Here is a 71,756-nt window from a genome sequence, read left to right as displayed (position 1 = left end):
TCTGGTGGGGCTTACCTCTACGCACGCGTCTCGGTTCTGGAACCATACTCCTGGATAGGGGTTGGACTTTTTTCTTCTCCGGAGTTGCCCAGGGTGTGAGGCGCCAGGCGGGTGTGGGGATACTCACAAGCCCCCGGCTGAGCACCGCTACATTGGAGTTTACCCCGGTGGACGAGAGGGTCGCCTCCCTACGCCAGCATGTTGTGGGGGGGAAAACTGTTGTTTGTGCATATGCACCAAACAAGAGTTCGGAGTATTCAGCCTTCTTGGAGACCTTAAATTGGGTCCTGTATGGGGCTCCAGTGGAGGACTCCATAGTTCTGCTGGAGGACTTCAACGCGCACGTGGGCAATGATGGAGATGCATGGAGAGGCGTGATTGGGAGGAACAGCCTCCCTGATCTAAACCAGAGTGGTTATCTGTTGTTGGACTTCTGTGCTAGTCATGGATTTTCTATAACAAACACCATGTTCGAACATAGGGATGCTCTTAAGTGGGGGAAGACTCTGGACAGACCTGGTAAGCCCAAACGGGTAGTGCGGGTAAATTGGGAACGTCTGGAAGAGGCCCCTGTCCGACAGACTTTCAACTCACACCTCAAGCGGAGCTTTTCGTGCATCCTTGTGGAGGCTGGGGCATTGAACCTGAGTGGACAATGTTCAAAGTTTCCATTGCTGAAGCTGCGGTGAGGAGCTGTGGTCTTAGGGTCTTAGTTACCTCAAGGGGCGGTAACCCTCGAACACCGTGGTGGACACCGGTGGTCAGGAAAGCTGTCCGACTGTCTTTCCGGGATATGTTATCCCAGAGGACTCCGAAGGCAGTTGCAAGGTACCGAAGGGCCCGAAGGGCTGCAGCCTCTGCCGTGAAAGAGGCAAAGCAGCGGGTGTGGGAGAGGTTCGTAGAAAACATGGAGAAGGACTTTCGGTCGGCACCAAGGTGCTTCTGGAAAACCGTTCGCCACCTCAGGAGAGGGAAGCGGGGAACCATCCAAGCTGTGTACAGTAAGGATGGGACTCTGTTGATCTCAACTGAGAAGGTAATAGGGCGGTGGAAGGAGCACTTTGAGGAACTCCTAAATCCAGCTAATACACCCTCTATGGTAGAGGCAGAGCTGGAGGATGATGGGGGATTGTTGTCAATTTCCCTGGTGGAAGTTGCTGAGGTAGTCAAATAACTCCACAGTGGCAAAGCCCCAGGGATTGATGAGATCCGTCCAGAAATGCTTAAAGCTCTGGGTGTGGAGGGGCTGTCTTGGTTGACACGCCTCTTCAACATTGCGTGGAAGTCTGGAACGGTGCCTAAGGAGTGGCAGACCGGGTTCGTGGTTCCCCTGCTCAAAAAGGGGGACAAGAGGATGTGTGCCAATTACAGGGGTATCACACTTCTCAGCCTCCCTGGTAGTCTACTCCAAGGTGCTGGAAAGGAGGGTTCGGCCGATAGTCGAATCTCGGGTTGAAGAGGAACAATGCGGATTCTGTCCTGGTCGTGGAACAACGGATCAGATCTTCACTCTCGCAAGGATCCTGGAGGGAGCCTGGGAGTATGCCCAACCGGTCTACATGTGCTTTGTGGATCTGGAGAAGGCGTATGACCGGGTCGCCCGGGAGATACTGTGGGAGGTGCTGCGGGAGTATGGGGGGAGGGGGTCCCTTCTCAGGGCCATCCAATCTCTGTACGACCAAAGCGAGAGCTGTGTCCGGGTTCTCGGCAGTAAGTCAAACTCGTTTCAGGTGAGGGTTGGCCTCCGCTAGGGCTGTGCTTTGTCACCAATCCTGTTTGTAATATTTATGGACAGGATATTGAGGCGTAGTCGGGGTGGGGAGGGGTTGCAGTTCGGTGGGCTGGGGATCTCATCACTGCTTTTTGCAGATGATTTGGTCCTGATGGCATCATCGGCCTGTGACCTTCAGCACTCACTGGATTGGTTTGCAGCCGAGTGTGAAGCGGCTGAGATCAGCACCTCTAAATCTGAGGCCATGGTTCTCAGCAGGAAACCGATGGAGTGCCTTCTCCAGGTAGGGAATGAGTCCTTACCCCAAGTGAAGGAGTTCAAGTACCTTGGGGTCTTGTTCGCGAGTGAGGGGACAATGGAGCGGGAGATTGGTCGGAGAATCGGCGCAGCGGGTGCGGTATTACATTCAGTTTATTGCACCGTAGTGACGAAAAGAGAGCTGAGCCAGAAGGCAAAGCTCTCAATCTACCGGTCAGTTTTTGTTCCTACCCTCACCTATGGTCATGAAGGCTGGGTCATGACCGAAAGATCCAGGGTACAAGCGGCTGAAATGGGTTTCCTCAGGAGGGTGGCTGGCGTCTCCCTTAGAGATAGGGTGAGAAGCACAGTCATCCGTGAGGAACTTGGAGTAGAGCCGCTGCTCCTTCGCGTCGAAAGCAGCCAGTTAGGGTGGTTCGGGCATCTGGTAAGGATGCCCCCTGGGAAGACCCAGGACTAGGTGGAGGGATTATATCTCCAACCTGTCCTGGGAACGCCTCGGGATCCCCCAGTTGGAGCTGGTTAATGTGGCTCGGGAAAGGGAAGTTTGGGGTCCCCTGCTGGAGCTGCTACCCCCGTGACCCGATACCAGATAAGCGGATGAAGATGGATGGATGGAATTTTGCCATAACAAAAGCAATTTTTCTGGATTGGCAGGTGTTCCCGTAGCGGAAACACGGTATTACATTTACTTTGCTGATGCTTTTATCCAAAGTGACTTACAATATAGTGCATTTAACCGGGAGCATGCCTATGTTCCCACATTTCTAAGAATTGTTTTTTTCACTGAAAATTAGCCTCTATGTTCCCACATTTCTAAGATTTTTTTCAAAATTAGGCCATATGTTCCAACATTTCTAAGATTTCTTTCCAAAATCATGCCCTATGTTCCCACATTTACTTTTTCATGAATTTGTATCAGATTTAATCCCCCTAATCCTAACCTCTAACCCTAAAAAATGTGGGAGGATAGGGCTTAAATTGAAGGGAAATGTAGGAATGTCCTAGAAATGTGGGAACATAACGCTAATTTTAAGAAAAATCTTTAAAAAAAAACTAGAGTAGATCATCTTTCACTGACTGGATCAACTTTGTGTGGACATCTGCATGATAAATGTCCTACCTTTTGATACAATATGTTAACTAAAGAAATGATTAATGACGACACTATTGAGCCAAAGGCAAACATTTATTTTTTTCTCAATTTGTTTACCTCAAGCTGAACAAAGCTACACTTCCCTATATAACTTTATAAAAGAGTTTAACACACAGTTCATATTTTGGACATGTTAAATCAAAATCTGCTGTATATAAGTTCATGACTAGAAGGTTAAGCATTTTTCTAACTTCAAATTTAAATTCTAATGTCTTGCCCCATTTAACTTTAGTATCCCTCAAAACCAAATTACAGATACCGTGAATTTGTACGGAAACGTAGTGTTACCACGCATGAAAAAGAAAAAAAGCTATCAATATCATGTTATTAACTTTTCAAAAAGATATTTTCAAGTTATTACAACATACACATTTATGAAGTTATAACAAGAAATGTTCTATTACAATATTCATCACATTATTACATGAAACTTTTTCTAAACCACATTTTAGAAAATCCAGTTTTGAACAAAAAGAAATTACAGCAACGTCCCAACACAGAACTTGAAAGCAGACTTTGACACATGATGCGTATTTTGGATATGTTGAGGCCGTAAATTACAGGGTTAAAAATCGGTTGGCATGTCATAAAGTACAATGACAACAATATCCTTAACATGTTGGGTACACTGCTCATATCAATCCTGCTCTGTGATATTTCAAAGGAAAGCCCGAAAAAAAAGTTGATAAGACAAGCGAGGTGAGGTGTGCAGGTACTGACAGCTTTCTGTCTGGTCTGTTTTGAACCAGAAAAACAAACTTTAAGGATCTTAATGTAAGTATAAAAAATTACAGATACAGGAACACAGACTGTTAAAGAAGCAGCAACAAGTTCGTACACATTATTAACTCTGGTGTCATAGCATGCCAATTTCATGATGGAATAGTTGTCACAGTAAACTCTATTAATGATGTTCCCACACAGCTGTAAGGAGGCACTCAATGATGTTGTGACAAAAACAGCAAAAAAAGGAAGAGACCATGTTACAGCAATAAGCACAACAACCGTATTAGATGTCATATGCACGTGATATTGCAGAGGATAACAGATAGCAAGATATCGGTCATAAGACATGACGGCTAAGTTAGTAAACTCTACATTGCCATAAGAGTACAAACAGAAAATCTGCAGGAAACAGAATGGAGCAGAAATAGTGTGAATGTCAGAGAGGATCTGAACCAGAAGGAATGGAAACAACCCTGTACTACCAAACAGTTCATTTACAAACAGGCTGCACAGAAAAAGGTACATAGGTTCATGTAAGCTCCTGTTCATACAGATAACCACAATCAGCAAAAGATTAGCACAAACTATGAAAATATATAAAGACATAATGAGCAAGAAATATAAATATTTAAACAACCCAGTGTCAAAGTAAGCAGCAAGTGTGAAATATGAAACATATGAAGAGTTTATCATGATTCTCCTTTCCGGTTCAAAGTATCACTGTATCACAATATGAGTATTATAATGTCACATGTTGTCTGTTAAAAGTGTGCAACCGTTTTAAATGTTAACATGTATCACAGAGTGCAGCTAAAGCATCAACACAAACAGTATTCTTACAGTCAACAAATGAGTGAGGAATCATGTGTGGCAAACATCTTACAACTTACCACTCTTATTTAAAGTCAACATAATAGTTAGGGGAGAAACTACAAACAGTTTGTGATATTGTGTGAGCGATACTGTGAGTCCCTCCGTACTGAACTGTAACTCTGCTTCAGCTTCTTCTAAACGTTGAGAGTCAGTGGATGCCCAGAGCAGCCGACTGACGTCATCTTCAAAGAAACCAATTACTGATTTTCTAACTGATGTTCAGAAAATCATTTTAATTTGTTGGTAGTTAAAAACAATTTAATTTAAAAACGATCTAAAGAAATATTGAAATTTAAAGTCAAATTCAAGTTTATAAATCATATATTCAACATATTGTAACATCGTTCAGTGTAATGCTTTGTTGTCCCCTCCTGTTCTGTAAAATACTGATGCTTGGCTACATCAACCTTTACTGTCTGTATGGAACGCACCGGGCAGAGCCGCAGCTTGACTGCGGCACCGTGAGATGACGGAGCATTAAGAGCGATAACGGTTGTAGTGGGAATTGTCCGAAAAGGCCCTAAGCCCGGACTAATCTGACCCGTTATTCAATTCCTGCGCCTTCTTTTATTTGACTTACATTCACCATACACAAGGATCAATCGGAGACGATGAGTTCAGTCAGCCAAGTTTACTGAGTCCAGCATAAGAGTTACAACACAGCTGTGGGTTCACAACACAGAGTCTAAGTTTCCCTAGCAACAGACATAAAGTCGGGGACCAGTCCAACAAGATCTCGTCTGAAGTGAGCCCCGATCTATTCTCTGCCTTAAGCTTTTATCCTCCCCTCAAAGGGGGGTGTCTTCTTGTTTCTAGGCAATAAACTGTTCAACTGTTCAAACACACACCCACACACACCAGGGTTGGGGCCTCTGTGTGGTGCAACTTTCTCTTCCCTTCTCGTAACTGTAACTGTCTTTCCTGCTTTTCTGCTTGTCTGTCTGGTACACAATGCACTTTTATGCCATGTAAGGCCTAAACTAACTTCCTCTTCCTCAATGACTACACACAGCTCTTATGACATGAGCAGAAACAATTTTAACTATCAATCAACTATCAAAGCTCGTATTGAATTATATAGTGTACTCGACATAGTTACTCGCAACAAAAAAGAGACACAGCCGATGAAGTGATCCCTACTGGTGCTAACGTAGCCATGCTAACACACGCAATCTGCTAACGTTACCAAAGGACCAATCAACCTGGCGAGCCATGGCTGTTTACAACCACCGTGATGGACATACGACAAAAACCGCAAATTTGACTTATTCATAATGGAAACATGAAATGTTACTTTGGCAAAGCAACCCTGTAGCCTAAATTTTTGAATTGGGATACAGTTTACATTCTCTACAGATCGCTCTGCAATGTATGGTATGTTATGTTATGGAATATTCTATTCTAACGTTACCATTGCCAGCTTCAAAGTCATGAAATGTTGGACGGATGATTCCCACTTTGTTAAGAACTTACATGCAACCATATTGTGTAATGTACAGTGCAGATAGATAGATAGATAGATAGATAGATAGATAGATAGATAGATAGATAGATAGATAGATAGATAGATTTTTATTGATACCAAAAATGGGAAATTACAGTGGTACAGCAGCAAAATATCACACACAGCACACATACAGAATATACATGAAATAATAGGATACAATATACATGAAATAATAATAGGATAGAATACAAGAACAAATATTTAAAATATATACAAGTTGGGAATAAAAATGTACAATTACTTAACTAGTATTGATAAAGATATAGATAAACCTATTGTGCAAGTTGCAATCAGTGCCGTTGTGATGTCTATGAGTCTTATCTAACACTCAGTGATGTGTTGAAGTGAAGTGTCAATGAAGTGTTAAAAAGTTTTATTGCCTGTGGTAGCAATGATTTCTTGTTGCGCTCCTTGCGACATCGAAGCTGTCGGAGCCTCTTTGAGAAGGTGCTCCTCTATTGGACCAGTGTGGGGTGGAGCAGGTGGTCGGGGTTAACCATGATAGATAACAGTTTGTTCAGTGACCTCCTCTTCACCACAACTTCAAATGTGTCTTGTTTGCAGCCAATAATGGAGCCAGCCTTCCTAATCAGTTTGTTCAGTCTGTTTGTGTCGCTGGCTCCGATGCTGCTGCCCCAGCAGATGGCGGAGGAGGACAGAGCGCAGGCCACAACAGACTGGTAGAACTTCTCCAACATTCTGCTGCACAAGTTGAAGGATCTCACCTTCCTCAGGAAATAGAGTGTGCTCATCCCTTTCTTGTAAACAGCAGTGCTGTTGATTTTCCTGTTCAGCCTGTTGTCTATGTTGACACCCATGTATCTGTACTCCTCAACCATGTCCACATCTCCACCCAGAATGCAAAGGGGCTGTAGAGCTGTTCCCTTCCTCCTGAAGTTAATCACCATCTCTCCGGTCTTATCCACGTTCAGCAGCAGGTGATTCTTACCAGTCCACTCCACAAAGTTGTCCACCAGCGCTCTGTACTCTCCCTCCTGTCCATCCCTTATACACCCAACAACTGCAGAGTCATCAGACAACTTCTGTAGGTGACATGACTCTGAGTTGTACTGGAAGTCTGTGGTGTATAAGGTGAACAGAAAAAGGAGACAGTACAGTCCCGTAAGGAGCCCCTGTACCACTCACCACCACATCAGACAGAACACGGTCCAGACGGACAAACTGTGGTCTGCCTGTCAGGTAGTCAGTGATCCAGGAGACTGTGGGCACACTGACACCCATCATCTGCAGCTTCTCACCTAGTAGCAGTGGCTGAATGGTGTTGAATGCACTGGAGAAACCAAACACCGCCACCGACATCCAGGTGCAAATGAGCTCGCTGCAGAAGACAGATGACAGTGTCGTCCACTCCCAGATGAGGCTGGTAGGCAAACTGTAGAGGGTCCAGGGAAGATCTCACCTGCAGCCTAAGCTGGGCCAAGACCAGCCTCCCCAGCACCTTCATCACATGGGATGTGAGAGCCACTGGGCGGTAGTCCTTGAGACCGGATGGAGTCAACTTCTTGGGGAACGGTACAAGGCAGGACGTGTTCCACAGCAGCGGCACCCTCTGCAGGCTCAGGCTCAGGTTGAAGAGATACAAACAGACAGCTGACTGGCGCAGGTCTTCAGGAACCTGGGGTTGATGCCGTCCGGGCCGGCAGCCTTGCGCTGGTGAAGCCTCTCCAGCTGTCTCCTCACCTGGCCAGGTGTGATTGAAAAGAAGGGGGGAGGTGCTTGAAGTGTCTGTTGGGGAGATGAAATGTGCTGTAGTGGTGGGGGGAGTGGGCAGACCACAGGGGAGTGAGGGGGAGGTGTGGGAGCAAGATAGGGAGGGGAGGAGGCAGAGAGGGGGTGTGGGGGATTGGTGGAGTGGAAGAGGAGGCAGGGGATGGCTGTGAGCTAAACCTGTTAAAGTAACAGTTAAGCTTGTTTGCTCTCTCATGGCTGCCTGGTGTTTGTCTGATTCTAACCCCACACCCAGTGATCACTTTCATCCCTGTCCACACCTTCCTCACATTGTTCTGTTGCACTCTGGTCTCCAGCTTCCTCCTGTAGGAGTCTTTACACTCCCTCAGTTTCTCCCGCAGTTCGTGCTGTACTTTCCTTAGCTCCTGTCTGTCCCATGACCTGCTTTCTTCATCTCAGAAGAACGTTCAGGTGACTGGTGATCCACGGCTTGTGATTGAGTGCATGGTGATGTTCTCACAGAATTTTATGTATTCTGTGATGCAGTCTGTCATGTTATTGATGTCCTCCCCATGTGGCTTACAGAGCACGCCCCAGTCTGTAGACTCAAAGCAGTCCTGCAGTGCTTCTTCAGCCTCCTGAGTCCACCTCCTCACAGTCCTTGTGTGGACAGGCTGCCGCTGGACAACACGAACATACTTAGGAGACAGCAAGTCAAGGTTGTAATCCGATTTGCCAAGGGGGGGGGGGAGGGTAGTGGCACTGTAAGCATCCTTGGCATTTGCATACAGGAGGGCCAGAGTTTTATTGTCTCTTGTGGGGCAGTTAATATATTGAAAGTCCGGGAGGGATTTGTCCAGTGAAACATGATTAAAATCCCCAGTGATAACCATGAACGCATTGGGCTGCTGTGTTTAAAGTTGTGAGACAGTGGTGTGAATAACGTCAGCAGCTGCCTCCGCATCAGCAGATTGTGGAATGTAAACAGCAATCACTATGGCGGACGTAAACTCCCTCGAAAGATAGTACGGACGCAACCCCACAGCCAGCAGTTCAATGTCCGGGCTACAGAAACGTTCCTTCACATTCACATGTCCGGGATTGCACCACTTTTAACTTGCATATAGTGCAACCCCCCCTCCATTCTTCTTACCGCTTTCTATAACGTCCCTGTCCACCCGAACTGTCAAAAAGCCGGGTACCGCCAAGCCATGGACCGGGATGTGTGAGTGCAGCCATGCCTCAGTAAAACACAGTATGCTGCACTTGCGGAACTCCCTCTGGATTTTATTTAGCGCCGCTAGTTCGTCCTTCTTATTTCCTAGAGACCGTACATTCCCCATAATGATCGCTAGGATGGCAGGCTTATGTTTTCTTTTTTTTACGTTTTAATACACCTCTGCAACCCCGGTGTCTCCTCTGTAGTTCCTTTGGGATTTCAAAGCAGCACAGGTCGATACAGCACTATCAGCTGATCGCATGTGTAAACGAAAAACGACCAAAGTAAGAATAGAACTAAGAGAAAAGTTCTGAAGTTGACAGAAGGCATTTCAACACAGAAGTTCTAAGTGACCATTAAAAAAAGAAATGCACTTAAAGACCAAAAAGTGACTAAAAACACACAAAATACACATAGACATCAGGAACTGCTGCAACAGGCTACCACACGATACAGCGCCATCTTGCCAACAACCAAATATGAATACATCCATATGTAGTTGACAATAAACTAGTCTTACATTCTAGCTACACCACAGATGCATTCTGGGATAGGAGAAAAAAAACTCTGGGTTGTTTGCATTTCTTTAAACCAATCACAATGGTCTTGGGCAGTGCTAAGCTCCAGGCGCAGCGATGGTGGCTCTGCTAAATAGTCTCAGGAAGGAACTTGTTTTGGTCTCCTTTCCAGCACCTTGGAATAGACTTTACCAGGGAGACTGAGAAGTGTGATACCCCTGTAATTGGCACACACCCTCTGGTAACCCTTTTTTAACAGAGGAACCACCACCCCGGTCTGCCACTCCTTAGGCACTGTCCCAAACTTCCAAGCAATGTTGAAGAGGCATGCCATAGAAGACAGCCCCTCCACTCCCAGAGCTTTCAGCATTTCTGGATGGATCTCATCAATCCCTGGGGCTTTGCCACTGTGGAGTTGTTTGACATACTCAGTGACTTGCACCAGGGAAATTGACGACAATCCCCCATCATCCTCCAGATCTGCCGCTTACATACAAGGCATATTAGCTGGATTTAGGAGTTCCTCAAAGTGCTCCATCCACCGCCCTATTACCTCCTCAGTTGAGGTTAACAGCATCCCATCCTTACTGTACACAGCTTGGATGGTTACCCACTTCCCCCTCCTGAGGTGGCGAACGGTTTTCCAGAAGCACCTTGGTGCCGACCGAAAGTCCTTCTCCATGTCTTCTCCGGACCTCTCCCACACCTGCTGCTTTACCTCTTTCACGGCAGAGGCTATAGCCCTTTGGGCCCTTCGATACCCTGCATCTGCCTTCGGAGTCCTTTGGGATAACATATCCCGGAAAGACTCCTTCAGTCTGACGGCTGCCCTGACCACTGGTGTCCACCACAGTGTTTGTGGGTTACCACCCCTTGAGGCACCTGAGACAACAGCACCCCGCTGCAGATTCAGCAATGGACACTTTGAACATTGTCCACTCGGGTTCAATGTCCCCAGCCTCCACAGGGATCCACGTAAAGCTCCAGCGGAGGTGTAAGTTAAAAGTCTATCGGACAGTGGCCTCTTTCAGACGTTCCCAATTTACCCGCACTACCTGTTTGGGCTTACCAGGTCTGTCCAGGGTCTTCCCCCACCCCCTGACCCAACTCATCACCAGATGGTGATCGGTTGACACCTCCGCCCCTCTCTCCGAGTGTCCAAAACATACGGCCTCAGATCAGATGAAACGATTATAAAATCGATCATTGACCTTCGGCCTAGGGTGCTCTGGTACCAAGTACACTAATGAGCATCCCAATCCAATGAACAACCACTTGGGTTTAGATCAGGGAGGCCATTCCTCCCAATCATGCATCTCCATGGACTCGGGGTCGTTGGAGACCTCGGGCTCAGAACCGCTGGACAGCACAGGCTCGGGACCGCTGGACAGCATGGGCTCAGGTCCGCTGAACAGCATGGGCTCAGAACCGCTGGACTTCACGGGCTCAGGTCCGCTGAACATCACGGGCTCCGGTCCGCTGCACAGCACGGGTTCCGGTCCGCTGCACAGCATGGGCTCAGGTCCGCTGGACAGCACCGGCTCAGTTCCGCTGGACAGCTGAGGCTCTGGAACACTGGTCAGCTCAGGAACACTGGTCAGCTCAGGAACACTGGTCAGCTCTGGAACACTGGTCAGCTCAGGAACACTGGTCAGCTCAGGAACACTGGTCAGCTCTGGAACACTGGACAACTGTGGAGCGCTGGACAGCACAGGTGTTGGGCTGAAGAGAGGTTGAAGCGGGAAATGGCGTCGAGACCCATATCGCCCATGTCCTCTCTTGTGGCCTCCACGGTTCCCAGGAAATATAGCCAGGCGAGTACCCTCAAAAGACTGCTTGTAGTCTGGGATATCTGCTGAACGAGTAGCTGATGAGCTGACAGACAGGAGGTCAGGGGAGCTGCTAGTTGCTGTACTAGGCTTTTCCCTTCCAGCTGGAAGGCTGGCTGCTTTGGCCTCCTCAGTCCATCTAGCACACAAAGCAAAATACTCGAATAAGGTCATAAAAGTCTCTGGCTCTCCTCCAGGTTGAGAAGCTGCTCGACTCGGAGATGCAGGCAAGGGGACAGGTCGGGCAACAAACAATGCACCTGTGGCCAAGGTGTTAGCTGGCTGAGAGACAGGCAGGCTGGTTGGTGAGCCATTGAGAAAGCTATCCAACCTCCCCTTTAACAATGTCTAGGGAAGGAACAAAATGGCTCACCCAGGGTCTCTCCTTGAACCACTGCTGTTGCTTAGAGATCCTCTCCAGAACTTGGGCAAACCGACCGGGTCTCGAGTTCAAAGGATTCTCCACAGTGTGCTCAAACTCCGCCACTTTCTCCTTGAAAAGTCGCCTCTCTGCTGGGTACATGTTGTGGTTGGATCAATCTGTCACAGGGGCTACGAGGCTTGGACCCAAATGCAGAGAGCAGGCACGAGTAGGTTGAGCTTGACGATTTATTTAACAAAAACAAAACTGAATCAGTGACCTCTTTTAAATCACTTCTTAAAACACATTTTTATAGATTTGGTTTTCTGTAATACTGTCTTTTTACCCCTATCATCTGTTGCATTTCATTTTGTTTATTAAATTTTCATTTATGTCCTGTCCTTAAAACCTTATTGGTTTTTTTTACCGGACCACATGCTAAGCCCACATGCTTAATATGCATGCAGACTGTAGCTGTAATCAAAGCAGACAATCTGAACTTTAACTCTATTCACACACTTTAACTCTATTCATGCTGTCAGTTTTAATGCAAACTACCCAGAAAAATCTGACCAGCGCAAACAAAAAATTGCAAGCATGTTAACATCATACAAGCACTTGGTTTTAACTATGTGTAAAACAACATTGGCACAAGAGAGCGCAACAGCTGCCTCGTTACACGTTTCTTGGAAGCTTGCAAGAACTAAGAAGCCATTCACCGATGCCGAGTTAATTAAACAATGTGCAATTGACATGGCTGCCGAAGTTTTAAACCAAGAGGAAAAAAATCCCAAAAAAAGTTGTTTAGCTGTTGAAGCAAGTGCCGCTGTCGGCTAACACGGCAACCAGAAGAGTCTAAGTTTTAGCGGAGGAGGGTTTTTCCAGTCTACTCACAGATTTGAGGAAAACAGAAGCATTCTCACTGGCAATAGACTCTTCTTGTGACCGAACCGACATGGAACAGCTGTCTGTGTTCGCAAGATTTTTTGATGGGAAGACATTCCGGGAGGAGCTGCTGTGTTTGATTTCTCCGGGGGAAATAACATTCAACGAGCTGACAAAGTTCTTCGAAAGGAATGGCTTAGATGTGAGTAAAATTGTCTCTGTTGTTACCGATGGGGCTCCGTCGATGGTGGGACACAACCCAGCACTCCTGGCATTTCACTGCATTATTCACAAGTCAAATTTGTGTGCAAAACTGTGTGGAAAAATGAAAGGAGCATTTTAGAGCATTGCTCGAAGAAATGTCAGCGAACACAAGGATCTTTTGCTCCACAATGACGTTCGCTGGCTGAGCAAAGGCCGTGTGTTGGAGAGGGTGTGTGACCTACGTGATGAACTTGTGTCATTTTTATCCAGCCTGCAGAGCCAAAAATCCTGCGACATTTTGAGCTTTTTAACTGACAAGGTGATATCAGATGTTACTTTTTTTGTGTGACATCATGTCTCATCTAAATCACCTTAACCTGTGACTACAAGGCAAGAATCACACTGTTGCTGACATGTATGAGGTGATTGAAGCTTTCTGGTCAAAGCTGCACCTCCTGGAGAGAGACATTCATGGGAGAAAGTTGCACTTTCCACGTCTGCATGAGCATTGTGAGAATAAAATGCAGGAAGATCCAGCAATGAAGGATTTTGTGTCCAGGCTGGCAGAAAACTTCAAGGAAAGATTTGAAAGCTCCCCTAAACTCTCAGCTGACATCCTTCTCTTCGTAAGACGGCCGTTTTCTGTGTCAGCTGACGGCCAGTGGACTGCAGAGGCCAAAAAGCTGCGTGAGCAAAGGTGTGCTCACCTTTGCTCATGCAGCGAGGCGCCGGAGGAGAGGGAAACGGGCCAGTGCGCTGGTGCGTCTCCGCCAGCGAGGATTCCGCCCACCGTTACCCGGCATATTTCTCTCTAACATGCGTTCACTGCCCAACAAACTGGAGGAATTACAACTGCTGTTGGGGAAAAACAGGGACTTTTCTTCATCTACAGTTTTGTGCTTCACGGAGACATGGCTCTGTGGATGAATACCGGACTCTGCGCTGCAGCTGGCAGGCTTCCAACTCTACAGAGCGGACAGAGACACGGACTTCTCCGGCAAAACTAAAGGTGGAGGAATCTGTTTCTACATCAACAGCGGTTGGTGCAATGACGTGACAGTGACCCAGCAGCACTGTTCTCCTGACCTGGAATCTTTCATCATAAACTATAAGCCTTTTTATTCACCCCGAGTTCAAATCATTTATTCTGGTCAGTGTTTACATCTCACCACAGGCCAACGTGCAGGACGCGCAGCGCATGCTTGCCGACCAGATACTATGTGTGGAGCGGACCAACCCGGACTCCTTAGTTATTGTCCTTGGAGACTTTAAGAAAGGAAACCTCACTCACGTACTACCTAAATACAGACAGCATATTAAATGCCCGACCAGAGAGGAGAACATTCTGGATCACTGTTACACCACAGTCAGGGATGCTAATCACGCCGCCCCCCGTGCTGCACTGGGTCACTCTGAACACATCATGGTCCACCTGATCCCCGCGTACAAGCAGAAATTATAGCTCTTCAAACCTGTAGTGAGGACATCAAGGAAGTGGACCAGTGTAGCTGTGGAGGATCTCCAGATGTGCTTGGACTGTACTGACTGGGATGTGTTCAGGTCTGCTACCAACAGTCTGGATGAGTACACAGAGGCTGTGACATCATACATCAGCTTCTGTGAGGACTGCTGTGTTCCATAAAGCACCAGGGTGAGTTACAACAATGACAAACCCTGGTTCACAGCCAAACTCAGAAGGTTAAGGCTGGCTAAGGAAGAGGCATTCAAGAGTTGAACTACAGGTTTAGCAATGCAGTGAAGGAGGCTAAACGACAGTACTCTGAGACGCTCCAACGCCAGTTTTCAGCTAACGACTCTGCGACTGTCTGGAAAGGACTTAGGCAGATCACCACCTATAACCCTTAAGCCCCACACTCCTTCAATGACCGACACCTAGCCAACGACCTGAAGGAGTTCTACTGTCGATTTGAAAGACAAAAGGTCAGTCCTGACACCATCCCCCACGACATCTCCCTACAGCTATGCAGCTACAGCTGTACTGTGCATCACCTCCACCTCCCCCACCTCAGCAGGGTCCTGCAATCAAAACAATCTAGAGCTCAATGCTCTAAAGACAGTGGAGATGGTTGTGGACTTCAGGAAGAACTCAGCCTCACCTGCCCCCATCACCGTCTGTGGCTCCACAATTGTCACTGTGGAGTCTTTCTGCTTCCTGGGAATTATCATCTCCCAAGACCTCAAGTGGGAGCTGAACATCAGCTTCCTCATCAAGAAAGCACAACAGAGGATGTACTTCCTGCGGCAGCTGAAGAAATTCAACCTGCCAAAGACAATGATGGTGCACTTCTACACAGCCATCATTGAGTCCATCCTCACATCCTCCATCACCATCTGGTATGCTGCTGCCACTGCCAAGGACAAGGGCAGGCTGCAGCGTGTCATTCAGTCAGCTGAGAAGGTGATTGGCTGCAATCTGCCGCCGCTCCAGGACCTGTATGTCACCAGGACTCTGAAGCGAGCTGGAAAGATTGTGGCCGATCCCTCCCACCCCGGGCACAAACTCTTTCAGACACTCCCCTCTGGCAGGAGGCTGAGGTCCATCAGGACCAAAACCTCACGACACATGAACAGCTTTTTCCCATCCGCCATTAGCCTTATTAACATTGACGGGAACCCACCCTGACACTCCCCCCCTGGCTCTTCATGCCACTGTTCTCTCTCTGCTGTAATGCTCTTTTTATTTTATTTCTATCTTTATTTTTAATTGAATACATACTGTGTACATATACTTATACTTATATTGTTTAATTTTCCATTTAGAGAATGTGTGACGTGCACCAACAACACCAAAACGAATTCCTTGTATGTGTTAAAAAAACGTACTTGGCAATAAAACCCTTTCTGATTCTGAAGTAAATTAAGCAATGTTACAGTAACGTTAGGTAGCCAACGTTATGACTGAAGTGTTGGCTCACTAGTATAATGTAATGTTAGGCTGAGATAGTGTTAACTGTTACCTATTTAGCTAACAGTGGGATTCGTAATATCGCCGGCAGGTTGTCATTTCAATGAACGTTGGCTGGAAGATGAAAAATACAAATTATGGATTAAACAAACTCCACGAGTTGCCTCTTGTAAAGTTTGCAAAAAAGATGTGCAGCTTTTCACAATGGGCGAGTCTGCGCTCTCGAGTCACATGAAGGGTAAGACTTTTCAAGTTAGCCAACTGAAGTAGCTAGCTTACTGTACACGTTAGCGCCTAGTTTACGCTAGTAACTGCTAGCCAGAAATTCGCAAGCTAAGTGACTGAGAGTACTTGGTGTGATAATGTAATGTTAGTGTAACCGAGGGTTGCTTATACTGTCTAGACTCGGGTTTGGCTGTAAAATAAAGACACAGGCTTCCAATGCTGGAACCAAGATGGCACTGCACGTCTCGCTTTATTCAACCCAGACACAGTCAAACGTCAGAAACACTTTATCCACTTCCGTTTTTTTCATCACAATAAAAGCTCTATGTTAACTGTAATTTCCTTTTAAGCCTCAACTGAGAGGTTTCACAATAAAATACCTTACATTAGTATTGCATGTCCGTTATGGCACGTTAATTTGTGGAATATGCAGTGAACATAGCCAAAGTTACATCACAGTAACTGTAACGTTAACTACCCGCAAATTAAAACCTGCAAACGTTAGCCCAGTGCATAACAACAATCGTTGATTGCTGAACAGAAATCGTGTCAGATGGAGTGTCATACAACGATACAAGTAGCCTACTGTAAGGTTGAGGATGGCCTTATGCAATATTTACACTGCTCCATTCCAGTAGATAAATGTATGTCTTGGCAATGAAATACATTTTTTATCAATTACATAATATAGGCTATTTATCAGGCAGGTGCCTGTGCACTGTCAGAGTCTTCTGGGTTAAAATGGAATTACAGGTTGTTATTGCACTGCCTCAGATTTTGTTCAAACCTTGTTTTTATCAAGAATGTGTCCCAAAACCAAGGCCTGTAAAATATTTCTGTTCAAATCCTATGTCTTCATATTTTCAGCCCTTGAAATTACTTCAGTTTTACAGCCTGAAAATCACAATATCTGGGAAGCAATATTTGGACATTAATATAATGAAAAGTATTATTCATAAGCAGCCCAAACTGTGTAGGGTGGAAGACAAATGTGTCAATATGACTGAACTATTGTACGGCATGCCCTAGATTTGGAAAAAAGTGTGAAAATACTGACATTAAGGATAGCATAAACTTTGATTAAAATCTAAGAGGGTGCAGCAACTGTTTTCTTAAAGGTGATAATTCAGTGTTAGTGAAGTGAACCTGTCAAGTGATTTTGTTTGGGGTAATTGTTTTTACATTGACTCAGGCAGGTTACATAGCAAGCAAAGTCTACTTAGACAGTGATACATTTTGAAAAATAAAACTTGTGTTTTGCTTAAATATCTGATCCTTCTGCTATTACGAAACACAATTTTGGCTGTTTATAGCATTATCTCTTTTAATGTGATAAAAACACTAAATCATAATTTTGACTATGTATTGGTATGTATTTTACGGTGGTGTAAGGTGCTGGAAAAAGCCTTAAAATAGATCTTGAAAGTGCTTGAAAAGTTCTTGAATTTGACCTTGGAAAAGGTGTACGAACCCTGGCCTATGCACTCAATGACTTTTTTTCTGTCTCTCAACAGATTTGCTGACCTCAAAGTAATCTGAAGAGGTGAGTGTTTCGCTATGTTCAAAGCTTACACTTGTCACAGGTGTGGTGTTTCTGTGAAAACCCTAAAAGGTTATGCACAACATCAAGGGCTACACAGAAATGAAGCTCATTACCAGTATGCATGTTGCATAGCAGGTTGCAAGTCTCACTTTAGAAATTACAATGCATTTAAATGCCATATTTACCGTCCTTATCTGCAGGCATCTTCTGTGTCACAGTGTGATACTTTGCAGGGACCATTTAAATGTGAACTTACATACTGTAAGAAGGAGTTGATCATGGGTTATTATATTTTGGACTTTATTGCTTACATAATAAGAGGCGGTCAGTCCAAAGGTTCTTTCCCTGATAACAAAAATTGCGGACTATGAATGGAGGGAGTAAAAAGAAACACTTTTCAGAAGGGAGACCATTGCAATCCAATGTCCCTAGTTCTTTCTCATGCACAGTTCATGTAGCGTGTTCTTTAATTGTTGTCAAATAGTACCACTGTGACCCAGATGAATACTACGTACACATTGTAACCATATTTTAAGTATAGAATTGGTTCACAGTACTAGACAAAGTTACTACTTCAAAATTATAGGCTACTTCAGTATCTCCAGTTAAGTTACTGCAATAACAGTGGAAGCAAGCATTACACTGCACCTGGATTAAAACTTTATTTTATCTTTCCAAAACAGGCCAGTTTTTAGTTCCAGACAGACTTTTAAATTGTATTGCTTGTTTTTTTGTTTCAAGTCTTTTTATTTCACTGTGAACATTAGCTGAACCTACTGTAAACTGTTCTTGAACTTTCCCCCACAAGCAGCCAATTGTTGGACTGCTAGCAGTATGTAGCCATGCCATGTTAAGCTTTGTAAGCAAGTATGTTGCTAGAGCAGCAACTGTTTTCTATTCTGATCTGTTGGTCAACAGAATAAAATAAATGTTGAACAGCTTATTTAACATTGAAGATTAATTAAATATACATGATCTTTATGTAGAATTACATATAAAGACTGATATTATACTTTATAAATTCTAAAATGAATGGTAGATTGCTGTAAGTATACTTAAATTCATTGTATTTATGGCAGAGTATGCTTTTTTCACATTGAAAATAAATTAAATACACAGGATTTATATGTAAATTTCCATGTAAAAATTTATAATAAACTTGATATGATGTAAAATTAAGGGTAGATTGTTGTAAATATTAAGCTTATTATTAATTATTAAGTATTTTGACATTTCTTTTAAAGTTAAATCAAATGTTTTGTGGGTGATGTATCACTTTATTACATTAAATATGTATTAAATAAACACGATTCTTACATAAAATTATATTATAAAACTCAAATATTAGTGGCAATTTTCCACAATTTTAAGACTATTACTAGGCAGACAGATTATTTGTATTATAGCAGCGTTCGACTGTATTTATAGGTCATTTAATTGTTTTTAAATGTGTATATGTTTTTTTTCTGAACATTAAAAAGCCTAATAATTACGTAAGATTTAATGTAAGATTAAAGATACAATCTGTTATTTCATTATGGAAAATTACTGTATTTTTACGAGATTATTTTTTGCCGTTATTTTACGGTAATTTTTTGGCGCCCCAGCTGCCGGAATATTACGTTTTTTTCACAGTTTTTTTTTTTACAGCGTGGTTTGTGGGAGAAGTTGTGGATGATCCTGGACCTGATCTGATGCAGGTTGATGCCGTAGATGATGGGGTTGATGAGGGGCGGGACCACCAGGAACTCTGCAGCTAGCAGGTTCTGCAGCAACTGGTGCGTGCCGCCGCCACCATAGCGAGCGTAGATGGAATCGAACATCAGTGAGCTTGCAAAGATGAGCAGCGTGGCCAGGTGCGGCACACACGTCTGTACAAACTTCTTCCGGCTGGACGCCAACCTGAGCGTGGCTTGAACCAAGTAGATGTAGGACACCAGGATGAGTCCGATCTGCGAAGAGTGCGAAAAAATGAGCACCAAGCTGTAGATACTGCTGCCGTTTGTGTTGACGCACGATAGCTTCACCACCTCCCAGTTGGTGCAGAAGATCTTGTTGATGTGGCGCCTACACAGCGGCAATCTGGCGGTCAGTATGTTGCCGATAATCGTCTCCAGCAACGAGAAGCACCAGGTGAGCAGCAGCAGCAGCGCAACCCTCTGCACGGGCATCAGCATCGGGTACTGCAGCGGCTTACAGATGGCCAAGTAGCGGTCATACGCCATGACGGTCAGACTGGTGAGCTCACAGAAAACATAACAGTAAACCACAAATATCTGAGTGAGACAGCCAGCATATGTAATGACGTTTGAGTCAGCCAAAAGGCCGTGAAGCAGCTTTGGGTAGAAACTTGACGCTCCGCAGATGCCGTTAAAACACAGGTTGCACAGGAAGATGTAGATCGGCTCATGGAGCGTTCTCTCCAGGCAGACGGTGATGATGAGCGTCAGGTTGACGAAGATGGTGAAGAGGTACGACATCAGGGCGAAGGCAAAGTACATCTGACGGTTTGTCAGAGAGTCATTCAGACCCTGAAGCACAAACACCACCTCAGAGTTATTCTGCATCACAACTGCTGATCACAAAACAAAATTGGGCATTAATGATTTCCCGAATCGTTATGATTCCTATTCACAAGGTCCTGATTATATTTCTGTTTCAGTATAAATTAGAATAGGGGAATTTCAGTTACAATACCAGTTTATCTTGGACATAAAAGAGATTCTCACAGAACTGTGAATTGTTTAAGCAAGAAGCAACCCTCAGATATTTTTATAATGCACCAGGTTAATGTTTACTTTGAGAACTGACCCCCCAAAAAGTTTAAAGTACTTTTTACTGGGAAAAAGGCAAATATTAAAAGATCTATTCCAAGATTGTGGTAATAGATATCAGATCACTTAAACAAAGATGGACTTTAGTTGGAGAATTGATTATTAAAATCCAGCCCTAATAAAAATATACAATTTCAAATTTCAAAATGTCTGAAGCAGCACCAAAAATGTCCATCTTTAGTTCATAGTGATTCTTTAAACAGTTCAGAGACACAAACAAGTTCAGTTTGTATCGACATGAAACAGAAGAGCAGCAAATCCTCACAGTGTAGAGCTGGAATCAGAAATGACTGAACAAGTAGATCATCAGCACTGCAACACAGATGTTCAGTAGACAACAATGTAATCTGAGTTATTAATTCTTTCTGATGCTGTTTGTTTAAAAATGTTCATTTAAAATTCAGTTTGTCTGGTGAGAAACAGAAAAGCAGCAAGTCAACAGATGAAAACTCATCAAACAAGAATCAGCTCAGCAGAACAAAACAGAAGATTTCTGCTCATTTAAACAAAGGAAGGAAACTATTGTAACATGTTCAATAGTTCATCAAATCTGAGTCTCTCCACATCTGTAAAGAAAACAGACTGGTTAAAATATCAGTGGGGTTCAAAATGAAAAACAGACATTTAGTAGACAACAATGTAATCTCAGTTATTAATTCTTTCTGATGCCGTTTGTTTAAAAATGTTCATTTAAAATCAGCTGACAAACACAAACATGATCTTTGAGCTTTTTCTTCATCACATAAAATCAAATATAAATGAATTCAGACTCTTGTGAGGATCACTTCCAGTTGATTTCAAACCTTAAAGTGACTCATTCTCTGCACATTTCTTAGAATAACAACTTTCAGCTGGATGTATGAGTGAGAAACAGAAAATCATCAAATTCAGATGAAAAGTCATCAAACTAGAATCAGCTCAGCAGAACAAAACACAGAAGATGTATTTGTGTTTCTGCTCATTTATGCAAAGGAAGGAAACTATTGTAACATGTTCAATAGTTCATCAAATCTGAGTCTCTCCACATCTGTAAAGAAAACAGACTGTTTAAAACATCAGTGGTGTTAACATGAAAAACTACTGATCAGGAAACATGAATCATCAGTTTGATCAAAGCTTTAGAGAAACAGACTAAACCCTCAGACACAGTTTTCATTAAATTAAACAATTAAACAGTTCAGCTGAACAAACCACAAGGAAAGACATCAAATGTGCTTCAACATTTCACTCTGTGAACTAATCAGAAGCATAAAAACTGAGTCACAGTGATGTTGACATGATACAAGACAAAAGGAGATTAAAGGTGTTAATGCATGAAGGCAGACACTGACTTCAGTTAACAACCTTACCTACTGCAGGTTGGACTCATCTTTCACTTTGGACACATGAATAAATGTAACATCATCAACAGGACAAGTTAAGAAACAGGAAGCAATCAGACACATCAACACCAGAGACAAACTGTTGATTTGTTTCCACACGAGCAGCTGAAACTCTGCCGAGCTGCTGGAGAACAGAGTCAGCGAGCAGCAGCTCTTATACGTCTAAAAACTACACACAGACAGGTACACAGCGACAAAGCTGAGGCCATGCCCCTCCTGATGAACACGTCACACATTCATATTTTAACAATGTATGTTTAATTGAATACTATTAAAACAAGAAATGATGGATGGTAATCGCTGCCAAAACCTGCGGCCTCAGATCAGATGATATAATGACAACATCGGTCATCAATCTTCGGCCTAGGGTTCTCTGGTACCAGGTACACTGATGAGCATCACTGATGTGTTTGTTATAGGCTATCAATGACCAGCACCGAAGTATGACAATGAACGACCGCACAGGCGTGTTGAAGTCTCCCAGCAGAACTATGGAGTTCCTACTGGAGCCCCCATGCAGGACTCCATTCAGGGTCTTCAAGAAGGTTAAATACTCCTAGCTGCGGTGTGGTGCATATGCACAGTCAACAGTCAGAATATTCCCCCCAACAACCCACAGGGGTAGGGAGGCGACCCTCTCATCTAAACTCCAACGTAGCTGAGCTCCGCCGTTGAGTATCCCCACACCGGCCCGGGGCCTCACACACTGTACAAACAACTCCAGAGAACAATAGAGTCCAACCCCCCAAAACCAAAACTGTGCATAGATGTAAGGCCCACCAGATCTAACTGGTGGTGCTCCACCTCACGCACCTGTGTGGCAGCGCAACCTACCCCAGCTGTTCCTCCAACAGGTTTAATATACAGTATGTCTATTTTATATTAGTCTCTGTCTATTATGTGTCTTTTATTTTTTACCTGTAACATACCATGATATGGAGAACGATATCTCACTACCATGTATGCCGAGTGTGTATTATGGTAGTGACAATAAAACTGATTCTGATTCTGAGGTGGTGGGCCCATGGGATGGAGAGGGGTTTGCTACATAGCTTCTTCGTGCTGTGCCTGGTGTCGGGCTCAGTGGCAGACATTCTTCTCAGGCGGGTCATTCTTCCTCGTTGACTCATAGGGTCTTTATGAACCATTCTTAGTCTGGCCCGGAGCCTGAGACCACTTTGCAATGGGAGACTCTCTCAGGAGCACCAGGCTCCAGGCCACACAGCCTTTAGGTTTATTAGACACACAAACCTCTCTTCAGGTAGGAGTATTCTGCCTTCTTGGAAACGCTGAATTGAGTCTGTATTGTCTGATCTGAGGCTGCGTGTTTTGGACCCTCGGGTGGAGCTGTGAACTTATCACCTTCTGGGGTGAGTTGGGTCAGGGGGATAGGGAAAGATTCCGGAAAATAAGCCGGGTAGTAAAAAACGGGTAGTGCGGGTGAACTGGAGGAAGCTTGTGTTGCAACCCGTTCTCACTCTGAACTCGTAAAATACGGACGTTTGGACAGTGGCTGTCAGCGTCTGAAGCAACGAAAAAAGCGTCCTTCAGCGTGTTTGTAGAACGTAACGGGGAGAGCAGCGTCTACACGGGGTTTAGCGAGTTGTATGTAAGGGGGGAATTCCACGTAGGGAGGTTGGTGATAGTGGTGGAATGGTCAAACACAGGACACAAGAAACCAGTGTTCATGTCCCGCGTGTGTCTTTAACCGTCCCTTTATTGCAGCGTGTCATGGAAGCCGCTTTCTTCTTTAACCGGTCCGTTATTCCCACGAGTAACAGAAATGTAAGCCCACCCACTACCTTTCCCTAATGTAAGCCAACACAAAGCTTCTTCTTAACCTACCTGTGTCAAAAGGGACGCCAATAGTCTTGAGCGTTTAGTTAAAGTGCGTTATATGACGCTAAAGGAGACTTTTAGTGTCAATAACAACGACAAAGGTACCTGATCACGCGTCCGTATTTTACGGACGAGAGCGTGTGTCCTCAGCCCCCCGTGTTGGACCACCACCCCAACCCTGTCTCCTGACAGCAGAGGGGCTGGAAAAACAAGCCGAAATAACTCGGTCAATGGCAGAAATAAATTGCTCACTTGTGGCCATTAACGACACTTTAAAAGAGAAACGAAAACCTGAAAAATAAATATTATATATAAAATGTGCATCGTCATGTTTCTTGTGTATCATTGCAGAACCCCACAGGTCAAAACAATGTTGCAGACTTAGGGTCTCCCGCCCTCCCACTGATGCAAGACAGAGCCATGTGCCCTTAATCAATCCGATGGAGCGCTCCACCGTGGCCCGTGCGCATACGTGTGCTACGTCAGATATTAAGAGGTCTTCTAAAAGAGCCAGATCTGCCATTGCTGATAAGTGATCAACTGATGATTTCTCCTTCTCCTGTAAAATTGATGATATGCTTCACCGCAAGTTCACACTGACTCGAAAACTTGCGTACACGAGATCAGACCAGACATGAGATTTTATCGCAGCCTACGCTCACGTTCAAATTGCTTTGCGTAGGAATCTGCGTACGCCTGTCCTACGCCTGTGTTAGGTTGTATGCACATTTCAATAAATGAGGGCCATTGAGTTTACTGTCACAGAGGAGTGAAAAAACTAGAAAATATTCATATTTAAGATACATGGAATAGGGAATATTGACTTTCTTTTACCATAAAAAATGACTCAAAGTAATTAATCGATTTGAACTGATTTGAACTTTAAACTATTTGAATAAACTTTGCAGCTCTAGTCAGATCCTCAGTGTTAAACCACATTTCTTTAAAGGTTACAGTTGCGGCTGAAAATGACAACAGAAATAAACAAGTTTGCAGATTTCATGTCTCCGCATTTCAACTCTACGCCCATTCGTCTACATGGAAATGATTGTTTTGTTAGCGGTCACGGTTATTCGGTTTATAATATGGAGCTTTAAACTTCTGACAAACAATCTAAAGTGATGCTTCTTAATAAACTAACTTTACTTTGATCTGTAAGTGATGTAACCTCTCAAAGGTGTTAGGAGAAGTTACATCACTGCAGCTCACTGATGAAGTCCCTCAGGTCAAAGGTCATTTCAACATGTTTGCCCTGAGGTCTCGTCACATTAGCCACAGTTTCCACTAATTCCCTCTGAAGCAAATTACAATCAGAGCTGTTGACCAGTGAGACCAATGAGCACGGTCCTCAGAGATTGGCGGGTAATGACCTCCCATCAGACTGCTCTGTCACAACACATACTGGATGATTAGTTAACAAACTCCTGAAGAAAGTATGGCTGCATGACTATGGTCTAAATGATAAAGACGATTATTTACCGCAAGTATTCATTGATTTTAGGGATAAAACGTTTCTTTCAAACAAATAACTGAACAATAGTTGGCTAGAAGCCTAGGTGTAAGACAGATTTGGGTGATCATTTTTTTCCTATCAAAAAAGGCAAACGAGAGGACAACAGTTGTGATAATAAATTTGTAAAGGTTTCAAAATAGTATCCTGACTAAACTTTGACGGATATCCATCAACACACACCTCTCTGATCTTAACTTTTACTCAAAATAATTAATGATTTCTGCTTATCTAACTTTTAAATTAAGGTATGATTTCATTTATTTAACATAAATTAAACAAAGTGCAAAACTAATGAAGATAGCCAGGAAGGTGTAACACATATTGGGTGAAAATGGTATGATTTATAAAGAGGCAAACCAGAGGACAACAGGGGCATGTCCATGGGAAGACAATACTAGAGTTAAATAAACAGAGCAGTGTTTTCATTTCCATGTTGTGCTATGTTCCAATTATTTGCATCAAAATAAGTAGGGCAGGAATATTCAGATATTAATTTGGTAGGTATACTGCTAGTCTCTCATAGCCGGCTCTATCTCCACAGTGCTGTGGAGGAAGGTCTCTACACCAAGATGCATTCTCGGATAGAAGAAAGTAGTCTGGGTTGTTTGCATTTCTATAAACCAATCCCAATCATCTTGGGCGGCGATTAGCTCCGGACGCAGCGATGGTGGCTCTGTAAAAGTCTGGGGGAAGGAACTTGTTTTGGTGGAACATTTGCACCCCGCAAAAGAAAACACATCTAATATTAAATGAAGTTAACTGTTGACACATTACAGTAACGTAATCCAATTAAATTAAAAAAACATCTAATATTAAATTAAGTTAACTGTTGACACATTACAGTAACGTAATCCAATTAAATTAGCTGGATACGGTGTTTAACGTCATTAGCTCTTACCAGTAAACACGCAACACAGTCTCACTCCAAGAGCGTCAAAAACCTACGGTTGGTCAGGTGCCTTTTGGCTGTTTTTACTGACACAAAAAGTCTCCTTTAGCATCTCAGTCAGACGCAGCCTATTTTTCAACGCTCTGGGTCGGGACTATTGGCGTCACCTTTTGACTCTGTGTAGGGACCGATTTAGCGTCACTTTTTCAACGTGCAGGGTAAAATCACGTAGTTCTAGTGCTCAATGGTATTTTAAGCCCCCAATGTCTCCTTCCAGGCAGCGCTGTGACCGTTGACTTCAAGGCACCTAACCCTACCATAACCATTGCCTAATCCTAGTGCCTTCCGGGCAGTGCTGCCTGGAAGGAGACGTTGGGGCCTTAAAACACCGATAAACAGTTCAAGTTAGGATAAGATTGTGGGCAGGGTTAAAGATGTACATTTAAGTGACACATGGGACAAAACAGGACATGAACCCCAGTCTCCTGGATGAAAGTCCTGTGTTGTTTGACTGTACCACCCCCAACCTACTTCCTTAACAGGACTTTCACTCTTTTATACTACTCTCTACCATTGTCTCTCTTAATACAGTCTATGTCCTTGACGTTCCACTTCTGGGATTGCTCCGTTGCTGACTGAAATTTCGCCAGATGTCACTCATTTAGGCTGGATATCTGTTGCCTCGGCCTTCATTTTTTGTTGGCGTTCTAAACTGCCGTGGATTTATGAGGACTACTTAAAGGTTAAAGGAGGTTAACTGCTCCTCAGATCTCTGCAGGATTAATCCAGACAGCTAGCTAGATTATCTGTCCAATCTGAGTTTTCTGTTGCATGACCAAAACTACTTTTGAACGTACACATGTTCCACCAAAACAAGTTCCTTCCCGAGGCTATTTAGCGGAGGCACCGTGGCACTGTCCGGAGCTCAGCGCCTCCCAGGATGATTGTGATTGGTTTAAAGAAATGCCGATAAACAAGGAATGCTGTGTGGACTAGCCAGACCTTCCTCCGCAGCGCAGTGGAGGAAGGTCTGGCAAAGCGAGACTACTCTTAATACTACGTCATCTTACATACAGCTGCATCCTGTACAGACACTAAAGGGGGATTTTTGCCTCGCATTAGAGGGTTTCTGCAGGTTTCACCAAGTCAAATTTAAGACATTTTTGAGACCATTACGAATGAAATTAGAGACCTACGTATATCTGGCAAAAAAATGTCAGATGTCAGAGTCGGAAAAGATCGTTGAACACACACACCAGGACTGATAAAAAAAGTGCAATAAAAAATGTGAATGTGCAATACTGTAAATACATTTTACTATTTCAATATTTATTCTCTTTAATTATATTATTTGTTATTGTGTGTTAATCTGTGTCTTCTACTTTTCCTCTTATCCCTTGCTGCGACACTTCCCCATAGCTGAAGAATATTACTGTATGCATTTATGGCTGTGGTACAATCCGAAAGAGACTCTCGCCATCAACACAAAAGCTGATTGGCTGCAAAATAAGTTGGTCTTATTAGTAGTAAACCCTGGCTGTCTGAGGGGGCTTTAACACCTGAAAGTCCGGACCAAGGTTCATGTTTTTGCATTTGATCCGATAAGTTTTGGTTTCAAACTGCAGTTATGCAAGTGCACTAAAGATCTATACATAACAAAACTACATCCTGTTGTCATCACATATGTGAGCTGCGTCTGCTGATACTGTTATTTATTGTTATTGGTTTGTAGACGGGCTTCCCCGTCCTCTCGTATCCTCTCTCTGTGTCGGAGTTATTATAACTGACTGCTGCTCTCCCCCGTGCTGCACAAGCGAGACATGGGAACTTTCTTTCTGCAGCATTTATTCAGAGACAAACGGAAACTTACACTGTACATTTACTAGCACTTAACAAGAAAACTGCTGATGTATTCTCAGCTCTGATAGCCGACAGCTGTCTGCTCTGAGCGCTGACACTGTCTCTCTCTCTCTCTCTCTCACGTACACACTAAGCACTGACCTCCTTAAAGGAGCTTCCCTGGTTTAATAACACAATAATATCCTGTTTGGTCCGAAAGGCCGAACCATCCAAAAAATGCTTTCACACAAGAAACGAGGGGAAGGTTTCACACCTGTAATTTTGGTTCGGATCAAACTGAAAAGTCCGAAGGTCTGGACCAAACGAGGTAGGTGTGAAAGCGTCAGTATGTGATGGGTTGGGAATGAGAACAGGACTGGAGACACAGACCGCGACAACTGTGATTGGTCCGCTCGGCCGTGGCTTGGTAGAGTTGCATTTCCCCCGATTCATTTCCTGGTTCTCCTTCTCCATAAACAACATGAAATCAAGGAGAGGGCTAACTTTTCCTGCTAAAGATTTCCCACTGTGGTAGACAATGGTGTAGGCTCTTTGAGAGCATACGTTAGAGCTGTAACCGGTTAATCAGTTAAACGTTCGGCCCGACAAGGCCCGCACCTGTCAGAATTCAGCCCGAGCCCGACAGAATTTGGCCCGAGCCTGTCAGAATTTGGCCCGAGCCAGACAAGTACACTTTGATTGACAGCTTTTTAAAAGCCTGAACCCGTTTACAGCCCGACATACGCAAACAGCTCCTTTGCCTTTTGTCAAGAATGAGTAATTTCTCATTATGCACATGGTCAAAAGTTTTCCACACCTCAGAATTTGCTTTCTTTGCCGGTGCAACCAAAACGTAATCGCCAGAGGTCAGCCTCCGTTTCACCTCCGTTTCACCTCCTCAGCAACCATTTTCGTGCTAATCGAAACGCATCACCTGACCGCTCATTTACCGCGCAACCTGGAGCGCAAGCCCAAGCCCGGGCCGAGCCCGTGTAAAGTTATAGAAATTAATACTGAACCCGACTGAACGCATCACAAAGATCTTCAGCTCTAGCCTACGTACTACTATAAATCAGCCTTTACTTCCAAAAACATTAAATGAAATGAATGTATGCAAATGTATAGAGCAACTGACCTTTAACCAAAAGCCTAAATGTCTTTAACTGCAAAAACAGTCTCACGTTGTAGATGTGCAAACAATTTTCCTGTATTAACATTTCTTTTAACATTGATCATTAATGAGCAGCAACCAGAGGGTCCTTTGAGAATGTCGTAAAAGTTTAAAAGGAGAAGCAGCGTTTCAGCTCAGCTCAGGAGGGACTCGAAGGTAAAGACTCACCTAATGTCTTAAACTCTTTTGGACTTTCTTGCCTAAGCTTTATCTTGACTTTAAATAAGTTAATGTTAAGTTTAGTGAATTTGTAACAACTGTGTTTTCTATAATACATGCATTTACAATAAGAAGATATTATGTTTAACTTGTTAAACTTTACAAAATTGTGGTAGAAAAAAATATTGCAACCCTTGTGAGAGGCCTCAGACTTCTTCAATTTTGGCAAGTAATATTTGAGATGACTCCGAGTGTTTGAAAGTTTATAAAAGACAGACTGATTTATGGTTGACTGTTTGGACTAAACAACAGTTTTGCCTCCAAAGTGGAATGATTATGTGATTTTGTGTGACGTGGGACACACCGTGTAAGGGTGATTGATTGCATTACTTGAAATCTTTGGTATATCTTTGTCCATGTGCATGTGCTGTGTCTAAAGCTTCTCTGATCTGATTTATAATGTAATGAACTTATTTATATTTAAGTAAGTACAACTGAGGCTCATTGAGTTATTCTTTTATTTGTGTAGATTCCACCAAGTGAAGAACAAATGACCTGTTTCTGTGGTTGATGTTTTGGTAGGACATAGCACGCAATGTTTATCAGTTTGTGCGTTGAACATTTGGGTTATTGATTGCTTTGCAAGCACAAATGAGGGATCATGATAAACTCTACACAGGTTTCATATTTCACACTTGCTGCCTACTTTGACACTGGGGTTTTGAAATATTTATATTTCTTGCTCATTATGTCTTTATATATTTTCATAGTTTGTGCTAATGTTTTACTGATTGTGGTTATCTGTAAGAACAGGAGCTTACATGAACCTATGTACCTTTTTCTGTGCAGCCTGTTTGTAAATGAACTGTATGGTAGTACAGGGTTGTTTCCATTCCTTCTGGTTCAGATCCTCTCTGACATTCACACTGTTTCTGCTCCGCTCTGTTTCCTGCAGATTTTCTGTGTGTATACTTATGTATGTGTAGAATTTTGTAACTTAGCCATCATGTCTTATGACAGATATCTTGCCATCTGTTATCCTCTACAATATAACACTCGTATGATGACTAAAAAAGTTGCTGTGCTTATTGCCCTACCATGGCTATACTCTTTCCTTACCATTGTTGTTTTGATATCATTGATTGTTCCTCTACAGCTGTGTGGGAACATCATTGACAAAGTTTACTGTAACAACTACTCTATTGTGAAACTGGCATGCTCTGAAACAACAGCCAATAACATATATGGACTCATTCTCACTTTTCTCACAGTCTTTGTTCCTTTCATTATAATTCTTTACACTTATATGAGGATCCTTAAAGTGTGTTTTTCTGGTTCTAAACAGTCCAGACAGAAAGCTGTCAGTACCTGCACACCTCACCTTGCTTCTCTGCTCAACTTTTCTTTCGGTGTTTGCTTTGAAATATTACAGAGCAGATATGATACAAAGAGTGTGCACAGTGTACTGAAAACTGTTTTATCATTGTACTATCTGACATGCCAGCCGCTCTTTAACCCTGTGATGTACGGACTGAAAATGTCCAAAATCTATGTCATATGTAAACGTCTGTTGTTAAAGTGTAGATCAGGAGAGAGATGTGATCAGGTTGACTGACACTAATAAAGAGATGCCTCTGACTCCACGAGTGTCGACATCTATGATCACTGCGGTTAACTTTGTGTATAGAAATTACATTACATTAACGTTCTTGGAGGTTTCCTGGAATTAAAGTATTATTATAATAATTATTATTAATTAATTCTAATTTCCTTGAAAGAACAAAATAAAGAATAATTTATAATCTGTTGGAAACAGACCTTAGCTCTGTTAGTCTTATTTAATCAAATCTGTTGTCTACTGTAGTTGGTGTTTAACAGCAGAGGTCTTTCAAGGAACTGGTGTTTGATTAAAGTGCTGGAGAGAAACATCACAGCAACATTTTGGGTGTTTTCAAAATTAAAGAGTCATTTTTAACATGTCTGTGAAGCTTCTGAGTCATCCACGTTATAGTTATCCAAGGAAGGTTTGCAACTGGACCTGGCTCAGTGATTCCTCGAGGTTGACTGCTTTAGCCTGGCGGGGAGGGTGTCGGCGTGGGGGTGCTGTCAACACCAAATCCCGTTCGCAACACTTTAAAGTGTCAAATCCCCATGAACCACTCTTCACATCGGCATGAGTTGGATCCACCACACAGCTCTTATTTAAAAAGAACATACGTCACTTTTAAAGCTGCTTCTACTGTTATGCATTTAAAAGGCTATTTTTTAAACAGAGTACGGCACATTGCTCACTCCACATAAAACGCTACATTAGATCTCTTCCTGCTAACTTCACAGAGAACTTCACAGATATGTTTTAACCCTCGGTATTATGTGTGATGTTATCAGCGGATTACTATAAAAACACGCGTCAGGAACACTATTCACTCAAAGGATTATCATTTTTTGATTCATAATGTAATTAACAGAAGGACATTTAGTTGCACTGTAGTTTCTACTAGCGTAATGCTGAAGCTCTTGCAAAACTAAGGAGAACTCAGGTTAGTTCTGCCCTCAGAGTTCACTCTGCCATTTACTGGTTAATGTCGCCACCTAGTGGGGAGGAGTGCAAATTACTTTTACACTGCTTTCTTATCTGTAACTACATATAAGCATCTTAAAATAACAAAAATAATGAATAGACAAGAAACTAAAGTGTATGTGTGGGTCCTTTGAATTAACTAATTAATTAACATTAACCTCATAAACCTGGCGCCACACCTTCCAATACACACAGACTTGTCAGTCAAGGTGCCCCCTAACAAAGATGGCAGCTTGCTAACACGAAGACATCGGTTTTTGTTAAAAAAAGATGACTAAATACAGTAAATAGCCAGTCAATTCAATTTAATTTAATTCAATTTTATTTATAGTATCAAACCATACCAAGAGTTATCTCGAGACACTTTACAGATAGAGTAGGTCTAGACCACACTATAATTTACAAAGACCCAACAATTCCAATAATTCCCACAACATGAATTACTATCGCTCCGGAATTATTTTGCAAAGTCTCTGAAAAGTCACCGTCTTCTCGGACAGATTACTAAGCTTCTGCAAGGGCTAAAAAGACACAAAGGACTCTTTCAAAGGGTTGCGAAGCAAACGGAACATACGCAAGTTGATTGTTGGATTCATTATCATTTATTTATGTTACAGAGACACTGTAATTTCATCATGGATTAAAAAAGCTTCTGGATGGCCTACAATTGTCAGAGGACCTCGTTGAAATGCCGGATTTCTCCGCTTCTAATTTTTTTTAAAATAAGTCTCTACACTGTATTGATCTGGAGATATTAAATAAGACGTATGAAGTATGTGTTTCTCCTGTCGCAGGCAACAGCACTGACCTACATGTGCTAGGGTTAACTGAATGTTCTCTGGTCAAGCTCAGATAAAAAAACAAAAACAAGTTAGCATGGTGCTCACTACTGTATAAATATTTTATTAACAAAATGTGTGTATGTGCTTGTTGCAAAAGAGCTGTGTTTGTCATTGAGGAAGTGGTTAAAAGTACTCATGGTGATTAATGCACATGCATTCTGTGATTTGGGCCTCGGCTTTTTTTTCATTCATTAAAACCTTTATTTAACCAGGATAAAAAAACTCCTTGAGATTACAAATCTCTTTTACAAGAGTGTCCTGGCAAGTGGCAGCAGCGTGGTTTCAAATAAATACAAAGACAATAACAAGTAAAAACATAGACACACTTTCACTCATCATATTCAAACCACAATGTCATCATAAAAAATTCTGGGTACTAAATCGATTTAAAAACAATGACAGACAGACTGCCTTTCTGCAAGATCCTTTAGAAAGCCTTTAAAAGAATAAAATGAGACCAACTCCTTCAACTGTAGTTCATTCTGAAGCTGATTCCATGCAGATGGTGCTGCAAAATTAAAAGCCTTTTTACCAAAGTCAGTGCAGGCTTTAGGGACTGACAATAAAAACAGATCCTGTGAACGCAAGTGATATGTCCCTGCAGACCTCGGGAGGATGTAAGCGTTCAGATAAGGAGGAAGTAGTCCTAATACTGCTTTATAAATAAAAAGATGCCATGCATCCAACGCCTGATTGAGAGGGAGAACCACTCGACCCGAGAGTACAGCAAACAGTGATGAGTATGAGATTTTAAGTTTGTGATGAATCTTAAGGCTCCATGAAACACCGTGTCCAAAGCATGAAGACACGGGGAGGTTGAATACATATATAAAATGTCACCATAGTCCAAAACAGACAAGAATATTGTATTTACAAGTTGTTTTTTTGCTCCACTGTAGTTAGTGAAATCAGGAAGCGATGCAGCAGTGACATTGTGGGTGGCGAGCAGAAACAGAGCTCCTTGAGCAGTGCAGAATATTGATAGTTAAAATTGTTTCGTGCTCATGGCAAAAGAGCTGCGTGCAGTCATTGAGGAAGAGAAAATTAGTTTAGGCCTTACATGGCATAAAAGTGCATTGTGTACAAGACAGACAAGCAGAAAAACAGGAAAGTTAAAGTTACAAGAACGGAAGAGGAAGTTGCACCACACAGAGGCCCCGACCTTGGCGTGTGTGTGTGTGTGTGTGTGTGTGTGTGTGAAGGTAACAGTTTCTACCTAGAAACAAGAAGACACCCCCCTGTGAGGGGAGGATAAAAGCTTAAGGGAGAGAATAGATCAGAGCTCATAAAGTCAGGACTGAGCCCTGACTTTATGTCTGTCGCTAGGGAAACTTAGTCTCTGTGTTGTGAACCCACAGCTGTGTTGTAACTCTTATGCTGGACTCAGTAAACTTGGCTGACTGAACTCATCGTCTCTGATTGATCCTTGTGTATGGTGAACGTAAGTCCAATAAAAGAAGGCAGGGGAATTAATTAACTGGAGTCAGATTAGACTGGCCTTAGGGCTTTTTCGGACAGTTCCCACAACAGCAGGAATGGAGAAAGAGAAAGGGTCTTTTGGGTGGCAAGTTGAGTTTCAAAGCCCTTCCAGATGGTTCTCTCCACAAGACTAAAGTTATTTGCATGTCACTTTGCAATCACTTCTTAAAACACATTTTTATAGGCTTGTTTTTGTGTGATCGGGTCTTTTTTTATCATAGTTGACAGCCCTATTACGAACATAACAATGTGAACTAGAGTAGATCACCTTTCTCTGACTGGATCAACTTTGTGTGGACATCTGCAATATGAATGTCCTACCTTTTAATACAATATGTTAACTAAAGAAGTGATTACTGTCGACACTATTGGGCCAAGGGCAAACATTTATTGTTTTCTCAATTTGTTTAACTCAAGCTGAACAAAGCTACACTTCCCAATATAACTTTAAAGCAGAGTTTAACAAACAATGCATATTTTGGACATGTTAAATCAAAAGCTGCTCTATATAAGTTCATGACTAGAAGGTTAAGCTTTCTTCTAACTCACTGTTTCTCAACAGGGGTGGTACAGCCCCCTAGGGCGCGTTCAAAGGATGACGGGAGGCGTTGAAGCAATATTGTGGAAAGGGGGGTGTTGAGGTGCCTTTGGGAAGCATTTGTTTTGAGGCGAGTTTACACCAAAGGTTCACAACAATATGAGTTTACACTTCAAACTACTTGCAAAAAACAGTGGTCTGCAACATTAAAACCTGCCAGTTTACGCCCCTGCGACTGGACGAGACGGTGGATCATAACTCTTCTTCTTTTTAGTGTTTCTTTAGGCTTTGTGTGGTGCAGCTCCGTGCTGCCTTCATGGGAACGGGACGTCAGAGTATCATCTTCTATAAACTCTGTACTGCAGCGTTATGAATCGGTCTTGTCGTGAACTTTATAGTCTATATTAAACCTTAACATCATTTATCTTTAATATGTCTATGAACATAGCTGTCGAACATTTTTCATTCAATGATATGATTATTTTATGATTTTTGATAACAATAGTAACAACAATAATAGGACTAATAACAACAATAATAATTATCATAACATTAATAGGACCTAATCATTAATATTCAGGGCAACTAGCCTACATCTTATTTGATGGGGGGGGGGGGAGGGGGCGGTAAGGGATTTCGATATAGGATAAGGGGGCACTGGTCCCTAAAAGACTGAGAACCACTGTTCTAACTTCAAATTTAAATTATAATGTCTTGACTCATTTAACTCTTCAGTAGTATTGTTCAAAACCAAATTACCAATACCCTGAATTTGTACGGGAACATAGTGGTGCCAAAAAAGCTATCAATATCATGTTGTTACGTTACAACAATATATTTTCAAGTTATTACAACATACAAATGTATCAAGTTATAACAAGAAATATTCTTTCTAATACAATATTCATCACGTTATTACATGATACTTTTTCTAAACCACATTTTAGAAAATCCAGTTTTGAACAAAAAGAAATTACGGCAACCTCCCAAAACAGAACTTGAAAGCAGACTTTGACACGTGATGCGTATTTTGGACATGTTGAGGCCGTAAATTACAGGGTTAAAGATCGGTTGGCATGTCAGAAAATACAATGGCAACAATATTCGTAACATGTTGGGTACACTGCTCATATCAAACCTGCTCTGTAATATTTCAAAGGAAACCCCGAAAGAAAAGTTGAGCAGAGAAGCGAGGTGAGGTGTGCAGGTACTGACAGCTTTCTGTCTGGTCTGTTTAGAACCAGAAAAACACACTTTAAGGATCTTAATGTAAGTGTAAAATATTATAGATACAGGAACACCGACTGTTAGAGAAACAGCAACGAGTTCATAGACATTATTAAGTCTGGTGTCATAGCAAGCCAATTTTATGATGTAATAGTTGTCACAGTAAACTTTATTAATGATGTTCCCACACAGCTGTAAGGAGGAACTCAATAATGTTGTGACAAAAACAGCAAAAAAAGGAACAGACCATGTTACAGCAATAAGCAGAACAACCTTACTAGATGTCATATGTACGTGATATTGTAGAGGATAACAGATAGCAATATATCTGTCATAAGAAATGACGGCTAAGTTAGTAAACTCTACACTGCCATAAGTATACACACAGAAAATCTGCATGAAGCAGAATGGAGCAGAAACAGTGTGAATGTCAGAGAGGATCTGAACCAGAAGGAATGGAAACAACCCTGTACTACCAAACAGTTCATTTACAAACAGGCTGCACAGAAAAAGGTACATAGGTTCATGTAAGCTTCTGTTCATACAGATAACCACAATCAGCAAAAGATTGGCCCAAACTATTAAAATATATAAGGACATAGTAAGCAAGAAATATAAGTATTTAAACAACCCAGTGTCAAAGTAAGCAGCAAGTGTGAAATATGAAACATATGAAGAGTTTATCATGATTCTCCTTTTCGGTTCAAAAGACTGTATCACAATATGAGTACTATAATGTCACATGTTGTCTGTTACAAGTGTGCAACTGTTTAAATGTTAACATGTATCACAGAGTGCAGCTAAAGCATCAACACAAACAGTATTCTTACAGTCAACAAATGAGTGATGAATCATGTGTGACAAACATCTTACAACTTACCACTCTTATTTAAAGTCAACATAATGGTTAGAGGAGAAACTACAAACAGTTTGTGACATTGTGTGAATGATACTGTGAGTCCCTCCGTACTGAACTGTAACTCTGCTTCTGCTTCTTCTAAACGTTGAGAGTCAGTGGACGCCCACAGCAGCAGACTGACGTCATCGTTAATGAAACCAATTACTGATTTTCTAACTGATGCTCAGAAAATCATTTTAAGTTGTTGGTAGTTAAAAACAATTTAATTTAAAAGCGATCTAAACAAATATTAAAACATTTAAAGTGGTGGGATCACTTCCAATTCAAGTTTAAAGTCATGTATTCAACATATCATTACATGTTCAGAGAAAATAAGATGTAAGATGACGTAGTATGAAGAGAGACCACATTAGAGAGCAGTATGTAGAGAGACATCAGTAGAGAGTAGTATGTAGAGAGACATCAGTAGAGAGTAGTATGTAGAGAGACAACAGTAGAGAGTAGTATGTAGAGAGACATCAGTAGAGAGTAGTATGTAAAGAGACAACAGTAGAGAGTAGTATGTAGAGAGACAACAGTAGAGAGTAGTATGTAAAGAGACAACAGTAGAGAGTAGTATGTAGAGAGACAACAGTAGAGAGTAGTATGTAAAGAGACAACAGTAGAGAGTAGTATGTAAAGAGACAACAGTAGAGAGTAGTATGTAGAGAGACAACAGTAGAGAGTAGTATGTAGAGAGACAACAGTAGAGAGTAGTATGTAGAGAGACAACAGTAGAGAGTAGTATGTAATGAGACAACAGTAGAGAGTAGTATGTAAAGAGACAACAGTAGAGAGCAGTATGTAGAGAGACAACAGTAGAGTAGTATGTAGAGAGACAATGGTAGAATAGTATGTAGAGAGACAACAGTAGAGAGTAGTATGAAGAGAGACAACAGTAGAAAAAAAGCGATCTAAACAAATATTAAAACATTTAAAGTGGTGGGATCACTTCCAATTCAAGTTTAAAGTCATGTATTCAACATATCATTACATGTTCAGAGAAAATGAGATGTAAGATGACGTAGTATGAAGAGAGACCACATTAGAGAGCAGTATGTAGAGAGACATCAGTAGAGAGTAGTATGTAGAGAGACAACAGTAGAGAGTAGTATGTAATGAGACAACAGTAGAGAGTAGTATGTAGAGAGACAACAGTAGAGAGTAGTATGTAGAGAGACAACAGTAGAGAGTAGTATGTAGAGAGACAACAGTAGAGAGTAGTATGTAGAGAGACAACAGCAGAGAGTAGTATGTAGAGAGAGTAGTATGTAGAGAGACAACAGCAGAGAGTAGTATGTAGAGAGACAACAGTAGAGAGTAGTATGTAGAAAGACAACGGTAGAGAGTAGTATGTAGAGAGACAACAGTAGAGAGTAGTATGTAGAGAGACAATGATAGAATAGTATGTAGAGAGACAACAGTAGAGATTAGTATGTAGAGAGACAACAGTAGAGAGTAGTACGTAGAGAGACAACAGTAGAATAGTATGAATAAGCGAAGATTCACATAGGGAGGTTGGTTGGGATGGTGGATGGGTCAAAAAGGAGACCGGGGTTCATGTCCCTGTTCTTGTCACACGTCACTGAAACGTTATTTTTTTTAACCCCACCCACGTTCTTTTCCTAACCCTAACTGTCCTGTTGTTGTGCTGCATGTCAGTTAAGCGTACGTTATTGATCTGTTTTAACTGAATGGTCCAGCTTAGATAAAAACACCAAAACACAATAGTGTGGCGTTCACTATAGATAAGATAAGATAAGATTAACTTTATTGTCCCCGAATGGAAATTTGTTTTGGACTCTGTCTGTTCCGCAGCTTTACAAAGACCATTTCAACTGACTTTAGCAATTTAGATTTCAGACTCGACTGTCCTGCTGTTTCAGATGTGAACTAATGACAGACAGCTGCCTCGTTGACAGACTCACCGCAGTGCGATGAATTAGGGAAACACAATAGATATTTGGTGTTATTTTTGGCATTACAAAAAAGGATTTCTGGCCTGGCTGGGGTTCCTGTAGGGAAAACACTGCATTTCATTTACTTAGCTGATGCCTTATCCAAAGTGACTTACAATAAGTACATTCAACCATGTGGATATAACCCAAAATTGCAAAAATGATGCAAGTACATCATCTTTATCAAATATGCTCAAATGCTTCAAGTGCTACATTCAGAAACAATAAGAGATAGTGAAAGACTTCTATGTTCTAAAAGTTGTTGCAGACAACATAATCTTCAGCTATACAGCTAGTTTAACATTGCATTCTCCAAGGAATAGGCAGGTTGTTGTGCTTAATTTAATGATGTAAGAATTTAATGATGGAAAATATAATTAGTAAAGCTGCAAGTTTGTGTTTTGATTAGTGTTTTGAATGTGTGCAGGTCAGTACAGTCACGGATGTGTATAGACGGGTTTCCTGTTTACAAACAATACAGGGTGCGTGCGCATACCAGGGGCAGAAAGCCAGATTGATGAGCTGGTCCACTACTGCAACAACCTTAAGCTTTCCTTATTGTTTGTATATAGCTAACTGCTGACTCAATAAAACGTGATTTTAGTTGGATCTGTTTGTCTGTCTTTAATTTTGGGGTTATTTTGCAGAGGCACCGTGGCTCTGTCCGGCGCTTAGCGCTGCTCAACACGATTGTGATTGGTTTAAAGAAATGCCAATAAACCAGAGCACATTTTTCTCCCATCCAGTAATGCTGTGTGGACTAGCCTGTCTGGCAATGCAAGACTACCGGCTGGTTAATTCATGCTCAATGGACAATTTCAAATAATTTTTTAAAATATCAACTAATAAATTCTTGGCTGAGAATGCTAAAGTTTCAGGGTTTTAGATCATGTGCCTTTGCCAGTGGTGGTTTTTGGCACGGGCGAACCGGGCAGCCGCCCAGGGCAGCATTTTTTCATGTCACATGGTGGGCGGCACAAGAACTTAAAAGCGGTTTTCTGTTATCTATTGTTTCACTGTGTGGGGAATTGGCAAATCGGTGGCCTCCCTGCAGCTGCAGGCACCCTGCTTGCACCCCCTACTTTCACAATGAAATACATAGTAAATACATACAAATAAAAGATAAACACACGGTAACAGGAGAACTGGGAAGTACACAGAGACGGAGCAAGAAGAGTCTAAACATTTCTTTTATGGCAATGGTCTAAACGCGAAAATGAAACAAAGTTACCCAAGCGGCTCAAATAAAAGAAAAAAGCGAAAAGACATGTTTTCGGCAGTAGCAGGACCTTGTGGCTGATGATAGTGGTGGTGGTGTCTGTGTCGGCGGCAGTGGCATGCACAGTTTTTTATTTTTATTTTTTTTATTATTAGTTTATTTGTCAGGGACAATGCAGCGCACATTATTACATACATAATTATCATAGTCAAAGCCATAACAATATGTGTAGATGTGTTGCATAAAAGGTTTCTAGCCAATTGGCTAATTTGCAACCCCAGTCCCTGGTCAAGCCTTTCTAGAAAAATAATCCAAATATAATTTTTAAAAAGAACTACATAGTGTGATTTACACAATCATGCAGCAAATACATTGTATACTAATATATTACATCAACATTTCACGGAGTCGTGACCACATTACACAGAACAGCACATCACGTAACAACACAAACCCCAAGCACCCGGATGCTCACACTCACTCACCTATACTCTAACCATAACCTTGGCAGCCGTATACAAACAGCCATGCATCCACAGACAATACATTACTACAACACAACTGACTCAGTGGTTACATGTTTGGTTTTCTTTCAGCGAGTATTTCACCATTCTATTAAATGTTTTCAGTTCAGTTTGTGTTTTTATTTCTGTTGGTAAATTATTCCAAAAATGGGTCCCTATCACTGAAAAACATGACTGGCCGAAAGTGGTTTTGCGCCCCTCTGCTATGTAGTTGCCACCCACTGCTCCCCTAGTGGCCACTCTCCTTGTATTTGTTTTTGTCACAAAAGGACAGAGTATGGCTGGAGCTAGATTATTTGCGCATTTGAAAGTCAGTTTAAGAAAAGAAAACTTAATAAAGCTATCAAAATTAAAAAGCTTGTATTTCTGTACTATCAAACAGTGGTGCCACATTGTTGGTTTCCGATCCATTATTTTCAGTGCCTGTTTGTATAATGATATGATGGGTTTGACTGTTGTCTGGGAAGCTTGGCCCCATACAGTAACACAGTAGGATAAGTGAGAGAGTATCATGACATGAAAAAACAATAAAGCTGCCTTAACAGGTATGTAATGCCTCATCATTCTAAAACAGTTCAGGTTTGTCCGGACAGTCTTACAGAGTTTGTTAATGTGTTTATTGAATTTGAGTTGGGAATCCAGAGTAATACCAAGAAATTTAAATTCCTCAACTTCCTCTATGGCCTCTTGGTCTATATTGATAGTACACTTGGCTTTCCCTCTTATAGAGAAGCACATAGATACAGTCTTTTTGATGTTTAGCGTCAAATGGTTATCTTTAAGCCACTGGGATATACCCTCCATTTCCTTGGTCAGGGTCTCTGCTACTGCACATGGTGTCCTAGCTGATGCATAATTCACTGTATCGTCAGCATACATTTGACAGTTAGCTGACTGACAGCATGTTGGTAAATCATTTATATATAAACTAAAGAGCAGAGGCCCCAAGATGGAGCCCTGTGGGATACCCATTGTGGATTGTAGTGGCGTTGAGAGTTCAGTTTTTATTTTAACACGTTGCTCTCTATGCTCCAGATACGATACAAACCAACCGATAGCATGTTCAGAGAAGTTGAAGGTGGTGGGTTTATTCAAGAGTATATTGTGGTTCACGGTGTCAAAGGCCTTTTTTAGGTCTATAAACACAGCTCCCACAACATTACCCTTGTCCAACTTACTCTTGATGTTCTCGGTAAGGTAGCAGTTAGTGAGGAGGAGACTCAGGAGGAGAAAGACAGAGATGAGGGAGTGAGGGTAGAACCTGCGGTAAGCACAGCTCCCCTTAAAACACTTTGCCCCTTGATAAAACTGAGCCAAAAACTGAGTGGTGGACAAAACACTACAACAATAAAAGACATAGGCATGCTTTACTGTATGATTGCATTAGTAGCCTAGATAAATGTTGCACATCATGCAAACTTTCTTAACGAGAATTGTAGCTTTTCTATCTGTATTGGCAGACAAAAACTCATGATAGACCTCTTCAAATTAAAGCACAGGGCCTCTTGAAATGATACAAAAATGTGTGTATATATATATATATATATAGAGAGAGAGAGAGAGAGAGAGAGAGAGAGAGAGAGAGAGAGAGAGAGATTGTTTAATGATTCATGAGGAGTATACCATTTTATTGTATTAATAAATGGCACTTTTTTGAAGTATTTAATGTGTCAACTCTCACTGATTCTTGCTTACTCATTACATGGCATTAGTAGTTTTAAGGAGTAGGAGTTGCTATACATATTCAGGGGAGCGCAAGGACGGGTGGTATTTATGATCTTATGTGGTGAGCCGGTTTGGGCCAAAATGCCAGGGCCAATTTTTTGGTCCCAGTCCGTCCCTGTCAATGACATCATTGATGATTTTGCGTCAAGGAAGGCCAGAGAGGTCAAGTTTTAGTTTTAGTTTGTGTTTTCTGTCCTTAGTGCTACAGTGTAATAATTAGATTCTCTTTAGTGTGTCTTAACATTTGTGTGATGAAGGATTTGTGCTATTTAGAATATTTCTATATTTTATTTGTATATTATTCTTAATATTTAATATTATTGTTGCTCTCTGCTCTTGTTACATTTTTTTATGATTGTATATATTTTTGGCACATTTATGTATATAGTGTATATTTATTTGAAGTTCTCATAACCTATACTGTCATATTTTGTGCAGAATTGTGTTCATTGTCTTTTGCCAATGTTGGAGGTGGAGATTGTGCACCTTAAAAAGTGTGTTCGAAGGGGGACTCGCCCAGGGCGCCATTCAATGTAGAACCGCTACTGGCCTTTGCTTCATATGATTAAAACTAGGACTGTGAAAATGAATGCTATAATAGCGCAAATTCCTCTCAGCACCAATAATTTCCTTTGATGCGCAATTAATGCAAGCATGTTGTGTGATCTGATTGATTTGCCATTTTGTCCTGTCCTTAAAAGCTGCCCGATCTTCTCTTTTCACTTTTACAATGATGTGCAAATGTGTATTGATTTGTATGTGCTTTTGTTTCCTCTTTCAAGGCACTTTTTAAACTATTGTTTTTATATATGAACATCATGCAATTCATCACCATTATATATGTTATTCGATTGACAGCCCAAATTAAAACATAACAATGTCAACATACAACAATAATAGGCATAACGAGATCCCCTTTCACTGATTGGATCAACTTTGTGTGGACATATGCATGATAAATGTCCTACCTTTTGATACAATATGTTAACTAAAGAAATGATCACTATCAACACTATTGAGCCAAGGGCAAACATTTATTGTTTAACTTCCCAACTTAACTTGAAAGCATACTTTTACACACAATGCATATTTTGGACGAAGTTGAGGCCCACTGTACAAATTAAACCTGGTCAATATGTGTTCAAGACTACAAGGTTAAGTGTGTACCTCATTAGCATTCACCTGAACTGCCCATGCACAGTTACTGACTGTAAAATGTATTTAACAAATTCAGCTACTGACTCTAAAATGTCTTTAACAAAATCAGCTACTGACTCTAAAATGTCTTTAATGAAGCGACCGTATTCTTTTGCATTTCTTGTTTGCTCTTAGTTGTTTGCATCTAGCTGCTATTTCACTTAATAACAAAAACATCTACATTATGTCTCTCAGATGAAGTGAAAACGATGTAAACGTAACAAACAAAGCGAAAATTTAAAAAAATTACTTCAAGGACAACTTCAAATTAAATTCTAATGCCGTGACTCATGTACCTCTGCAGTTTGGCTGGGTATCGTTAAAAAATGTTTGATCCCAATACCGTTCCAGTTCCCGAATAATAAAAGAAATTACAGCAACCTCCCAACACAAAAACTGAAAGCAGACTTTGACACATGATGCGTATTTTGGACATGTTGAGGCCGTACATTACAGGGTTAAAGATCGGTTGGCACGTCAGAAAATACAATGACAACAATATTCGTAACACGTTGGGTACACTGCTCATATCAAACCTGCTCTGTAATATTTCAAAGAAAGAACCAAAGACAAAGTTGAGCAGAGAAGCGAGGTGAGGTGTGCAGGTACTGACAGCTTTCTGTCTGGTCTGTTTAGAACCAGAAAAACATACTTCAAGGATCTTAATGTAAGTGTAAAAGATTACAGATATAGGAACACAGACTGTTAGAGAAACAGCAATGAGTTCATAGATATTATTTACTCTTGTTTCATAGCAGGCCAATTTTATGATGGAATAGCTGTCACAGTAAACTTTATTAATGATGTTCCCACACAGCTGTAAGGAGACACTCAATAATGTTGTTACAAAAACAGCAAAAAAAGGAAGAGACCATGTTACAGCAATAAGTACAACAACCTTATTAGATGTCATATGTACGTGATATTGCAGAGGATAACAGATAGCAAGATATCGGTCATAAGAAATAACAGCTAAGTTAGTAAACTCTACACTGCCATAAGTATACAAACAGAAAATCTGCAGGAAACAGAAGGGAGCTGAAACAGTGTGAATGTCAGAGAGGATCTGAACCAGAAGGAATGGAAACAACCCTGTACTACCATACAGTTCATTTACAAACAGGCTGCACAGAAAAAGGTACATAGGTTCATGTAAGCTTCTGTTCTTACAGATAACCACAATCAGCAAAAGATTGGCACAAACTATGAAAACATACAAAGACAAAATGAGCAAGAAATATAAATATTTAAACAACCCAGTGTCAAAGTAAGCAGCAAGTGTGAAATATGAAACATATGAAGAGTTTATCATGATTCCCCTTTTATGTTCAAAAGACAGTATCACAATACGAGTATTATAATATCACGTTGTCTGTTACAAGTGTGCAACAGTTTTAAATGTTAACATGTATCACAGAGTGCAGCTAAAGCATCAACACAAACAGTATTCTTACAGTCAACAAATGAGTGATGAATCATGTGTGACAAACATCTTACAACTTACCACTCTTATTTAAAGTCAACACAATGGTTAGGGGAGAAACTACAAACAGTTTGTGACATTGTGTGAATGATACTGTGAGTCCCTCCGTACTGAACTGTAACTCTGCTTCTGCTTCTTCTAAACGTTGAGAGTCAGTGGACGCCCAGAGCAGCAGACTGACGTCATCGTTAATGAAACCAATTACTGATTTTCTAACTGATGCTCAGAAAATCGTTTTCATTTGTTGATAGTTAAAAACAATTTTATTTAGAAGCGATCTAAAAAAACATTAAAATATTTAAAGTGGTGGAATCACTTCAAATTCAAGTTTATAAGTCATATATTCAACATATCGTTACATGTTCAGAGAAATACTTTGTTGTCCCCTCCTGTTGTCAACCCGTTCTCACTCCCAACTTGTAAAATACTAACCCTTGGTCACTGCCTCAGCGTCAGATACCGACACAAACATCAGCCTTTAGCATCTGTATGGAATGCACCGGGCAAAGCAGCAGCTTGACCACAGCGCTGTAAGATGACAATTCAATCAGGAGAGACTTTGTAGTATATTTAGTTGCAGCACTGCGTTGCCGATGTGTGGAAAAGGAACTTCGTTGACACTGCTCTCGATTATAAAAAGGTTTATTACAATGAGAGATTCAGCATCAATTTTACAAACTCCTGCAGAGAGCTTGGAGAACGACCAACCCGAATTCTTCCAAAAAACAACAACTTTATATATATATATATATATATATATATATATATATATATATATATGTCTTATAGGCTACCTAGCCATTTTCTCACCTTGTTCATCTTGTTCTCTCTGCCCTTCTCCCTCTCTATTCTCCTCACTCCTTTGTGCTGTCAACCAGAAGGCAAATGTAATCGACTAATCAACAGAGAATGCATGGTGTAGGCTACCAAAGGTTATACATTCACCTGTTTATAACATATGTGAATATGGGGTTGCTGTTCAGTGCAGTGGGATAATGTTAAAGACTTATCTTATACTTTCTCACCTGAACCTGGCTGTTTTCTTTAAAAAAGAAACGTATATCCATCTATGGGGAAACAGGGTTTGTTGTTGCAGTGTTTCAGTTCTGATATGAATGAGTCTGATGATCCGTCAGGTCGAATTATTTATTTTTCATTTGCATTGACAGTTAAAAATAAAAAATTGTCTGGTAGGGAGGTAGCGGTGCTCAAGCCGTTACGGCAGGCTATTAATAGCACACTTTAAAAACTTGTTGTAGGCTACTCCTAAGCTACATTTGCCTACAGTAATTTTGTCTAACGTTGCACAACAAAATTGGACTCCGTGGTGAATAAGCTAGGCTAATTCAGATATAATTGCCATCATTGTGATCAGGGAATCACAGATTGGTTCCACAAATACTACACCTGTAGCCTACTTAATGTGTTCATTCGATTAGATTTAATTTTCACTCCATTAGCCATACCTTTTCAGTGGTTGAAAGCAGCCATACTCTGACCACCGAATTCCCCAAAGTTATCTGTGCAGACTGAAGAGTAGGCTGAGGCGCCCTCGTTCAGGGAATCGCAGATAGGCTGTTGACTAGGCTACAACTGAGCTGAGCCTGTCGTCATTTATCCTATTCCATCGCTAAAATCAAGTTTGCAGAAGTAATAACGTTTGAGCACTAAACGATTTCACAAAATCACAATGATAAGGACTTTATTTTTCAGGGGTGCAGAGATGATTTTTAGGGGTGCTTCAGCCTGGCCAGATACTTTGGCGAGTGTTCAGCCTTTATGGATCGTCCTAGCCTTCTTCCTGTAGTCTGTCAGGAGCCCCCAGAGCCCGTAGCTGTACCAACCCAACCAACTTAAGACAGTCTGCGGAAAAGACATCATGAGTAGGATGGACCACATAAAGGCCAGAATCACTTCTGTCTTTGGGTCTATTATAAAAATGGACTCTACCTAAAAGGTAACACATTTTTACATTACAAACATAACATACAAAATGCTGTATTATTATAGTTGCCACAGCAGGTTTATTTAAGATATGAATTGACCACTCTTTTTTTATATGTGTAATGACAGATCACCAAGAAGCTGTCAGGGGCAGCAAAGGGGACGGCACTGTGCATGACTTCTGTCAGTAATGAGCTGGGTCAGATTCTTATCAGTGTGCTAACTGCACAGGAAGGACCTGGCCTGGATGTCATGGTGGATGGCGTCATAACAAGGTACAGCCAGGCAGATATGCGTCCCCCAAAGCTGCTTTATGTGGACACTGGCTGCTGCGTGGAGACAGATGGACAGCCCAAACTTCAGAGAAGACTTGGTGGATAGCCAGACCTCAACATATGTCTGGACATCTGCCACTTCATGTGACGCCTAGCAGCTGGTTGTACCACTGATGCCCATCCTCTGTACCCCATTTTCATGGCACGTCTCTCAACGTGTATTTTTGAGTGGGATCCCGAGGATGTTGCTGTTCTACGCCGTTCCAAGAGAGCGCACCTGCAGCAGGTAGGTGTTCCTGGTATTACTGATGCTATGGTGGATAAGATCATCACCAAATACAAGCTTGCTCTCCACTGCAGAAGAAAGACCAGAGGACCGGAGACCACCATCAACGTTATAGACCACCTGCTGCAAGAGCTGATGGGGGAAAAGATTGAGAGATCTGCTGAGTGTTACACTCCTGGATCGAGTCAGAATGGAGCACATCTGGCGTGTGCAAAAGAGGCACGTTAAGTGCATTCACGATTTGCCAGGCGTGGCTCTCTACACAGAGGCCGGAACCATCACCATCAAGGAGGGCATTGTTCTGAAGAACTACAGGTGTGCGAGAGGCTCAACATCACTGGAATCCTTTCATTTGCACCCTAACAGGTTTATTCCAGGTGATCTTTTATTTATATATGTTATTATTTATATTATATTATTATATTATATTATAATGCACTGTTAAATATTCTTCTTAGTAATGAGGGAATGCAAAATGTTAACACAGTACAACTTTCATTTCAGGAACAAAGGCCAACAGCCTAAACTTTCAGCTGTTTCTGCTAGAAGGCCTGAGCAGGAAGGAACTGCACAGTCTCTTGCCACCAAACCATATCATCTCCTCAGCTACTCTGGAGACCTTGTTCAGTCTGTCAACACCAATAGTCTGAAGGTGCTTGGTTGGAAGTATGTTCCGTTTTTCCAGCCTCTGCCCCAATACACCGGTATGTTAAGCAGCAGGTGTGTTATTCACCATTCATCAACTCTGCATTTATATGTTATCGTTTATTTATGCATTTGTGCTCATTCATGCTAATACGTTGTGATCTCTCTTTATTATTTTTTAAGAGCTTATTGGTGTTGACTATTTGTACAAGCAGACAGGGCTGCCCATTCAGGACATGAACCCAGACTCTGAGGAGACAGATGAGCTGTTGGAAGATATCAACATTGGGGAGGAGCAGGAAGATGAAGGCTTTGAGGACCAGGATCTAGACCCAACAGTTGTGAACCTGATAACATCAGCATCTGTTCCAGGCCGGTCTGTTGCTTCATCCACTCAGCCTTCTGCTGCCTCTGTATCCACCCAGCCTGCAGCTGTCTCCGTGCCTGAAGAACAACTGGTAAGATGGATTAAAGAAGAGCTAAGAAAAAGAATACCCAAAGGGAAATTATCCCATAGTATTGTGTACAAAATATTAGTGATAACTTAATATTAATTAATTAATTATCAATTAATTTAATTGTTGGTCTGATGTCCTTTTTCAGGCTGTGGATGAGCACAACAGGCCCAGAATGGATTTTGTGGACAGCCTAGCAGAGTATCTGGTGGGTCTGAAGAACCATACTGGTTTGACCTTGAGCAACCAACAGGTCAGCACCATCATTAACCTCTGGCAGAGCCTGCTGCCATATGACCAGCGATAGGTGGTGTTCGCTGCCAGGCACCAAGACAGGATCATAGTAGGGAAGTTCAGGTCTCCAATTACTCCAATTACTCACAAGCCCCCGGCTGAGCGCCGCTATGTTGGAGTTTACCCCGGTGGACGAGAGGGTCGCCTCCCTACGCCTGCGGGTTGTGGGGGGGAAAACTCTGACTGTTTGTGCGTATGCACCAAACAAGAGCTCGGAGTATTCGGCCTTCTTGGAGACCTTGAATGGAGTCCTGTATGGGGCTCCAGTGGGGGACTCCATAGTTCTGCTGGGGGACTTCAACGCGCACGTGGGCAATGATGGAGACACATGGAGAGGCGTGATTGGGAGGAACGGCCTCCCTGATCTAAACCAGAGTGGTTGTTTGTTGTTGGACTTCTGTGCTAGTCATGGATTGTCTATAACGAACACCATGTTCGAACATAGGGATGCTCATAAGTGTACTTGGTACCAGAGCACCCTAGGCCAAAGGTCAATGATCGATTTTAAAATCGTTTCATCTGATCTGAGACCGTATGTTTTGGACACTCGGGTGAAGAGAGGGGCAGAGCTGTCAGCCGATCACCATCTGGTGGTGAGTTAGGTCAGAGGGTGGGGGAAGACTCTGGACAGACCAGGTAAGCCCAAACGGATAGTGCGGGTAAATTGGGAACGTCTGGAGGAGGCCCCTGTCCGACAGACTTTCAACTCACACCTCCGGCGGAGCTTTTCGTGCATCCCTGTGGAGGCTGGGGGCATTGAACCCGAGTGGACAATGTTCAAAGTTTCCATTGCTGAAGCTGCGGCGGGGAGCTGTGGTCTTAGGGTCTTAGGTGCCTCAAGGGGCGGTAACCCACGAACACCGTGGTGGACACCGGTGGTCAGGGAAGCTGTCCGACTGAAGAAGGAGTCTTTCCGGGATATGTTATCCCAGAGGACTCCGGAGGCAGTTGCAAGGTACCGAAGGGCCCGAAGGGCTGCAGCCTCTGCCGTGAAAGAGGCAAAGCAGCGGGTGTGGGAGGAGTTCGGAGAAGACATGGAGAAGGACTTTCGGTCGGCACCAAGGTGCTTCTGGAAAACCGTTCGCCACCTCAGGAGGGGGAAGCGGGGAACCATCCAAGCATCCAAGTGAACAGTAAGGATGGGACACTGTTGACCTCAACTGAGGAGGTAATAGGGCGGTGGAAGGAGCACTTTGAGGAACTCCTAAATCCAACTAATACATCCACTATGGTAGAGGCAGAGCTGGAGGATGATGGGGGATTGTCGTCAATTTCCCTGGTGGAAGTTGCTGAGGTAGTTAAACAACTCCACAGTGGCAAAGCCCCAGGGATTGATGAGATCCGTCCAGAAATGCTTAAAGATCTGGATGTGGAGGGGTTGTCTTGGTTGACACGCCTCTTCAACATTGCGTGGAAGTCGGGGACGGTGCCTAAGGAGTGGCAGACCGGGGTGGTGGTTCCCCTTTTCAAAAAGGGGGACCAGAGGGTGTGTGCCAATTACAGGGGTATCACACTTCTCAGCCTCCCCGGTAAAGTCTACTCCAACGTGCTGGAAAGGAGGGTTCAGTCGATAGTCGAACCTCAGGTTGAAGAGGAACAATGCGGATTCCGTCCTGGTCGTGGAACAACGGACCAGATCTTTACTCTCGCAAGGATCCTGGAGGGAGCCTGGGAGTATGCCCAACCGGTCTACATGTGCTTTGTGGATCTGGAGAAGGCGTATGACCGGGTCCCCCGGGAGATATTGTGGGAGGTGCTGCAGGAGTATGGGGTGAGGGGGTCCCTTCTCAGGGCCATCCAATCTCTGTACGACCAAAGCGAGAGCTGTGTCCGGGTTCTTGGCAGTAAGTCGGACTCGTTTCAGGTGAGGGTTGGCCTCCGCCAGGGCTGCGCTTTGTCACCAATCCTGTTTGTAGTATTTATGGACAGGATATCGAGGCGTAGTCAGGGTGGAGAGGGGTTGCAGTTCGGTGGGCTGGGGATCTCATCACTGCTTTTTGCAGATGATGTGGTCCTGATGGCATCATTGGTCTGTGACCTTCAGCACTCACTGGATCGGTTTGCAGTCGAGTGTGAAGCGGCTGGGATGAGGATCAGCACCTCTAAATCTGAGGCCATGGTTCTCAGCAGGAAACCAATGGAGTGCCTTCTCCAGGTAGGGAATGAGTCTTTACCCCAAGTGAAGGAGTTCAAGTACCTTGGGGTATTGTTCGCGAGTGAGGGGACAATGGAGCCGGAGATTGGTCGGAGAATCGGCGCAGCGGGTGCAGTATTACACTCAATTTATCGCACCGTTGTGATGAAAAGAGAGCTGAGCCAGAAGGCAAAGCTCTCAATCTACCGGTCAGTTTTCGTTCCTACCCTCACCTATGGTCATGAAGGCTGGGTCATGACCGAAAGAATGAGATCCAGGGTACAAGCGGCCGAAATGGGTTTCCTCAGGAGGGTGGCTGGCGTCTCCCTTAGAGATAGGGTGAGAAGCTCAGTCATCCGTGAGGAGCTCGGAGTAGAGCCGCTGCTCCTTCGCGTCGAAAGGAGCCAGTTGAGGTGGTTTGGGCATCTGGTAAGGATGCCCCCTGGGCGCCTCCCTAGGGAGGTGTTCCAGGCACGTCCAGCTGGGAGGAGGCCTCGGGGAAGACCCAGGACTAGGTGGAGGGATTATATCTCCAACCTGGCCTGGGAACGCCTCGGGATCCCCCAGTCGGAGCTGGTTAATGTGGCTCAGGAAAGGGAAGTTTGGGGTCCCCTGCTGGAGCTGCTACCCCCGCGACCCGATACCGGATAGGCGGACGAAGATGGATGGATGGATGGATGGTCGAATTGCTGTGGCCTCGGAGGCCCTTCCACCTGCCAACACCCACGCTGCTGCTCCTCCTCAAACACACTGCACTGAACAAGTTTAAAACCTGTCCCCAAGCTCTGTGGGGTTGGCAAAGACGAAGCGGTGGCGGGCAGTAGCTTCTGTCAACGCTGCCCCACAGGCTGTCATGCCAAAGCCATCAGTCCAGAATTAGCTTTTTCCACAGCCTCCTGCTTCTGGTCCTCTGTCTTCCCTCAAGCAACCTCTGTCTGTCCTCAAGCCCCAGGAACCTTTTTTGCTGTTCCGACACCTGCATACCATGCTCCCCATACGCCCCTCTTGCTCCATCAGCACCTCCACCTGCCAGTGGTCGCCCTGCCTCTAAGGCAAGGTTTATTAAGAGTAATGTGGAGTACAGCACTTGCAGGAAGTGTGTACAATTCAGGACAGCAGAGACTGGGCACAGCCAATATCGAGACACCATCTACTGCCCAAATACAGAAACACTGTCAAAAGAGCTGTGGTTAGATCAGATTAAAAAATCTAAAATGTAAATGTATAATGTAAATAGAAAATGTAAATAGTTAGTTAGATTTTCCTATGAATACAATACTGTTATGTATTGTGCTTTACATTTTATGTGTGTTTTACACTTTAAGTTTTACATACGTTTTTCTGGTTTTTATCGTGTTGGTGAGCACGAATTTTAAACTAATGTATTTGAATGGGAAGCATATTCCTTGATAACAGCACGATTATGGTAGCGAGTAGTATTGAAAAGTCAAAAATCTGTGTAAGGAGGTTGGTTGGGGTGGTGGATGGGTCAAACAACACAGGACTTTCACCCCGGAGACTGGGGATTGCGTCCCGCGTGTGGTAGTTCCTTTCCGCATTCTTGTTCTTCTACCCACAACCTTTCCCCGTCTCTCTTTTCCTAATCACAACCTTCCCATTGTTGTAGCGCATCCCCCGTTGTTGTCGCCGTTGTTGTCGCCAGCGTGCGGCGTTTAATTTCTCCGTTGTTGCGTCCCCCAGAGACCGTGGATCGTGTCCCGGCGACCGTTGTTGTCACCGTCTACCGCGTGTAGCATCCCCCAGAGCAGGCCAGTGTCATGGCAGTTGTCGCCGGCGTGCAGCGTTTAATTTCCCCGTTGTTGTGTCCCCCAGAGACTGCGGATCATGTTGTCTCCATCTCCCCCAGAGCAGGCTGTAGCCCAGCTATGTTCTTTTGTCGGTCACTCATGTTTTGAACAGCTAACCGGCTAACTCATAGCCAACTGGGGCTGCAACACAGCCCCATGATCCGCCATCTTGAACTCTGGTATACTTTAAATAGTAGTTGTCTGTGATTATTTTGTGTATTTGTTGTAATAATTGCTGGTTGAACACAGTCAGTGCTCGAATTCACCCTTTTTGTTCCTTTAAAGAATACCAGATAGATTAACCAAGTTAATTAAGATCCTTATTTTAAAGGGAACACCACCTAATGAGACTGTTTGTTGTGGTGTTGAGTGTTTTGTTTCCCTGTTTTTGACTATTATTATGGTTGGTTGTATTTCTGTTTCCTGTATTTTCCATGGATTGTTTATGTTTAGTTTTCCTGTTTGTATTGTGTATTCCTGTTCTTTGATGATTATTTCTGTTTCCTGTTTCATTTTGATAGTCTGGTTGTCTGTCTTGTCTTGTCTAGTTTTACTTCCTGTGTTTTCCCGCTGTTAAATAGGTGTTGGTTTGGTAAATATGGTAGGACTGTATTAGGAATGATGTAGTTAATATGGGTGTCTCACTGGGGTGTCGGTCAGAACACAATGGAGTCGATGTCATTCAATCCAGAACTTTACTTGAGTTGTTGAAGGATTTACACAGCACAGCAAAGCACAATAGAGTACACTTTTGGTATGTACCAATGACTATATTTATATAGTCATCTATGTGTAGGTGGTTAGGAATATATGTATTTATATAGTCATCTATGTGTAGGTGGTTATGAATATATGCATTTCCTTGTATGTGTGTGTTTGTGTGGTATGAAATAAACAAGAACAAACAAGAAAGTACATGTCTGTTAGTTTCCCATTATCAAGTTAACTAAGCATTTGCATTAATACAGAATAAACTGACATTTCTGTACTATAGTGGCTAATTCTAATGGCACAACAGTATTTACCAGCAAAATGCAATACAACAGTGCCTAACTTGGCTAACTTAATTAACATTGGAATGCACGCAAAAGGCTCTGGAATTTTCCACGAACGTGCCCACTAATCTATTACAAATGCGCCACATCTTACACATAGCATACATCATCAGAAACAGGTCCAATAAGGCAAAATAATGTCACATCCAAATGCTAACAGGGCAGATATAAAACAGGTTACAGATTAAGTGGATACCAACATTAATCACGAACTACAAGGGTTTACAAAGTGAAATAATCTCCGTGAATGCGGGGTTCTATTGACTCGCGCTAAACATGTATCTAAGCAAACTACGTGACGATACTCAAACATATCTCACATACAACGCTCAAAAGGTATCTAAACATATAGAAATTACACCGAACAACTCACTTTCCAGCAATGACGCACACTTCACACACACGGCTGTTGTCTCCCTCTCGCTCCGCTGCGCATCTACCTTGAGGTGATGGTTGGAATGTTCATACTGACGCATGCGCACAGGCACGGCCTTTCCAACACCCGCCTTTTTTGATTACTCTGCCTCTCCTAATGTGTTTCACCTGTTCCTTGTTTGCTCCTTACCTCTTGTATTTAGCTCCTGTGTTCCCTTTGTCTCTTGTCAGATCGTTTTGTGTCTTTGCCCTGTCAGTTTGTGTGTGTTTGTGTTGTGTTACGGCTGCCGTCGGCACCCTCATGTGTGTGTGTGTGTGTAATTGACTGTGATATGTGAGATGCAAAGCAGGCTGTGTCATCCCATGCTGAGGATTCGATGGACAAGGGAAGTCCCGCCCAGTTCCTGGGGGGTGCGGCGGTGTGCGGTGCAGCGGGAGTGTGGTGTTTTTGGGGGATTGAACCATGTGGACCTGTTCTGGTACGGCCTCTGGATGCAGTTGTGGACCTGGGGATGGGCATGATGTGAGCACTTTAAGTATGAAAGATACAAGTACTCATCGTGAGTGTTTATATTATCATTTTTTTATTATTGTTGTTGCATTGCAGCTTATTTTAACTTCTTTATATCCTGTTGGGTATTTTAATTAGTAACATAATTTTAATTAGTTGTTTGTATGTTTTGTATGTAAAACATGGAGTGTAACTAAAGCTGTCAGATAAGAAGTATAACGTAGGATTATAAATACTCAAGTTTAATATGAGTACTTCCAAAACTGTACTGCAGCTTTACTAATAAATCTGATTAAATCATATAAAAAAAAAAAAATAAAAAAAAAATGTATGTTACGTCCCGTAGCTAGGGGTATCAGGACATAAACATAAAACCAGATGTAATTGGTATTTAAAAGGATATTTATTTTAGAATCAGGCAAATTTAACAACAGAGCTTACAAACAGGAAAAACAGGCCGATGGGTGCTGTGGAAATCAAAAAAAGAATATAACAAAAAGAGATCCTCAAAAGGAAGACTATTTCTACAACTACAAGAAAACAAAAAGGTTAAACAAAACTCCTCTAACTTAAATACTTGGTAAAACACAAACAATACTCACAGCACCCCTGAACCTAATGTGACTAAACAAGACAAACCTGTTAAATGCAAAGGTTGTATCAGTTTTTAAAGCTCAACCCTTGGCCCACTTCCTCACTCTCTCAAACATTTTCACAAACAAATCTGGTCTGGCAGCTGAGCTGCAATCAATCAGGCTATTTAAGCTGGAGGCAGACTTCATTGGCACTCCTCGATTGGCCGGTCAGTGGTGGCACGTCGCACCAATCAGCTTCCTTCTCCAGGAACTGGGCGGGACTTCCCTTGTCCATCGAATCCTCAGCATGGGATGACACAGCCTGCTTTGCATCTCACATATCACAGTCAATTACACACACACACACACACACACACACACACACACACATACTTTGTGCTTCCCGTATTTTCCCGTTTTTGTGCTTCCTTTGTTTTTTGGATTCCCATTCACTACATTCTGGAATTTGTTTTTTTCCTGCTGCAGCTCTCAGGACTCCCTTGGCCGCCGATTTTGAACAGCTCACCCAGAGACTGAAGGCAGGACACATTCAGAAACTGTATCTCACTCTAAACAGCATGGATGGATTTTTTTCAAAGTTTGTATGTGTGTGGAAGCACCAGAGACACAACATAACACCCCAAATCCCAGAAAAAGTGATTTTTTCATAATATGGGCACTTTAAATTAAAATTCGTAATCACCACACGAAAAAAACAACGTAATTGTGTCCTGTTCATGAACCAATAGATTCAATAACGTAATCACTTCACGAACTGCCATGAGACTGGGCTGCTACTGCACTAAAAGAGCGTCTTGCTACTGTCCTTCCTGAGGATCAGAAAAGTAAGCTCATCTGCCAGGCATATGATGGGGCCAGCGTGATGAGGGGTGCCACTTCAGGTGTTCAGAGGAAAATACAAGGTGTGTACCCAAATGCCTACTACATCCACTGCTACGCACATCAGCTCAACCTGATAATGCAACAGGCCACCTCTCACATATCCAAGGTGCGAATATAAGTAACATTGGTGGATTTGCCAGCTTTTTTTCCAAGTCACCCAAGCGGACATGTTTTCTGGATAAAGTGGTTGCCCAGAGACTGCCAAGATCCAGCAACGCCAATTTCGGGTCACTTTACAGCTGGAACATGTCCGGTTGTGTAGTATTTGGTTAAGAAGCCTTTATTTCATGGTACAAAGTCCTGCTATATGCTCTGTTGCAGTCAGGCTTTGGAATGCAAAAACAGCGGAGGCTGCTGACACGTAGAGTTGTGGAAACACGCAGGCCGATCAGAGCAGACTGGCCTTTTTTGAGAGGGGGGGGTTTCAAGAGACAGGCGCTCCTAAAGAGCGTCTCATTCAGACGGTGAATCCAGGTAGAGCAGCCATGGGCAGTATGAGAAAGATAACGTTAAAGCATGTAAACATGTTTTAGTACAAACACAAAATACAAGTATTAACCTGAAAATGCTATATAATAGTTCCCCTTTAAATCAACATTACAGTATCTGGTTAAAAATTAATATTAAGGTTTCTCTTATTAAGTGGGCTTTTGGTCAATGTAATTTAGTGTTTCATGAATGTTGGTCTTAGATCCCTGGTTTGTGGGAGAAGTTGTGGATGATCCTGGACCTGATCTGATGCAGGTTGATGCCGTAGATGATGGGGTTGATGAGGGGCGGGACCACCAGGAACTCTGCGGACAGAAGGTTCTGCAGCACCTGTAGCGTGCCACCGCCATAGCGAGAGTAGATGGAATCAAACACCTGCGAGCTGACGAAGATGAGCAGCGTGGCCAGGTGCGGCACGCACGTCTGTATGAACTTCCTGCGATTGGACGCCAACCTGAGCGAGGCTCGGACCAAGTGGGTGTAGGACACCAGGATGAGTCCGGTCTGCGAAGTGTGCGTAAAAATTAGCACGAAGCCGTAGATGTTGTTGCCGATTGTGTCTGAGCACGATAGTTTCACCACCTCCCAGTTGGTGCAGAAGATCCTGTTGATGTGGCGCCTACACAGCGGCAATCTGGCGGTCAGTGTGATACCGATAATCGCCTCCAGCAGCGAGAAGCACCAGGTGAGCAGCAGCATCTGCGCCACCCTCTGCACCGGCATCAGCATCGGGTACTGCAGCGGCTTACAGATGGCCAAGTAGCGGTCGTACGCCATGACGGTCAGACTGGTGAACTCACAGAAAGCGTACAAGTAAACCACAAATATCTGAGTCAGACAGCCAGCATACGTGATGACGTTTGAGTCGGCCAAAAGGCTGTGAAGCAGCTTTGGGTAGAAACTTGATGCTCCGCAGATGCCGTTAAAACAGAGGCTGCACAGGAAGATGTAGATCGGCTCATGGAGCGTTCTCTCCAGGCAGACGGTGACGATGAGCGTCAGGTTGACGAAGATGGTGAAGAGGTACGACATCAGGGCGACGGCAAAGTACATCTGACGGTTTGTCAGAGAGTCGTTCAGACCCTGAAGCACAAACACCACCTCAGAGTTATTCTGCATCACAACTGCTGATCACAAAACAAAATTGGGCATTAATGATTTCCCGAATCGTTATGATTCCTATTCACAAGGTCCTGATTGCATTTCTGTTTCAGTATAAATTAGAATAGGGGAATTTCAGTTACAATACCAGTTTATCTTGGACATAAAATACATTCTCACAGAACTGTAAATTGTTTAAGCAAGAAGCAACCCTCAGATATTTTTTATAATGCACCAGGTTAATATTTACATTGAGAACTGACCCCCCAAAAGGTTCAAAGTACTTTTTACTGGGAAAAGGCAAATATTAAAAGATCTATTCCAAGATTGTAGTAATAGATATCAGATCACTTAAACAAAGATGGACTTTAGTTGGAGAATTGATTAATATAATCCAGCCCTACTAAAAATGTACACTTTCAAATTTCAAACATATTTTAGGTTCCAAAACCAGATACTGTGTCTGAAGCAGCACCATCAAATGTCCATCTTTAGTTCATAGTGATTCTTTAAACAGTTCAGAGACACAAACAAGTTCAGTTTGTATCGACATGAAACAGAAGAGCAGCAAATCCTCACAGTGTAGAGCTGGAATCAGAAATGACTGAACAAGTAGAACATCAGCACTGCAACACAGATGTTCAGTAGACAACAATGTAATCTGAGTTATTAATTCTTTCTGATGCTGTTTGTTTCAAAATGTTCATTTAAATTTCTGGTGAGAAACAGAAAAGCAGCAAGTCAACAGATGAAAACTCATCAAACAAGAATCAGCTCAGCAGAACAAAACAGAAGATTTCTGCTCATTTAAACAAAGGAAGGAAACTATTGTAACATGTTCAATAGTTCATCAAATCTGAGTCTCTCCACATCTGTAAAGAAAACAGACTGTTTAAAACATCAGTGGGGTTCAAAATGAAAAACAGACATTTAGTAGACAACAATGTAATCTCAGTTATTAATTCTTTCTGATGCCGTTTGTTTAAAAATGTTCATTTAAAATCAGCTGACAAACACAAACATGATCTTTGAGCTTTTTCTTCATCACATAAAATCAAATATAAATGAATTCAGACTCTTGTGAGGATCACTTCCAGTTGATTTCAAACCTTAAAGTGACTCATTCTCTGCACATTTCTTAGAATAACAACTTTCAGCTGGATGTATGAGTGAGAAACAGAAAATCATCAAATTCAGATGAAAAGTCATCAAACTAGAATCAGCTCAGCAGAACAAAACACAGAAGATGTATTTGTGTTTCTGCTCATTTAAACAAAGGAAGGAAACTATTGTAACATGTTCAATAGTTCATCAAATCTGAGTCTCTCCACATCTGTAAAGAAAACAGACTGATTAAAACATCAGTGGTGTTAACATGAAAAACTACTGATCAGGAAACATGAATCATCAGTTTGATCAAAGCTTTAGAGAAACAGACTAAACCCTCAGACACAGTTTTCATTAAATTAAACAATTAAACAGTTCAGCTGAACAAACCACAAGGAAAGACATCAAATGTGCTTCAACATTTCACTCTGTGAACTAATCAGAAGCATAAAAACTGAGTCACAGTGATGTTGACATGATACAAGACAAAAGGAGATTATAGGTGTTAATGCATGAAGGCCAACACTGACTTCAATTAACAACCTTACCTACTGCAGGTTGGACTCTTCTTTCACTTTGGACACATGAATAAATGTAACATCATCAACAGGACAAGTTAAGAAACAGTAAGCAATCAGACACATCAACACCAGAGACAAACTGTTGATTTGTTTCCACACAAGCAACTGAAACTCTGCCGAGCTGCTGGAGAACAGAGTCAGCGAGCAGCAGCTCTTATATGCCTAAAAACTGCACACAGACAGGTACACAGCGACAAAGCTGAGGCCATGCCCCTCCTGATGAACACGTCACACATTCATATTTTCAACAATGGATGTTTAATTGAATACTATTAAAACAAGAAATGGCGGATGGTGATCGGCGCCAAAACCTGCGGCCTCAGATCAGATGATATAATGACAACATCGGTCATCAATCTTCGGCCTAGGGTTCTCTGGTACCAGGTACACTGATGAGCATCCCTATGTTTAGGACATAGTGTTTGAACCCAGCAGTCGTGAGTTGATTTACACACCTCAGGTGCCTGACTAGTCATATCAATTTTTGCCCACAGTGTATCGCCACTTTTTCTCTTTTTCCTGAATCACTGTTGTTAGTTCAGTTTTATCTTTTATACTTAAACTCCTTTCTGCCCTTCTCTCTTAAGCCCAGTATAACATCCATTAGTTTTAAGTGTATGCATGTCTATCTACATTGTTTGTATGTCTGTATGTACGTTTACGAGTATACATGTATGTGGATGTATGTATGTATACGTATTATGTGTGTGTGTGCGTGTGTATGTATGTGTTGAGGGTAGATGTAGATGAGAAGTCGTGAGCAGGTGTAAACACTCAGGAGGAGTTGGATATGAGGTTGAAAAGATGGGATTTTTATTATTTTCCCCAATTAAGGCCCATAAGTCAAAAACAATAACATAAAAATTAACTAAATTAAGGAAAGCAGAAAAAAATACTTTCAAGTAAATAAAGTAAATTGACTTGAGAGTCAAAACAATCACATTATACAAACATACATACATACATACATGTGTTTCCTAATTGACCTTTAAACAAGTCACAGCTCTGAGGAATTTTTATTATGTCCTCCTCCCTCCAGTTTCTCTCTAGCTCTCTCGACCAAATGAAAATGCTAGACTATAAAGGCCTGAAGCCCACCACTGAAATTGGAACATACCAACTCAGCAGGACACTACAGGGGTGGCTCAGGTGAGTAGACAATAAAAGCTTAATACAGCCACAATTAATATATCTATGAAGCTAGAAATTTACCGAATATCATTTATATGATTCACACAAACATTTCACAAAGCCACAAGATAACTTGACGGCTAATAAAATAATTACAAAAAGTTCCGGTCACTTCCTGTTACCCCGGAAGTCATAGCATCATTTAAACCTGACGATAGCGGCAAACTTTCCTTTAAACACAAAGAGAGCAGACGCCGGTAAGACACAAAGCTGATATGTTACTCTGTTACCTTTTAAACTCAATAAACAGACACGTAGGTAACAAAGACATGCGTGGTTATTATAAGCTGACATGTTTGTGAAGTAAATGGCATGGTTTTAAACAATAAGAGAATGATGTATTGATGGTTGTAGCTATAGCATAGGGGGGTCTTCCTGTTACAATTTAACTACTCCTTTTTGTTTCATTACTGGTTCTGTAATGGTGTGCTTGCTTATCTGGACATTTCTTGTATTGCCACCTCGTAGTCCATGGTGTGCTGCTGTAGATCTATTCTTCTCTGTACAACTCCAGAGAAGAATAGAGTCCAACCTCTATCCAGAAGAACGGTTCCAGAACCAAAACTGTGCATAGATGTAAGGCCCACCAGATGTAACAGGTGGTGCTCCACCTCACGCACCGGTGTGGCAGCGCAACCTACCCCAGCTGTTCCAACAGGTGGATGGCTGATATTTGTAAAAATATGTTTTGAGAAGAGTTTAGTTTGGTTAGGGTTAACTGTAACAGTTATCATCTCGTAATCCTAACAGCCACAGTGTTCAGGATCACCAGCTGCTCTAACAACAGGAGCTAACCAATGCTAACCATGCTAACCATAATGGAGCTGTTTCCAAATCAATATTTGAGAAATCAAATGTAGCTCTGCTGACAAAGTGAGACAGGACTGGAGGTGATCTGTTAGTGTGAGGACGAGAAATGACTCATCAAACATTACTGAAACTCACTTATTATTATTCATATTTCAAACACAACTCATGAAAGAGTCTGAAGTCTCTAATGTGTATTCTGTACTGCAGTAAAAGTACCAAAACCCTGTCAAACCTACTGCATTAGTACAAGTTCTACTTTGAAGATATTTCTGAGTTAAAAGTACACAAGTATTATCAGCCAAAGTTCATAGTTCCACTTCCCTTCTTCCATTTCCCCTCAGCCCTAGATATTATGTAACAGCCTATTCTTTTTACAGTCACTGGTAACAGGATACATCACAAGGAGGCCACTTGGAGAGTGAGCAGCAGAGAGTTGACGTTGCTGATGTTTAGCTCATTAGATGGTCAGTTATCTCCATCTAGTGGACAGATAGTAGAACTCCCTCATCTGATGTGGGACAGCTTAAATCATCAGTGACAAAGGTGTGGACTCTGCTATGAGTCAGTGTGAGGACGGAGAGAAAAAACTCAGAGGTTATGAGTGATTACCAGAGCCAAACAGAATCTGCTGATTTTTTTTAGCAATAAAACAGAACGAAAATCTGCAGAATTTAGCAATTGTTTTATGCTTGGGGTGGAGATGTGTTAGCATTCTGAGTTTTTTATTTTTTTTTTAAACAAAGGTACAGTCTTTACAGGACAAATGAGTGAAAATGCCTTAAGTTAAATTTTATTTAGTGTCGTATCATATAAGTTATCTCAGGACACTTTACAGATAGAGTAGGTTTAGACCGCACTATAATTTACAGAGACCCAACAATTCCCTTTTAAAAGCAAGCATTTGGTGCGAGTGTTGAGATTTTGAAAGACAGTCTATTTGAAGATGAAGTTTAAAAGCAGACACCATCTGTGGCAGCTTGAGGTTTCTGGTCCCCCCTTTTTTAAGAAACCAGGACTAAGGAAACAGAGTGAAGGGCCGCCATGCCAGAGATTTCAGGCTGCATTCTGCCTCAAAACAAGCCATCTTTTCTTAAATACTTGTATTAGTGTGATCCACACTGCTGCTTCATTCCGTCTTTCAGCGCTGAGATTATCTCTCATTGGACGGTCAGCTGGCACCAGCTAATGGGCAGATAGTAGAACTACACCATCTGATGTGTGACTTCTCTGATTAGATTTCTGGATGAATGAAACACAGCAAGTGTCTCAGACACAGTGTAGAACAAATTAAGAAAGCACAATGTTTCAGCCACCAGATAAAATACAAACAGCTCACAAGAAATCTCCAACACTCAACACAGGTGAGAAACAAAAGCATTGATTAGCCGATCACTTTAGACAGGTAAAGGGGAGGAAGACTGTGATGTATTGTATTGATGTATCAGTGTTTTCTTTAATGATTCCCCTCTAATCAGCTTTCACTGTGAACGTTTCCAAGCACGCAGTAAAGTCCCTGCAGTTAATACGCCTATTGTGGGATGTTTAAAGAGCAAAACTAAAAACTAAAAATAATAATGAAATGACATGCAGTGAGCGCTTCACATGAACAGACATAATGCAGAATAAGATGGTAAGTAAATTGGTGATGAAGTAATATTTTCCACCGGGTTGTCCACATTTGTAGAGCCAGCATGAAACAACATGGTGAGAACGCACAGGACGAAGTATCCAGATTTGCTTTCCGTAGGCTAGTCCACCTTCAGAACATTGTAGTTTCACCCGCAAAACCACGTCAATAAAATCCGCCGTCGCATGATTATGCAGCCGAGTGTAAGGGCAGTCAGACCGTGCCTTCACGGACATCGGAAAAACATTTTCCCAGTAAAAAAAACGTCATCATTCATGTCACTTCCTGTGGGAATCAGAGGTGGGAAACTCGGGCTAGATTTTGCTAACCGAGTTTCCCAGTTGGTGACGCGTTGTTGACAACTGACGTTTGATGGAGGCGACTTTGGTTCAATGAAAATATTTCAATGGCAATAAACTGTTTATTGTGGACAAACGCCTCTGGCAAGAAACATACACAGACATGTTTCAAATTATTCATAAATAGTCCCATGTATAAAAAAAACAACACCTTCTCCGTGTCCTTTCCTGTCGGTTGTCCTGCAGATAACACAAACACCTGTCCATGTGCTGTTTGGCTGCTCGCATAAGAAAACAACAGCAAATCTTTTATTATTGTGGCCTCCATGTTTTCACACACCTGATGCTCTAGGATACGGCCAACAGTTGGTGGCAATCATGCAACAAGTTGTTATGCCAAACGCCAATATAACAGAAGAAGAAGAACACGCATCCCGACCATGTGAACGCTGGCTGTCGGAAAAACAACGTAATCACGGGGGCGGTCCCTGTTATTCCCAGGTGGCATGAATGCGCCAAGATTCTCCTCGCACCGCGGTTGTCTTTTCCTAATTCCGTTTGAATTCTCCTTCACATCTTTCCTTGACCTCATGACGTCTACCATTGGGGTTAAGCAAAAGTGGTTAGGAAAGGACTTAGGAGGTAATTCTTTTAACTTCATTAGAATTTCTCTCTGAGCTTAAGAACAATGATTTTATAAAGATTTAAAGTGCTCATATTATGCTTTTCCCCTTTCCTTTATTGTGGTATATATCTTATCGTGCATGTTATAGGTTTACAAAGTGAAAAAGCCCAAAGTCCAAGAGCCTGGGTCTGTCCCAGGTTTCTCCCTAAAAGGGAGTTTTTCCTCACCACTGTCACACTAAATGCTTGCTCTTGGGGAAATTATTGGAATTGTTGGGTCTTATAGAGTGTGGTCTAGACCTACTCTATCTGTAAAGTGTCTTGAGATAACTCTTCTTATGATTTGATACTATAAATAAAATTGAATTGAATATGAAAAAACAGTAAAATCTCCCTTTATTGCGTTTTCACAAATAGAATAATGCTTTCTTAAATCTGAAACTGTGTTTTTAAGAATCTTTAGGCCTAGTGGTTTTGGATCTGGACCTTGTCCAATGTGGTCTACATATAAAAATGAACAGGGAAATTCCCCTTTTTGCATTTACACAAATAGAATAAAGTTTTCACAAATCTGAAACTGTGTTTTTAAGGCTCTTTAGACTCTCTGGGATAATTTAGTCCAGATTTGACAAGTCTAGGTATAGTGGTTTTGGATCTGGACCTGGTCTAACGTGGTCTACATATGAAGAAAAAAAACTGAAATCTCCCTTTATTGCGTTCTCTTAAAGACAATAAAGCTTTCACAAATCTAAAACTGTGTTTTAGACATAATTAATAATTTACCTTAATGACTAAACCGCTTTCAATAAGAGATTAAAAAAACGGAGGATCGGTCACTCAGCAATGTAAGTTATGTTGCTTAGTCGGATGCTGTGAATCGGAAGCTAACTTCAGCTTTAAGTTTCCCTTAAATTTCCCCTTAACCGCCAAATCGGAAGCTGGGAATCGGAAGCCAACTTCAGCGTCATGAGAAAATGTGAACTAATAATTAGGGCTAGAGCACCGAATGGCGTGATCACCCTGTTATTTTTGTAGAGATTATTATTCTGCTGCGCAATCAAATTTTTGAGAAGCTTGGGATGCTTGAAAACTTAAGAAAATTGGCCCAGACGTCAGAACTGGCGTAAATTTCCAAGTGTAGTAGTAGTAGTAGTAGTAGAGATTTGGGTGTGGCCAGCAGTTTCCATAGCGTCCCTAAAAGGACACTTTGGGTTGGAATAAAGTTCCTTTTTATGTTAGGTTTTATGTTATGGATCATTGCTCTCATCTCCTGTCGCCAACAAGAATCAGCCATCTTGAATCATCGCTTAGCTTCTCAGCAGAAACAGATTTATTCATCCCGAAGGAAATTTTAGAACAACAATTATGTGCATTCAAACTACCGCACACGTGTACCAACGGGATACATTGGTACAGATCGGAGAATATGCAGGACACTTTATCACAGACGAAATACTCCACACAGCTTCGCCCGCCTGCTATGGAGACCAGCGGTGCTGCTCGATGCCTCTGGCCGGTGAAGGGACATCATCAGCGGGGGACGTTGAACGAGTTTGCGGGTGGAAAACTAATGTTAGCCGGCCACCTGTTCCATCAATCCTGCTTGCAAGTGTCCGCTCATTAGACAACAAACTGGACTACATCCAACTTCAACGAAACTCCCAACGCGAGTTCAGAGACTGCTGTTTTTTTGTTGTTGTGGAAACATTGCTGAACAACAGCTATCGCCGGGTAAGACTAGTGGAGGTGGGCTGTGTTAACACGGACTGGTACTTGTATCCAACTAACTGCTAACTGCTGGTGGAGTTTGTGACTGTTAAATGCTGACCATTCTACATTACACACAAATCTGTATACTCGGTGATACAGTCTACCAAGCGCTAATGCTAGTAGTTAGCTATGCGTTAGCTGAACTTTACGGAGCATATCATATGTGTGCACTAAATATAGCCTGTTTCGTATGTCGTTTTTATATAATGTCGTTTTCATATATTTTAATTGTGTAACCAATTGAGCCACGGTGAAACGATGTTTCATGTATATGGTTGAAATGACAGTAAAACACGCTAAAGTTGAATCCAGATTTTTGGGGTTCGGCCGAATACCGAATCCACTGGTTAAGATTCTGCCGAAATCGAATACCAAATCCTATCTATCATTTTCCCAATTGCTGCATGAATGGCTTTGGCTCGTGGGTGATCTGAGGCCCACTGTTTGTTCGGTGTAGGGCTAGCAAAGCTGGTAATGGTCATCTGGTTAACACAAGTTTTTAGTGGTGACTGTCCTTCCTTTGCCGTACCTGAAGTTGCTGCATTCTGGCTGCTGTCTGTAGATTCCTTCATGCACAACTCGTATTCTTTAGAATATTTAATACCAAATGTTGTAACAGCGGTGAGGTTGTGTATTGTTAAGGGTCCTCGCCACCACAAGATAAATCAGCATTGCAAATTGAACATGTAGCTGGACTTGAATGGCCTTCTTTTGACTGAAAGTACTGCCAAACTACACTTTTTCTGCTCACCAGTTCCATTTTCACTTCCTCACAGCCTACTGCATTGAACGCTCCACCTACGTAAACACCTTCCCATAATCAACGGCGCCGGCATTACCTCGACCAGCGTAGCACGCATAGTGTAAGCGCAGGGTTTGGTTTAAACATTTATTTAAAGGTTTATTTTGGTATCTTTCAACCTGGACCCTATTTCCCCATGTACTGGTGTCTAAGTGACTAAGGGCAGGAACACACTAGCGACAGAAACGCCGTGAGGTGGAACTACTTTCATTTCGGAGCCTTTAACTTCCGTTGTTCCGCTGTTTTTGACACTGACAGGCTATATAATTATTCTATTCTGTATTATTCTTCTGTTCACCAGATTCTATTTGTTTTAAATCTCAGGATTTTCAGCCATACAACGAGGCAACTTAAATGTCAAATTCTAGTTTTAAAAACAGAAACACCTGTACGCACTGGTTAACTTGAAAGTTGACCTCTCAGTTACGGACAGACAGGCAGTGAAAGGGCTCCATGTAAACATGTATTGATCAGGCTTGATGGTTTGTGGAAGTTGTGTATGATCCTGGACCTGATCTGATGCAGGTTGATGCCGTAGATGATGGGGTTGATGAGGGGCGGGACCACCAGGAACTCTGCGGCCAGCAGGTTCTGCAGCACCTGTAGTGTTCCGCCGCCATAGCGAGAGTAGATGGAATTGAACATCAGTGAGCTTGCAAAGATGAGCAGCGTGACCAGGTGCGGCACACACGTCTGTATGAACTTCTTGCGGTTGGACGCCAACCTGAGCGAGGCTCGGACCAAGTGGGTGTAGGACACCAGGATGAGTCCAGTCTGCGAAATGTGCATAAAAATTAGCACAAAGCCGTAGATGTTGTTGCCGGTTGTGTCGGAGCACGACAGCTTCACCACCTCCCAGTTGGTGCAGAAGATCTGGTTGATGTGGCGCCTACACAGCGGCAATCTGGTGGTCAGTATGTTGCCGATAATCGCCTCCAGCAGCGAGAAGCACCAGGTAAGCAGCAGCATCTGCGCCACCCTCTGCACCGGCATCAGCATCGGGTACTGCAGTGGCTTACAGATGGCCAAGTAGCGGTCATACGCCATGACAGTCAGACTGGTGAGCTCACAGAAAACGTAACAGTAAACCACAAACATCTGAGCCAAACAGCCGGCATACGTGATGACGTTAGAGTCGGCCAAAAGGCCGTGAAGCAGCTTTGGGTAGAAACTTGACGCTCCGCAGATGCCGTTAAAACACAGGCTGCACAGGAAGATGTAGATCGGCTCATGGAGCGTTCTCTCCAGGCAGACGGTGATGATGAGCGTCAGGTTGACGAAGATGGTGAAGAGGTACGACATCAGGGCGACGGCAAAGTACATCTGACGGTTTGTCAGAGAGTCATTCAGACCCTGAAGCACAAACACCACCTCAGAGTTATTCTCCATCACATCTGCTGATCACAAAACAAAACGAAATTGGGCTGGATAGCACCAATGATTTCCCGAATCGTTATGATTCCTATTCACAAGGTCCTGATTACATTTCTGTTTCAGTATAAATTAGGATAGGGGAATTTCAGTTACAATACCAGTTTATCTTGGACATAAAAGAGATTCTCACAGAACTGTAAATTGTTTAAGCAAGAAGCAACCCTCAGATATTTTTATAATGCACCAGGTTAATATTTACATTGAGAACTGACCCCCCAAAAGTTCAAAGTACTTTTTACTGGGAAAAGGCAAATATTAAAAGATCTATTCCAAGATTGTGGCAATAGATATCAGATCACTTAAACAAAGATGGACTTTAGTTGGAGAATTGATTAATATAATCCAGCCCTACTAAAAATGTACACTTTCAAATTTCAAACATATTTTAGGTTCCAAAACCAAATACAATGTCTGAAGCAGCACCAAAAATGTCCATCTTTAGTTCATAGTGATTCTTTAAACAGTTCAGAGACACAAACAGATTCAGTTTGTATCGACATGAAACAGAAGAGCAGCAAATCCTCACAGTGTAGAGCTGGAATCAGAAATGACTGAACAAGTAGAACATCAGCACTGCAACACAGATGTTCAGTAGACAACAATGTAATCTGAGTTATTAATTCTTTCTGATGCTGTTTGTTTCAAAATGTTCATTTAAAATTCAGTTTGTCTGGTGAGAAACAGAAAAGCAGCAAGTCAACAGATGAAAACTCATCAAACAAGAATCAGCTCAGCAGAACAAAACAGAAGATTTCTGCTCATTTAAACAAAGGAAGGAAACTATTGTAACATGTTCAATAATTCATCAAATCTGAGTCTCTCCACATCTGTAAAGAAAACAGACTGTTTAAAACATCAGTGGGGTTCAAAATGAAAAACAGACATTTAGTAGACAACAATGTAATCTCAGTTATTAATTCTTTCTGATGCTGTTTGTTTAAAAATGTTCATTTAAAATCAGCTGACAAACACAAACATGATCTTTGAGCTTTTTCTTCATCACATAAACTCAAATATAAATGAATTCAGACTCTTGTGAGGATCACTTCCAGTTGATGTCAAACCTTAAAGTGACTCATTCTCTGCACATTTCTTAGAATAACAACTTTCAGCTGGATGTATGAGTGAGAAACAGAAAATCATCAAATTCAGATGAAAAGTCATCAAACTAGAATCAGCTCAGCAGAACAAAACACAGAAGATGTATTTGTGTTTCTGCTCATTTATGCAAAGGAAGGAAACTATTGTAACATGTTCAATAGTTCATCAAATCTGAGTCTCTCCACATCTGTAAAGAAAACAGACTGTTTAAAACATCAGTGGTGTTAACATGAAAAACTACTGATCAGGAAACATGAATCATCAGTTTGATCAAAGCTTTAGAGAAACAGACTAAACCCTCAGACACAGTTTTCATTAAATTAAACAATTAAACAGTTCAGCTGAACAAACCACAAGGAAAGATATTAAATATGCTTCAACATTTCACTCTGTGAACTAATCAGAAGCATAAAAACTGAGTCACAGTGATGTTGACATGATACAAGACAAAAGGAGATTAAAGATATTACCTACTGCAGATTGGACTCGTCTTTCACTTTGGACACATGAATAAATGTAACATCGTCAACAGGACAAGTTAAGAAACAGGAAGCAATCAGACACATCAACACCAGAGACAAACTGTTGATTTGTTTCCACACGAGCAGCTGAAACTCTGCCGAGCTGCTGGAGAACAGAGTCAGCGAGCAGCAGCTCTTATATGTCTAAAAACTACACACAGACAGGTACACAGCGACAAAGCTGAGGCCACGCCCCTCCTGATGAACACGTCACACATTCATATTTTCAACAATGGATGTTTAATTGAATACTATTAAGGCAAGAAATCAGCTCACAAGCTGTCAACGACCGTTAGTAATCAACCGTTATGGAACAGTAGAGCAGCCAATGATGATGAAATTCAAGTATTAAATAATAATAAAAATGTGGACACAAAATTGCTGAACGTGTCATTTTGGTACTTTTTCAACCTAGAACCTATTATTCCATACATTGGTGTCTAAGTGACTAAGGCTGACTACAATCTGTACACTCTGTCCTTTGACATATTTTGAATAAACAACAATTTAACAGAAAAGTATGTGAGAAATGTCAACAGGTGTGGTCTATGGACATCCAGTGTTTCTCCTGTAAGTGTAAAGGCCAGAAAAGCTTTTGATCTTTTAAATGTAAAGGAGTTTGGGTTCCCTTGATGGAGCTTAGTGTCATTTTTGTTATGTGTGATTCACGCACGCACAATCTGTGGTTTGGGCCTCGGGGCACTCTGTAGTTTGGGGTTTTAGGAAGCCATGCAGCAGTGACATTGTGGATATCAGAAACAAAGCTCCTTGATTAGAAATGGGTAAAGAAAAGGCTCTTTTGAATGACAAGTTGAGTTTGAATTAGGGATACACCGATACTAATGACAGTATCGGGTATCGGTCCGATGCCGTGCGCATGATATCATGCTGTAATCATAAAATTACTCCGACACTACCACACCCGATGCAACCTTATTGCAACGCAACATTTACTTTACAAATGTGTATCAGGTATAGGCGGCGGAAGAGGAGCAATCATTGCCAGTCTTTTGGAGTTTTTTGGCTGTAAAATTAACAGACGCCCTTACCCAATACCACGGGTGAGTCTAGAGGCGGGGACCAGGGTGGCAACCGCCCCACCTGAAATATGATTGGCTCCCCCTGGTTCCCCCCCCCCCCCCCCCAATACATGGGGCTAGAGTGCTGTCAATCTGACAAAAGTGATTTCCATTGGAGATACTGTCACTTTGAAACATATTGAACTCTCTGTAGAGCACTTGTTGCTGTAAGACATAAACTGTCTAATGCACTTTATTTCTGTTCTGTTTCCTGTTATCTGAAAACTGTGGGCAGCAAGGTTTTCTTTGTTGAAGTTTGAGGAAAGTTTATTGTGCCTGTATTGCACTTTATTTTTATACAGTTCTGTAAAACAATATCTTCCTGTCCTTGTCACATGTGTGCACGGACAACAGTCAGAGTATTACCCCCAACAACCCACAGGGGTAGGGAGGCGACCCTCTCATCTAAGCTCAGCCGGGGGCCTGACACCCTGTACAACTCCAGAGAAGAATAGAATTCAACCCATATCCAAGAGAATGGTTCCAGAACCAAAACTGTGCATAGATAGCCTAGAAATCTAGACGCACCCTAGCGGCAGCAAATGTAATTTGCAGCCAGTCTGGCTTGTCAGGCTAGTGCATAGATGTAAGGCCCACCAGATCTAACTGGTGGTGCTCCACCTCAAGCACCTGTGTGGCAGCGCAACCTACCCCAGCGGTTCTTCCAACAGGTTTAATGTATGTCTATTTTATATTAGTCTCTGTCTATTATGTGTCTTTTCTTTTTTACCTGTAACATACCATGATATGGAGAACGATATCTCACTTCCATCTATGCCGAGTGTGTATTAAGGTAGTGACAATAAAACTGATTCTGATTCAGAGGTGGTGGGCCCATGGGATGGAGAGGGGTTTGCCACGTAGCTTGATCTGAGTCTGGATTAAAGCTTAGATAGGGCCCAAAAAAATCAAGCCCGACCCTACCCGAGCCCATGCACATTGTGTCCGAGCCCGGCCCGACACATTAACTGTAATTATGAGCCCGCGTCCGATTTAAACCCGACAATTTTTT

At 42.2% G+C, this 71,756-nt stretch overlaps 7 protein-coding genes across 7 annotated transcripts; 1 reads left to right on the top strand and 6 right to left on the bottom strand.

Annotated features, from left to right (window-relative positions):
* Positions 1-1,298: 1,298 nt before the first annotated feature.
* On the bottom strand, positions 1,299-4,565 carry LOC116055582 (olfactory receptor 11A1-like). The gene is made up of 2 exons (XM_031307592.1): positions 3,629-4,565; positions 1,299-1,330 (listed from the first exon to the last, which is right to left on the bottom strand). Exons 1-2 carry the CDS (start codon positions 4,563-4,565, stop codon positions 1,299-1,301), a joined length of 969 nt encoding a protein of 322 aa, XP_031163452.1.
* A 13,104-nt stretch (positions 4,566-17,669) lies between these two features.
* On the bottom strand, positions 17,670-20,218 carry LOC116055581 (olfactory receptor 4E1-like). Its single transcript, XM_031307591.2, has 2 exons — positions 19,300-20,218; positions 17,670-17,713 (listed from the first exon to the last, which is right to left on the bottom strand). Exons 1-2 carry the CDS (start codon positions 20,216-20,218, stop codon positions 17,670-17,672), a joined length of 963 nt encoding a protein of 320 aa, XP_031163451.2.
* Positions 20,219-29,938: 9,720 nt separating this feature from the next.
* On the top strand, positions 29,939-30,892 carry LOC116055580 (olfactory receptor 11A1-like). Its single transcript, XM_036001098.1, has one exon. It carries the CDS (start codon positions 29,939-29,941, stop codon positions 30,890-30,892), a length of 954 nt encoding a protein of 317 aa, XP_035856991.1.
* Positions 30,893-31,288: 396 nt separating this feature from the next.
* LOC116055579 (olfactory receptor 10A6-like) lies at positions 31,289-36,631 on the bottom strand. Its single transcript, XM_031307589.1, has 2 exons — positions 35,695-36,631; positions 31,289-31,380 (listed from the first exon to the last, which is right to left on the bottom strand). The coding sequence occupies exons 1-2, from the start codon at positions 36,629-36,631 to the stop codon at positions 31,289-31,291; spliced, it is 1,029 nt and encodes a 342-aa protein (XP_031163449.1).
* Positions 36,632-43,784: 7,153 nt separating this feature from the next.
* LOC116055578 (olfactory receptor 11A1-like) lies at positions 43,785-44,777 on the bottom strand. Its single transcript, XM_031307588.1, has one exon. The coding sequence runs from the start codon at positions 44,775-44,777 to the stop codon at positions 43,785-43,787; it is 993 nt and encodes a 330-aa protein (XP_031163448.1).
* A 12,118-nt stretch (positions 44,778-56,895) lies between these two features.
* On the bottom strand, positions 56,896-57,816 carry LOC116055577 (putative gustatory receptor clone PTE03). Its single transcript, XM_031307587.1, has one exon. The coding sequence runs from the start codon at positions 57,814-57,816 to the stop codon at positions 56,896-56,898; it is 921 nt and encodes a 306-aa protein (XP_031163447.1).
* A 9,166-nt stretch (positions 57,817-66,982) lies between these two features.
* Positions 66,983-67,998, bottom strand: LOC116055557 (olfactory receptor 2G6-like). Its single transcript, XM_031307567.1, has one exon. It carries the CDS (start codon positions 67,996-67,998, stop codon positions 67,033-67,035), a length of 966 nt encoding a protein of 321 aa, XP_031163427.1. The 3' UTR covers positions 66,983-67,032.
* Positions 67,999-71,756: the final 3,758 nt, after the last annotated feature.

The sequence above is a fragment of the Sander lucioperca genome, chromosome 5 (assembly GCF_008315115.2).
Source record: "Sander lucioperca isolate FBNREF2018 chromosome 5, SLUC_FBN_1.2, whole genome shotgun sequence".
NCBI classification, from domain to species: Eukaryota; Metazoa; Chordata; class Actinopteri; order Perciformes; family Percidae; genus Sander; species Sander lucioperca.
The sequence above is the reverse complement of the archived record's forward strand: the minus strand, read 5'-3'. Positions and strand labels throughout refer to the sequence as shown.

Coding starts and splice junctions, on each gene's coding strand:
- LOC116055582 (XM_031307592.1), bottom strand. CDS start 4,565: ATGATAAACTCTTCATATGTTTCATATTTCACACTTGCTGCTTACTTT. Junction 1,331..3,628: donor TTCTGTGTTGGGACGTTGCT/GTAATTTCTTTT, acceptor CTTTTTGAGCAG/GGGAACCACGAACCCGGTCT.
- LOC116055581 (XM_031307591.2), bottom strand. CDS start 20,218: ATGCAGAATAACTCTGAGGTGGTGTTTGTGCTTCAGGGTCTGAATGAC. Junction 17,714..19,299: donor CTTCTCCCACAAACCACGCT/GTAAAAAAAAAA, acceptor ATAACCTTTTAG/GGTTTTCACAGAAACACCAC.
- LOC116055580 (XM_036001098.1), top strand. CDS start 29,939: ATGATAAACTCTACACAGGTTTCATATTTCACACTTGCTGCCTACTTT.
- LOC116055579 (XM_031307589.1), bottom strand. CDS start 36,631: ATGATAAACTCTTCATATGTTTCATATTTCACACTTGCTGCTTACTTT. Junction 31,381..35,694: donor TTCTGTTTTGGGAGGTTGCC/GTAATTTCTTTT, acceptor TGGTGTTGACAG/CACCCCCACGCCGACACCCT.
- LOC116055578 (XM_031307588.1), bottom strand. CDS start 44,777: ATGATAAACTCTTCATATGTTTCATATTTCACACTTGCTGCTTACTTT.
- LOC116055577 (XM_031307587.1), bottom strand. CDS start 57,816: ATGCAGAATAACTCTGAGGTGGTGTTTGTGCTTCAGGGTCTGAACGAC.
- LOC116055557 (XM_031307567.1), bottom strand. CDS start 67,998: ATGGAGAATAACTCTGAGGTGGTGTTTGTGCTTCAGGGTCTGAATGAC.